The sequence below is a fragment of the Papio anubis genome, chromosome 11, assembly GCF_008728515.1.
Source record: "Papio anubis isolate 15944 chromosome 11, Panubis1.0, whole genome shotgun sequence".
NCBI lineage: Eukaryota > Metazoa > Chordata > Mammalia > Primates > Cercopithecidae > Papio > Papio anubis.
In genome coordinates, this window is record NC_044986.1 from 118,460,405 (window position 1) to 118,532,493 (window position 72,089).

General features: G+C 43.4%; 2 protein-coding genes across 3 annotated transcripts in view; one reads left to right on the plus strand and one right to left on the minus strand.

Annotated features, from left to right (window-relative positions):
- Positions 1-3,109, plus strand: part of KIN (Kin17 DNA and RNA binding protein) — a 35,349-nt gene extending 32,240 nt beyond the window's left edge. The window contains exon 12 of one of the 2 annotated variants that reach the window (XM_021943034.2): positions 1-212. This exon is cut by the window's left edge and continues 1,474 nt beyond it. Coding sequence is in view for 1 of the 2 variants with exons in the window: in XM_003903371.5 (XP_003903420.2) it covers positions 2,641-2,703 (63 nt within the window). In the remaining variant the exon portion in view is untranslated. Of the gene's footprint in view, positions 213-2,640 lie in introns of those variants that run through there. The other variant, XM_003903371.5, reaches the window with a different exon arrangement.
- Positions 3,110-10,208: 7,099 nt separating this feature from the next.
- On the minus strand, positions 10,209-56,586 carry ITIH2 (inter-alpha-trypsin inhibitor heavy chain 2). The gene is made up of 22 exons (XM_003903370.5): positions 56,572-56,586; positions 55,941-56,130; positions 54,280-54,354; positions 52,322-52,354; positions 50,372-50,541; positions 45,926-46,030; positions 41,441-41,603; positions 38,661-38,768; positions 37,842-37,970; positions 35,979-36,095; positions 32,207-32,375; positions 31,497-31,622; positions 29,180-29,361; positions 27,351-27,536; positions 26,871-27,010; positions 24,257-24,426; positions 20,301-20,438; positions 16,694-16,807; positions 15,666-15,864; positions 14,980-15,152; positions 13,250-13,361; positions 10,209-10,543 (listed from the first exon to the last, which is right to left on the minus strand). Exons 2-22 carry the CDS (start codon positions 56,022-56,024, stop codon positions 10,396-10,398), a joined length of 2,841 nt encoding a protein of 946 aa, XP_003903419.2. The 5' UTR covers positions 56,025-56,130; positions 56,572-56,586; the 3' UTR covers positions 10,209-10,395.
- Positions 56,587-72,089: the final 15,503 nt, after the last annotated feature.

Genomic DNA, 72,089 nt, shown 5'->3' on the forward strand with positions numbered 1-72,089 from the left:
TCATCAAAAGCTAATTTCTCACCTTCTGCACTGTAGACCCAGTTTCATCTTCTGTACTGAGGTAGAACTTAGGAGCAAATCCACATGAAAAGCCTTTCTGTTTGATTGCAGAGCAACATGTAGTTCTTTTAGAAAAGGGAATCTACCAGCTGGGCATGGTACCTCAACCCTGTAATTCCAGCACTTTGGGAGGCCAAGGGGGATGGATCACCTGAGGTCAGGAGTTCGAGACCAGCCTGGCCAACATGAAGAAATCCCATCTCCACTAAAAATGCAAAAATTAGCTGGGCACGGTGGCAAATGCCTGTAGTCCCAGCTCGGGAGATTGAGGCAGGAGAATCGCTTCAACCTGGGAGGCAGAGATTGCAGTGAGCCGAGATTGTGCCACTTCGGCCTGGGTGACAGAGCGAGACTCCATCTCAAAAAAAAAGGGAATCTATCTCTTAATTTTTTTTCTACTGTTCTTGAGGCTCTCCTCATTAAAAAAAAATATCTCTGTATGTGCATGTGTCGCCACTTGAACTTTGCAAGTGGTTATTTTTATCATTTCTGGCACCTTAAGTTTTCATGTCATTGGTAATGTTTGAAATTTATGCATTTATTAAGCAGATTTTTAACACCTAGTAAATTGTTCCTAAATAGCCTCTGCTTTTTAGCTATTTACTTTATAAACTCAAATGTCTAGCTCCCTTCTTATTCTCCAGATTTGTGGTTCTTATCAGAAAAATGCAATTGACCATAGACCATTAAACACGATAATGAAAAATGCAACCTAGGTTATACTTTATCTGGGAACTTAATTCCTTTAAATATGATAATTATTTGTTGTTAACGGAAGCAGTAAAAAAAAGTTAAAATCTCAGTTCCAGGGTTAGGGTCATCATCATTGTCATCATTATCATCATCATCATCACGTTATATTTTGCAAGGGAAAGGATTAACTGTCAAATTTTATTTTTATTTTATTTTATTTATTTATTTTCAAGACAGAGTCTCACTCTGTCGCCCAGGCTGGAGTGCAATGGCGCGATCTCAGCTCACTGCAACCTCCGCCTCCGGGTTCAAGAAATTCTTCTGCTCCAGCCTCCCGAGTAGCTGGGATTACAGGCGTGTGCCACCACGCCCAGCTAATTTTTATATTTTTAGTAGAGATAGGATTTTACTACGTTGGTCAGGCTGGTCTCAAACTCCTGACCTCAGGTGATCTACCCGCCTCGGCCTCCCAAAGTGCTGGGATTACAGACGTGAGCACCGTGCCTGACCCAACTCTCAAAGTTTAAACAAAAGATTTTTTTTTTTTTTTTTGAGACGGAGTCTCGCTCTATCCCCCTGGCTGGAGTGCAGTGGCACGATCTCAGCTCACTGCAAGCTCCGCCCCCCAGGTTCACGCCATTCTCCTGCCTCAGCCTCCTGTGTAGCTGGGACCACAGGCTCCCACCACCGTGCCCGGCTAATTTTTTGTATTTTTAGTAGAGACGGGGTTTCACCATGTTAGCCAGGATGGTCTCGATCTCCTGACCTTGTGATCCGCCCGCCTCGGCCTCCCAAAGTGCTGGGATTACAGGCGTGAGCCACCGCGCCCGGCTAAACCAAAGATTAAATAATATTTAGAGTTGAAAATTATTGAGCTCTCACTCATATTAAATTCCAGGTCTAGTCATTTTATATGAAATGACTCATTTATGTTTCCCAGCAACCCAATCATAGAGACATTACTATTATTCCCACTGGGAGATAATGGGGCACAGAGAGGAAACTGAAGGACAGAGAGCTTAAATCAATTGTTGAAAGTGAGATTTGAACTTGGGGAGTGTGGGTCCACAGCCCATATTCTCTGTGTTCCCAGGTTATATCCGCTTTAGTGATAGAAGATATCTTTCATTAATTAAGTTTTCCTCTTTCTCTTTTTGTTCGATATGAAAGAAGAAAATAAATTTAAAGTTGGACTCTTTTTATAATATAGACTAGTGTAACTATGACAGCCAACCTCGACAAACCTGTTTGAGTATCTGTAATGCTTACAAAATGATATTTCCTATAAAAAAAAGAAAACCCCAAATGGACAATGGCACAAACATGGTAGAAGTTAACGTTTCACTCTAAAAACCCCAAATGGGTTTTTTTGATCAGGGAACTCTTTTCTAAGAGGTGATTTGTGACCCCGGGTCCTTCCAGCTAATGGCTCTACTGCCCTCAAGTGGCATCTCCAGTTGCCGTGTCTGTGTGCATGGGGCAGGCAAAAGGAGCTTGGCAGATAGTGTTTCGGGGATAGCACGTTTGGACCATCACTTCTGTTTGCTTCCCTGGGCTTCGAGCTCCATGCATGGCCATAGCTAACCACAAGGGAGCTGGGAAATTAGCTATTTATCCAGGAAGCAGAGGATACTGAACAGCTAGCGGGTCTCTGCCACAATATCTATTGATAACGTATGTCAGATGTCACAGAAGAAAATACAGATTTTCTTAATGAGGATGCCATAGATTATTCTTAAAATTCATAGATATATACAAATGTTAACTACCTTAATGATATTTTAGGGATACAGAAAAGGCAAATTTGTATCCATAAGCATGGTGTCATTTTTTTGTCTTTTAGGAATGTGTGTTTCTAACCTTCTTTTAAATTATTTTAATTTGTAGGGCCCTTTAAAAGGACGCAGAGTGGAAGGAATTCAATATGAAGACTTTTCTAAACTCGCCTGAGTTTGAAAATGTGTTAACAATACATTAAAATCTTAAAGCATCAAATTGGTGTTCGCCAGGGCATTATGAGACTCTACTGTGTTAGGGTATTCTTTTGTATTTAAAAAACAGGTTTTTGAAAATATTACTGTATAGTTGTTCAGCTAAACTTTGAGAACAATTTAATTATGTCTCATGAAGTATCAAAACTATGTAATTTTGTCCTTGTTATTTTTGTTTCCTTTGTAATTTACTTGATGAATTTATATCTTCATTAAAGAATGTTATTGTAAAGTGTTTTATATATGACAATTTAGAATCATGTAATTGGAGGAAATCCTTCATACACTCTAAATTTATATTTTCAGTAGTAGAGTAGTAAAGTTGAACTACAAGTGTAATTAAATTTTAAACGTAAAACTATAAATACAGAAGCAGCTTTATTGTGGTAATAATTCGTATACCTTACAGACCACTCATTTAAAATATACATACAATTCAGTGGTTTTCAGTATTTTTGCAGAGTTGTGCAACCATCACCACTGTCTGATTTTAAAACACTTTCATGCCCTAAAATGAAGCCCTGTAATAGTCAGTTGCTATTTTTCCCCTCTGCCCTAGCCCTAGGCAGCCACTCGTGTACTTTCCGTCTCTATGGATTTCCCTTTCTGGACATTTCTTATAAATGGAATCATATAATACATGATCTTTTATGACTGGCTTCTTACACTTAGCGTCATGTTTTCAAGGTTTATCCATGTGGTAGCATGTAGGCCTGCTTCATTTGTTTTTGTGGCTGCGTAATATTCCACTGTATGTATGTACCATATTTTGTTTATCCATTCATCAGTTGATAAACATTTGGATTGTTTCTACTTTTTGGCTATTGTGAATAATGCTGCCATGATCATCCATTTACAGGATTTTATGTGAACAGAAGCTTTTGATTCTGCCAAACTCTTCCAGAGCAGCTATACCATTTTACAGTCCCACCAGCAATGTTGAACTCTACAGTTTTATTTGTTTTTAGTTTTTTTACTTTTAGAGACAGGGTCTCACTACGTTACCTAGGCTGCTCTCAAACTCCTGGGCTCAAGTGATCCTCCTGCCTCAGCCTCCCAAAGTGCTAGGATTGCAAGCGTGAGCCACGGCACCCTGCCTAACTATACAGTTTGAAATAAGTAGGGCAGTATATTATTAGGGAATGCAAAAGACAGGAAACCCACACTTGCCTGTGCCAAAGGAAAAGAAGAGAAGGGATATTTATGGTGCACATGACTGAAAGGAGCAGACGCTAGCTTCCAGAGCAGTGGGACCAGGTGTCAACAGCCTTCCCAGGCTTGCACTCTGTCTCTGGCTTCCTGTGCTGGCTCTCTACGTTTACATTCTTGGGCACTCGAGGTTTACATCTTACCCTTCAGCAGCACCAGGAAGAGAGAGATGATCTATCTTTTCTTTTTCTTTTTTTTCTTTTTTTGAGACGCAGTCTCACTCTGTTGCCCAGGCTGGAGTGCAGTGGTACAATCTCGGCTCACTGCAACCCCCATCTCCCAGGTTCAAGCCATTCTCCTGCCTCAGCCTCCTGAGTAGCTGGGACTACAGGCATGTGCCACCACGCCCAGCTAATTTTTGTAATTTTAGTAGAGACAAGGTTTCACCATGTTGGCCAGGATGGTCTCAATCTCCTGACCTTGTGATCTGCCCGCCTCAGCCTCCCAAAGTGCTGGGATTACAGGCATGAGCCACCGCGCCCGACCTCTTTTTTTTTTTTTTTTTTCTTTTTTGAGATAGGGTCTTGCTCTGTCACCCAGGCTGGAGTGCAGTGGCACAATCATGGCTGACTGCAGCCTCGTCCTCCTGGGCTTAGGTCATTGACTCTCCCACCTCAGCCTCCCGAGTAGCTGGGACTACAGGCATGCACTAACAACCTGGCTAATTTGTTTGATTTTTAGTAGAGACAAGGTCTTGCAATGTTGCCCAGGCTGGTCTCAAACTCTTGAGCTCAAGCAGTCTTCCTGCCTCGGCCTCCTAAAGTGTTGTAATTACAGGTGTGAGTTACCACGCCTTGCGTGAGTTGATCTTCTATAAGAGTTCAAACAAAAAACAGACTACACCAGGATGATCACTTCAAACAGGAGGATGGGATATGCTGACATTAGACACAGGTACGGCGCCAACCCCTGGGATATCTCTCTTTAATTGAGAGTCAGGGAGGGCTGACGGCTTCTATTCTCAGAAGGTGGGAGAACATATGCTGTCAGCAGAAAGGTAAGAGGCAGTAAAGAAATACTAGCAGGATGATGTCAGTAGCTTTACAGAAAATGTTCTTCAGGGATGAATTAAGGTTTTTTCAAAGTAACCTGACAGCATAGTATGGAAAGCAACTGGGTTTTGGGTGTGGGCAGTCTTTAGATCAAATTCCGGCAGTTCTGTTCATTAGCTTTGTAATATTAGAATGTTAACGTTCTTGAATTGCGATGTTTTTAATGTATAAATGGTCAAAATGTTTTTCTGCCGGGTTGGTGTGAGACCTGCAGAAAATACATATAAAGCATCAGACATGAAGTCCAGCACATAGTAGGTGTTGAATAAATGGCAGTGAGTGGTCATGTCTGGAAATGGAGCCAAGAAGTTCAGCCTGGACTACTAAGAATCTGGCCTGAAGAATTTCAAAAAGGAGAATGGTTCTCCCTGATAACAAATAGTGATGAGTAAAACCTGACAAATTACATATGCCTCCCCCAAATATGTAAGTTTGGAATCAACTCGGTGGTTTTCTTCAGAGAAAAACTGTTTCATGTCTGCCTCCCACATTTAATTCTCCAACATCTTTCTGAAATTATTTCAGAATGAAATGAGGTAGCATACTTGAGGTTAAATTCAATAAAAAATATCTGAAGCATAAAAATACGATTCTAGATGTAACAGTAGTTTTTTCCCTCGAGTTCGTAGAGCCTGATAGTGTTTATGCTAAGCAGAATGACTACAGATAACTACCGACAGGTCTTATGATTAGACTTTTATTTTTGAAGCATCATAAGCTATTTTTCTTTTTTTCGAACATAGACTTTGCTTATTAGAGCAGTTTCTGTGGGTTTTGACAAATGTATAATGACATGTATCTGCCACTGTAGCATCACACAGAACCGCTTCACTGCCCTAGAAGTTTCCTGTGTTCTGCCTGTTCCCTGTCTCCCCCCAAATCTCTGCTGGCCACTGATCTTTTTACTGTCTCCCTAGTTTTGTCTCCGTCGAAGGTCATATAGTTGGAGTCGTACAGTGTGTAGCTTTTTCAGATTGGCTTCTTTCACCTAGTAGAACATACACATGTAAGGTTCCTCCGTGTTGTTTTGGGTAGGATTTTGTGGCTCGATAGCACACTTCATTTTGGCACTGAGTAATATTCTATTGTCTGAATGCACCACAGTTTATGCACTCACCTACTGAAGGATATCCTGGTTGCTTCCAGGGTTTGGAAATTATGAATAAAGCTGCTACAAACATCTGTGTGCAGGTATTTTGTGGATAGACGTTTTCAACTTATCTATGTAAAGACCACGGAGCACAATGGCTGGATCGTATGCCAAGAGTCTTCTGAGAAACTACCCAACTGTCTTCCAGGGTGACTGTACCATTTTGTATTCAAACAAGCAATGAGTGAGAGTTCCTGTTGCTCCCCATCTCCACCAGCATTTGATGCTGTCAGTGTTCTGGATTTTGGCCCATCCTAAGAGGTGTACAATGGGATCTTATCGTTGCTTTAATTTGCATTTCTTTGATGAAGTATGATGTGGGGCATCTTTTCATATGCTTATTTGCTGCCTGTATATCTTCTTTGGTGAGATGTCTTTCAGGATTTTTGCCCACTATTTAATTGGGTGACTCATTTTCTTATTGTTGAATTTTAAGAGTTCTTTGTATATTTCAGTTAAGTGTTCTTTATCAACTGTGTCTTTTGCAAATATTTTCTCTCAGTCAGTGGCTTGTCTTCTTATTTTGTTTTAAGCTATTCTTCTTTTAACAACTGACTTGAGGTCATATCAAATTGTTGGTTTTGTTGTCCTGAGAGACCAAAATCTGTTTTCTTCATTAGAATCTCATTAAATCTCATTTGCTGATTTTTCCTTTGTCTTCCGGCATCTACTTCTAACTGCCTCTCAGTTTCAGTTTTTCTGATATGATTGCATCAAATTCATTCAGCCAGCATTTATGGAGTGCCTTCAGTAGGTAAGCCATTGTACTGGAGATACGAGTGAGAAGCAGATAGAGACCCAAGGTGTGTGTTATAGGAATTGACAATGTTCAATGATAATCAAATGAAATGATAGGCCAGTAAGAGAAACTTGATCATGTATAGCAGCTACTTGAAAATCTGCCCTGACTGCTGGGCCTGAGAAACTGTTCACTGATACCAGTATACACCTCAGTTCCTACTTGGGTAAGATGGAATCACAGGATTAGAATATGATCAGCCTTTTTTTTTTTTTTTTTTTTTTTTTTGAGACAGACTCTGTCACCCAGGCTGGAGTGCAGTGTTGCGATCTTGGCTCACTGCAACTTCCGCCTCCTGGGTTTAAGCGGTTCTCCTGCCTTAGCCTCCCGAGTAGCTGGGATTACAGGTCCATGCCACGGCACCTGCCTAAGTTTTGTATTTTTAGGAAAGACATGATTTCGCCATGTTGGTCAGGCTGGTGTCGAACTCCTGACCTCAGGTGATCTGCCTGCCTTGGCCTCCCAAAGTGCTGGGATTACAGGCATGAGCCACCGCGCCCAGCCAGAATATGATCAGCCTTGATTATAAGTTAGTCATTAGGTTGACTGCAGTGACCCTAGAAACGTTAATTAGATAACTGAATAATTATGCCACTTAAGGAAGCCATCCTGGAGGGTTTTTTTTTTCTCTTCTGTAGTTATTTTAGGAATAGTTACCAAGAAGTAGACTCAGCCATTGTGAAAAAGTTAAGAAAAATAACACTAAGTTCTTATAGCATACAAGCATCTCTAGTACCTAGATAGCCAGGTAATTTTTACTTTGATTTTACTGGGCCTTTGGAGTCACTTATATCTCCTTCAGTTGGGATAAGACTAAAGAGAAGATGCCACTGGATGGTAGTAAGTGATCCTTTAAAGCTGCAGTTTCTTTTGATAGAACTCTATTACCATATATAAGTATACACCCCAAGGTTTTCATTCTTTCTTTTAAGACCACTGTGCACACATAAAATACTAAGAAGCTAAACTTAGTATCTGCAGGTAGAAGTTTTAAATTCAAGATTTTAACCGAGTAACAGAATTAGTGTTAAAATCTCACTTTTGAAGTTTATGTTGAATATTAGCATTCTAATATTTAATATGTTTCTATTTTTGAAATAGGAAATGGAAAAGATGCAGTAGATTTTTCAAAAGTGTATCATAGGTGACCACTTCTTATAGAGGAAGAAGACTAAGAGGTAGTGCTATTTACCTCTTCAGCACTAAGGCTATCTTTACTTTTACTTATTTTTATGAAGAGATGGGAGTCTCACTATGTTGCCTAGGCTGGTCTTGAACTCCTGGCCTCCAATGATGCTCCTGCCTTGGCCTCTGAAAGTGCTGGGATTATAGGCATCAGGCACCACGCCCAGGCAGTAATCTTTAGCTTCTAGAAACAATCACATTTCCTTAAGATTTTGCAATTAGGTTTGGAGATGCCCACTTGCTTTTTCAAGTACGGGTTGGATATGTGCAAAAAAAGAGTTTTGCCTCTAAAATGAAAAATGACTTTTATCAGATTACGGAAAGAAAGATTCATAAAAATGTGCCTTTAAAAAGCTTTTTTAAAGTGCAAATTCACCAATTTGGCTTTTGAGAATATGTTCATTTTAGGAATTGATTTTTTAAGGAAAGTTGTAAACACAGCAAAGCACAGAATTACAGTGGTTCAGACTTGCATCTTAGCACCAAAATCCACTATACAAGAGCAGACAGCATAAAGTAACCCAGTTTCGCTTTAAATTGGTTGCTTATTTTATTCTGCCTTATAACTGTCATTGGCTTTTTGTTAGAACATAATTTACTACTTTATTTTGAAATAAAGTCTAATATAAGATTTAGCATGTAAGTGGTATTCCTCAGAAATGGTTTAAATGCAAATGAAGTAACAGTTCTACCAGGAGTACTAACAAAAATGCCGTGTTCAAGGTATATTAAATGTGTGTGAAACTTGATTCACAGACACACAGGGCTTCCAGAGAATTTGGAACTATGATTCAGAATTCACTTAGCAACATTCACAGTGTGTCTCATTAGCCATCTGAGGTAACATCCTGAGCGATTTTAAACATGTGCAGAATTTGGGAGCAACAAAAACTCCCAAGTGGGGCTGGGCATGGTGGTTCACGCTGGTAATCCCAGCTACTTGGGAGGCTGAGGCAGGAGGATCACTTCAACCCGGGAGGTGGAGGTTGCAGTGAGCTGAGATTGCGCCACTGTGCTCCAGCCTGGGCAATAAAGTGAGATTCCATCTCAAGAAAAAAAAAACCACACACACACAAAGTAAAGAAATCACCTTCCCTTGTGTGGGTGGGCCTCATCTAATCAGTCGAAGGTCTGAATAGAACGAAAATGCTGACCTCCCCAAGTCAGAGGGGATTCTCTAGTGTACGGCCTTCAGACTTCATCTGCAGCATCGGCTCTTCCTGCCTGATGGCTTTTGGACTGGAACACTGGCTCCTCCCTGGGTCTCCTGTACCATCAGCCTACTCTGCAGATTTTGGATTTACAAGCCTCCATAATCACATGAGCCAATCCTTATTGTAAATCTCCTGTGGGTTCTGTTTTTCTGGAGAACCATGGCTAATTCAGACCTCATACACTCACACGGGTCCCAGGGACCAACACTATGAAGAGAATCTTGGACAAAAATACTGGGTTATCACAGGCACCATAGCAAGGCTATCCCTACAGAGGGTAGCAGGGCTTTAGTATAAATCTCTACAAAGTACCTAAGATCAAGTAACCCCCATTCGTATTCTATGCTCACCATCTAACCCTCTCATAATCATACCTCCCATGCAACTAGTAGTGTAAAGATGGATGCAATCTGCAAGGTGGGGGACCTGAGACTCAACAACAATGAAATGATCAGCTGGGTGTGGTGGCTCATACCTGTAATCCCAGCACTTTGGAAGGCTGAGGCAGGAGAATCACTTGAGCCCAGGAGTTTGAGACCAGCCTGGGGACCATAGTGAGACCTCGTCTCTGCAAAAAAATAAAAATGAGGCAGGCATGGTGACATGCACCTGTAGTCCCAGCTACTAGGGAGGTTGAAGTGGGAGGATTGCTTGTGCCCAGGCTGAGGCTGCAGTGAGCTATGATCACGCCACTGCACTCCAACCTGGGAGACCCTGTCTCAAAGGAAAAAGAAAAGATTAATAAATGATCACAGTAAACACCACATTTAAGGCTCTGTCCAGATGCTGGCTTGTCTCAGCACCACCTTGATTCACACACTTTGGCGTCTAAAAATGCAACAAAATCCTAAAAGCTCATTTGTAAGATGTTTATTTTCTTCAGGTATATTTACAGGCTTTATAAAACACCCTGATATCTGGTTCATTTTAATTAACCACCCTGATATCTGGTTCATTTTAATTATTCAAATCAAAGAATATCTGCAAAAGTGACAGGGGAAAGACGTGTATTAATATATATAATTTCCCAAACTATAAACCCTTAAGGCCGTTTGAGAAAGCTGTAGAGCTGAGGCACGAAGTAATCCTTGTAATGCCCGTCAATGAATCCTTTTCCACTGTTGTGCACAAACCAGCAGGTAACATCCGTTCCAAACACTAGATCCGTTCTGTAGTCTTTCTGTAAGCCCCTGCAAGGAAGCAAGGCATGTGGTTAGCGGGAGGCCGAGGGATGGCTGGCCGGGCACCCCTAGACACAAGACCCCGTCTTTTCCTTGCTGTTCGTCGTGTTCCGTCACCACATCTGCCGCCCCCCCACCTATCGCTGCTTCCCAAGTCATGTGAAACACCCAAGTCTGGGGCTTGGTGTTGGAAGGACAGAGAATCAGCGGAGTGTCCTTAGAGAACTCAAAGAACCCTTAGAGTTGACCCATATGGGCTTTTCCAGCAAGGGAAACAGTAGCCAATGGAAAGAAGGCAGGAACAAGACTCCACAGCGTTGAGGCTGACCTCACCGGTCACTTAAAGAATGAGTCGGTGGCCAGGCACGGTGGCTCATGCCTGTCATCGCAGCGCTTTGGGAGGCCAAGGCGGGCGGATCATTTGAGGCCAGGAGTTCCAGACGAGCCTGGCCAACATGGAGAAACCCTGTCTCTACTAAAAATATTTTTTTAAAAAATTAGCTGGGCATATGCCTGTAGTCCCAATTACTTGAGAGACTGAGGCACGAGAATCGCTTGAACCCAGGAGGCAGGGGTTGCAGTGAGCCAAGGTCGCACCACTGCACTCCAGCCTGGGCGACAGAGCAAGACTCTGTCATCAAAAAAAAAAGAATGCATTGGTGGCACCTCTTAACTGCACTTTCTGTGTGTTTAAGGGTGATACCTGCTGTTTCTGAGCAGATTCATGTCCTCCACTTGAAGGGCAAAGTAGCCAACAATTTGTAAAGAATCTGGCACATTGTGTGAATGAGCCTTAAAAGTGTATCACCGCGCCCAGCTCAGTTTCAGTTATGAACCACGAGGTGCTTGCAGTGGATGAAATGGAGGCCCAGCATTTACTCTTTGTCATTATAATAAACGCATGTGTGTGTATATATATTTATTTATTTATATATGTATATATATTTATGTACATATATAAATATATATCTATATCTATATAGATAAATATATATTTATAAATATCTATATATAAATATACATATACATTTATATATGTATATAATATACATATATAAATATAAATATAAAAATATAGAGTGCACCACTGCAGTCTAGCCTGACTCCATCTCTCTCTCTATATATAAAGTAAATGCATATATAGATATATACATATATAAATATCTATCTATATATGTGTGTGTGTGTGTGTGTGTGTGTGTGTGTATATATATATAGAGAGAGAGAGAGAGAGATGGAGCCAGGCTGGAGTACAGTGGTGCTATCTCTGCCCACTGCAACCTCCACCTCCCAGGTTCAAGCGATTCTCCTACCTCAGCCTCCCGAGTAGCTGGGATTACAGGCACCCGCCATCACACCCAGCTAATTTTTGTATTTTTAGTAGAGATGGGGGGGGGGTTTCAACATGTTTGCAAGATGGTCTTGAACTCCTGACCTCAGGTGATCCACCCGCCTCGGCCTCCCAAAGTGCCGGGATGGTGTGAGCCACTGCGCCCAGCCTATTTATATATTATGTTTTTATTTATGAGACAGGTCTCACTCTGTTACCCAGGCTGGAGTGCAGCGGTACAATCATAACTCACTTCAGCTTTGAACTCCTGGGATCAATGGATCCTCCCACCTCAACCTCCTGAGTAGCTGGGGCTATAGGCAGAATCTACTACACCTGGCTAATTATTTTTATTTTTATTTTTATAGAGATGGAGTCTTACTATGTTGCCCAGGCCAGTCTTGAACTGCTAGTCTCAAGTGATCCTCCCACATTGGCTTCTCAAAGCATTGGGGTTACAGGCATGAGCCACCATGCCTGGCAGTAAACACCCTTTTACCAACTTCAGATAGCTTAATATTAGCATTATTAATTTGTGCTCACAATTGCTTCTGTGACACACGCTCACTGATTTCCGTCAGTACCTTGTTCCTCCCATAAACTGATACTAATTGAATGGTGTATTCAGCAAGAATCCATTGTTTCAGTTCACAAATCTACTTTCGTGGCAATACTTCCAAATACAATTTTATGGTTATCATTGTTATGGTTTAATTATGTCAAAGCCAATGACATTTGTTTGCATGAAGAATCCTTTCTAACAAAGCGAAGTTGACTGCTTTGTAAAAACTCTAAAAAGGGGTAAACGGCTTTAAAACGGTACCAAATTTGGCATGGGTGAGACAACTGTAAAGGACTGGGAAAAAATATCAAGATTTGTAAGATTTTTACACTCAGAATGTCTTACGAGCTTCTAAGTTCTCACTTTAGATGAAGCATATGGGGGTGGTTTGTATAAGAAAAGCTACACACAAAAAAAGCAGTCAGAGATCCATGTGTAAAAGGAAAGCTCTAGCCTGATGTAAAAATCTATATTCGTTCTGCAGTACTATGGTAATAGGTGTTTTTATGATTCTCTCCTTTGATCCACGTGTCCAGTTATCCAAGTTGTGAAGCTCTCATGAGGGCTTCTAAAGTATGAAGATGAGAACAACAGGTTAGTTAATCTTGGCATCACATGACCCTAGATACCCCGTCATTATTTGCATTTAAGGTGGGATATCAGAAGTGCCCTTATGCGAATGCTGTGTGTGTCTATTCCTGATGAATTGCTTAGTGTGATGTAGGTAGTGCTTACAACACTTCTTCTTGCTCCTCTATTTTGCTGTGTGGGTCTAATTCTAACACGAGCCCTCTTCGTCACTGACCTTACACCCGAGGCCTACCTGGTGACAATGAGCTTCTGCCCCTTCACTTCCATGCTGGCCTCTGGTTTCTCAGGGTCCTTTCCCGGTCTCTCATTGAAGATGTGTATCTTTGGTTCCTGCATGAACTGGCCTGGCGAAACAGAATCAGACATTGATTTACATGTAATCATAGTCAAATAAAAAGATAGGCTTGTTATTGGCTCCATGCTACATTTTGGTCCTCCCTCTAGGATTTCTAGGGTGGAAAGACAAGCTGAGAGGAAAAAAGAGTGGTGATGGGAGGAGGGTCCTTCCTGGGAGCACATTTGTGCTGCTCACGATCTTTTTTTATTTTTATTTTTTTTCATTTGAGGAAGGATCTCCCTCTGTCACCCAGGCTGGAGTGCAGCGGCACGATCTCAGCTCACTGCAAGCTCCGCCTCCCGGGTTTATGCCATTCTCCTGCCTCAGCCTCCTGAGTAGCTGGGACTACAGGTGCCCGTCACCACACCTGGCTAATTTTTTTTTGTATTTTTAGTAGAGACGGGGTTTCACCGTGTTAGCCAGGATGGTCTCGATCTCCTGACCTCGTGATCTGCCTGCCTCGGCCTCCCAAAGTGCTGGGATTACAGACATAAGCCACCACTCCCAGCCCTTTTTTTTTTTTTTAATTGAAGAGATGGGACCAGGTGCGGTGGCTCACACCTGTAATCCTAGCACTCTGGAGGCCACGCCGAGCAGATCACCTGAGGTTGGGAGTTCCAGACCAGCCTGACCAACATGGAGAAACCCCATCTCTACTAAAAATACAAAATTAGTTGGGCATGGTGGTGCATGCGTGTAATCCCAGCTACTCGGGAGGCTGAGGGAAGAGAATCACGTGAACCGTGGAGGCAGAGGTTGTGATGAGCTGAGATTGTGCCATTGCACTTCAGCCTGGGCAACAAGAGCGAAACTCCATCTCATAAATAAATACATAAATAAATAAATAAATTTAAGAGATGGAGTCTCCCTTTATCACCCAGGCTGGAGCACAGTGGCACAGTCACAGCTCACTGCAGCCTCTAATTCCTGGACTCGGGCAATCCCACCGCAGCTTCCTGAGTAGCTGGGACTCCAGGCAGGATCCACCACATCCTGCTAATTATTTTTATTTCCTACTTTTTTGATAGCAATGGGGTGCCCAGGCCGGTCTTGAACTCCACAAGCAATCCACCTGCCCAGGCCTCCTAAAGTGCTGGGATTACATGAGCCACCATGAGCGGAGCTCATGGTCATTTTATACATGAGGTTGGTCTAGTGGATTGTAAGTAAATGGAGCACCCTGATGGCAGGAAAGTGAGGTGAGCACCTGAGAGCATAGCTCAGATCACAGGCACAAGATTTGTTTGTGATGTCACAGGCTTTACATTTGAGCCCTTCTTAAAATACTAGGGACGGTTGTCCAGGGTGTTCTGCGTGTTATCACAGACCTCCTAAATGGGTTCACCTCGCTTCAGTTAGAAAAAAATCTTGAACAGAAAACTTGAAATGTATCTGTCCCTTCTCTTAACTTGCCCAGTTTGTGATGCTGAAATCCTGGCCCTGGACAGCCTTGTCTGGAATGGCAAAAGGCTGTCACATTCCCGAGTGACCCCACGCTGCTATGTTGGTCCTCTGTGCTCTTGAGTCCACACCTGCCATGTCCTCAGCTTGTAACCACTGTCAGCCAAAGCTGCTAAAGACTTAGAGTGGCCCCGCCCTCGTCAGATGGTCCATAGACACTTTACCTATTAGTCCGTGGGCATTAGGTGAAAACTTGTTTGTAGGGGGGATGTAGATTCCCAGAAAGTCAACATTGATGGGATGCTTCTTCCAAACACGATGAAGTAAAACAGAAAAGGACATCTCTTTGTCCAGGGTGATAGTTACCACTTTTGCTTTCTTCACTGAGATCTGCACCCTGGTGTGAAAGTCCAAGTGGAATTAAACCATTTCAGAACTGACCTTTTTAGAAAGTCATTCTTCTCACCCCTAATAGGAACTCTTCACTCCTCCCAGACAATTCGGCTAGTTATCTAAGCGCTTGCAACAGTTTATAGATAAATGATCGATGAACGGATACTCATTGGGAAGCTTCTATGCAGAGGACACAATCATGGCATTTGGAGCGCACTCTGCGATCGAGTCGGGTATAGATTTCAGCTGGTGGATTCGTTCGCTGACCAGCACATACACAGTGAGTGCTTACTGACGCCAGGCACTAGATTAGGTCCTGGGACCCATGGTGGCCAAAACCACCGTGCCCACTGCCAGGAACAGAGGAGGGAGTGAGAACAATTTTTCTGAACCTCAACTTCCTTATATTTAAAACGATGATTTTTTTTTTTTTTAATGTTGATGTCACTGATGCCTGGATTTAGTTATGCAGTCATGTGTCACGGACAGGCCTGAGTTCAGATGAAATCATACTTGCCTCTGATTCATGACTTGAGCCGTGTCGGACCAGGACAAGGCAAATGTGCTAGAACCACCACTCAGGGTGATGGCCTCAGTGCTGATTTCTATTTTTACGTCTTCACTTTGGAAATAAAATCCCAGTTTTCCAAAATAGGTGCTTAGTTTTCCATTGTTGGGCTTCTTGGCACCAACAAGCTGACCATTGATTACAATTCCTACAGGAAAGAAAAAAATGAGTTTTTCTCTTGTGTGCCCTTTATTTTGCATGTGAACTATAGTTCAAATTTATAAAACTTGGCAATATAGGAAAGTTATAATTTTGCTTCAAGATTTACATAACATTTTCTTCTTTGTGCTTCTCATTGTATAACATATATTTTAAGATAACAGTTATAAAATTTAATAAAATTTAATTCAATAATTTTACATCAGTTATAAAATTTAATTGTCAGTGTATAAAATGTAATTTAAACAATTTACTATCATATAATGTTTAAATGAATTTTTGTGTGTGTGTGACGGAGTCTCGCTCTGTCACTAAGGCTGGCGTGCAGTGGCACGATCTCGGCTCACTGCAACCTCCACCTCCCGGGTTCAAGTGATTCTCCTGCCTCAGCCTCCTGAGTAGCTGGGATTACAGGTGTGTGCCACCATGCCCGGCTAATTTTTTTTCTGTATTTTTAGTAGTCGGGGAGTTTTATCATGTTGGCCAGGCTGATCTGGAACTCCTAATCTCAGGTGAACCGCCCGCCTCAGCCTCCCAAAGTGCTGAGATTGCAGGTGTGAGCCACCACACCTGACTCGTATTTAAATTAATTATATCGCAACAAGATCTGCTAGTTCATACTCAGAGAGAGGGTATATATTTTGAGCTATGATGGTTCGAAATAGTTAAGAATATATTTATAATTTAATTTCTCACTAATATCACTGAAATATATAGCACTTCTATTAAGGCGAGAAAGAAAGAAATCCAAGGCAGTGACAGGAAAGCATGACAGTGACCTAATTGTCTAAAGCAAATATAATTTATTTTTATTTTACCTGATTCTGGGTCAGAAACCAGGTTGAGGATTTTTCCAGGTTCCGAGTCAATATTGAAACAAATGTTCTTCTGGCTTTTTGGTAGATAAATGATGAAATGTGGGTCATTTTCAACTGGAAAATATACAAAGAAAACGTAAACAAAATCATTAAAAGGAAGATGATTTTGAGCACTATATCATTCCTGAACATCTTTAATTTAATCAGAACAAATATTTATTGTGCTTCTCCTTTATGCTCGGTACTCCCCCAGGCCTCGGGGAGCCAGTGGTTCCTACTCCATTGTCCCTCTGTCATGGAGCACTTCCTCATAAACATGAAGTGACTTGACCCTCATTTTAGGAAAGTTGTTGGTGGCAGTATGAATAAAAGCTTGCAGAGGAGTTACGGGAAGCTCGTGCAGTGGCTAAACCTGTCACTCAGGCCAGAAATGTTCAGTTCACACCTCCAGGTTCATGCTCTGCAGTCCACAAATACGTGGTTAGTTGATTTTTATTGGAGCCGGACACTACAGGGCATTGTAAAAACACAGAACAGGCCAGGTGCGGTGGCTCATGCCTGTAATCCCAGCACTTTGGGAGGCCGAGGTGGGTGAATCACGAGGTCAGGCATTCAAGACCAGCCTGGCCAGCATAGTGAAACCCCGTCTCTACTAAAAATACAAAAAATTAGCCGGGCATGGTGGTGCACCTGCAATCCCAGCTACTCGGGAGGCTGAGGCAGGAGAATTGATTGAACCTGGGAGGCGGAGGTTTCAGTGAGCCGAGATGGCGCCACTGCACTCCAAGCCGGGCGACAGTGCAAGACTCCGTCTCAAAAATAAATAAATAATAAAATAAAATTAAAAACACACACAACAAAGGCTCTTTTAAAAATAATCTTGGCCAGGCCTGGTGGCTCACACCTGTAATCCCAGCACTTTGAGATGCCGAGGTGAATGGATCACCTGAGGTCAGGAGTTCGAGACCAACCTGACCAACATGGAGAAACCCCTATCTCTACTAAAAAAAAAAAAAAAAAACACAACACAATTGGCCAGGTGTGGTGGCGGGCACCTGTAATCCCAGCTACTCGGGAGCTGAGGCAGGAGAATTGCTTGAACCCAGGAGGCGGAGGTTGTAGTGAGCCGAGATTGAGTCATTGCACTCTAACCTGGGCAACAAGAGCGAAACTCCGTCTCAAAAATAAAAATTAAAAGAAACCCTTAAACAATCATTATATTATGATATCCTCTTTCTTCCTCTACACAAATATGGTAGTTTGAAATATTCTGTTTGAAGAAAATAGCTTTTATTAAAGACAACGATTGGTTTTGCCATTTAATTAACTCAAATCCCACCAATCAGACCTTCTGATAAGCAATAGTGAATCAGTGCTGCCATACTGAGTTGACAGAATTCAAGACAACAGAAATGAAGCATCATGGTTAAATGGGTCAGTCCAGCCTGAAATTTTGATCAGGCTGAAAGTAGATCGAGGACCTCCATGACTAATGTTATAGATTCCTAGCACCTGAGGTTTATGGGCAGACCACTGGTCAGTGATAACTGAACTTCTACTAGGAAAGAGAAACTTGTATCCACCCTGCAGGGAGGGTATTATCATCCCCGTTTTAGAGGTGGGCTGCTTGAGCCCTAGAGGGGTTTCAGTGTATAACCAAGGTCATGGGGCAGATGTATCTCCAGGACTGTCTGACTTTGAAGTCCTCATCCTTTGTACTGCATCCTACAACAGAGATGAGAAACTTGGAAGAAGCACTACAGTCTTAACTGGGAAGAATATTTAAAGGTAAATGAACTTGGTCTCAACAATTTTCTGCAAAAGCTTTATTTGGCAAAGCCATAGTTTAAGCAGCTCACTCCCTGGGCATCATGGTAGTGTCTGGCTCTCAGAAACCGCTGGTTGGAAAGGTACAGTAAAAGCAACTGCTCCTCCAGCGTGGTCAGCTTCCACACGGATTCCCCACTCGTGCGTGGCAGCGGACATTTGCCACTGTTAACTGAGATTTCTGCATGGTCCCTCCTGGGACTCCCACCCCCACGGAGCTGGGGTAGGAGAGGGGAGTGTTGTACAAAGCACTACCAGCAATGGAGGGTGAAGGAGCAAGCTACTTGTGGCCTAGAAATCATTTTAGAGATAAGCCCTAAGGGTGAGATGAAGTTACTATTTTATCATCCTATTTTATCTTATCGTATTTTATTTTGAGACAGAGTCTTGCTCTGTCGCCCAGGCTGGAGTGCAGTGGCACGATCTCAGCTCACTACAACCTCCGCCTCCCAGGTGCAAGCAATTCTCCTGCCTCAGCCTCCCGAGTAGCTGGAATTACAGGCACCTGCCACCTCGCCCAGCTAATTTTTGTATTTTTAGTACAGATAGGGTTGGCCAGGCTGGATTCAAACTCCTGACCTCAAGTGATCTGCTCTCCTCAGCCTCCCAAAGTGCTGGGATTATAGGCGTGAGCCACCATGCCAGGTCTCTATTTTATTTTTTGAGACAGGGTCTCCCTCCCTCTGTCACCCAGGCTGGAATGTAGTGGTGAAATAATAGCTCACTGCAATGTGTTGAACTTCTGGGCTCAGGCAATCCTCCCACCTCAACCTCTTGAGTAGCTGGGACTACAGGTGCACCGCTATGCCTGGCTAATTTTTTGAAAAGGGTTTTTTTTTTTTTTTGCTGGTCTCAAACTCCTGGCCTCAAGCAATCCTCTCCCACCTGAGCCTCCAAAAGTGCTGGGATTACAGGTGTGAGCCATGTACCTTGCCTGAAATAACATTAAATGTCCATTCAAAGTCCTTGCTAAGCTTTCTCTGCTACAACATGATATTTGGTATGTGCTAGGCATACAACCTTGAGAACCAGCTTTGAGGCTTTCTTGATGGAAAGGTCTATATTCCAGGCAGTCAAGAAAGCTGCACAGTTCTAGGACCAGCAGGAACCACCCTTCTAAATTTCAAACACTCAAGTCAAGCTGGGACTTTGCAGCTTCCGATGTGCTCTGTCTCTGAGTGTTGAAATTTACTTTTTTCCTAATAAAAAGAAAAGTAAGGAAAGAAAAGCTGCACACAGGTTTTCTAGATGAACTAGCTAATTGCCAGCAGCTGTGATCTCTGTGGGTGAAGGCTGCAATGCAAGGAGCTGGAAACAGGAGAGGAGACACTGTCCCTCCCATTTCCCCGGGGCAGCTCCCCTCTCACATGCTATGGGAGAAGAGGCCAGAGAGGTTGTCAATAGAAAGGCAAAGAAATTGACAATGGAAGGCAAAGAAATCTGCGATTACACAAGGAAGCCACAGCCACCAAAACTCTCACAAAGAAATACATTTTCCTGGCTTTTAGATGACCACAGCTACTACCCAAACCTCCCACTGAAACTGTTTGCAGAAAGGTTTCTTTAAAGACTGAACACAACTAGGATTCTGTAAATACATGATATAAAAAAAACAAAATAAGGTGTATTTCCATAGAAAAACACGTGATCTGCCTGCCTTGGCCTCCCAAAGTGCTGGGATTACAGGCATGAGCCACTGCACCCGGCCTCATTCACACAATGCTTCCCAGGATTATGGTCGGCTGAGTTCTGGGACACGCAAGCAGTGTAGAATCTTTACCTCTCATCACATGTGGGGGTGGCGTGGACTCCAGCACCTGAGCTCCTTGTGCCAGCATGGAGATCACGGGCGTTGGTGAAGGATTGGCCCAAGACGGGATGGAATCTGGAGTCACTTTGCTGCCGTAATACAGGGCCCCTGGGTAGAAAAACCTGCATCTGTTAGTTTCTAGGTTTACGTTTCCACAGAAATTGCTCACCATGTCAAGAATCTGTTTTATGCACCCCCAGATGTTGTCAGCTTAGGTTTTTCTCCTCTATTTTTATGCCAGAGTTCTCTCTTGTCGGGCTCCCTCTGGCATGTTGCTGAGGGAGGAGGCCAGTGATACGGTTCTTTCTGGAGTCTGGAACCTGAGCAAGGGTGGCCGTGGGAGGAACCACTTTATAGGGCTGGGGAAGGGCCCGGTGACTCCAGTGCAGGCTGGGGAGCTAAGTCTGGGAGAAGGCCCAGGTTACCGTGGCATCTTCCTGGCTCCATCCCTATTCGCTCACAAACAAGCCGAGCAGGTTAGTTTCCCAGAGAGGTTTCCTTCCTGGTGAGAGAGACTTCGCATGACAACAAAAGGCACTTTTTGCTTTCCGATAGCCAGGCTAGCTCTCTGTGAGAAAGCCATGCCTAGAAACTAATCCAGGGTTCATTTGTCCCTAGACCTATTTAGCTGTGAGTCTACAGGTTGTTGTCATGGGAACATTACAAGTCAGAGTTCCCCGAACCACGGACCAGTGCAGTAAACTTGGTGTCATGCTTGAACGAAATTTAAAATGCACAAAATCCTTCCATTGTGTGCAAAGCATTCTTAAGGATATATTTCACAGAAATCCAAATACCGCATGTTCTCACTTACCTTGGGAACTACATTGAGAAGTCAATACTGGGTACTACACGGACTAAAGATGGAAAGAATAGACACTGGGGACTTCTAGAGGGGAGAGGGAGAGAAAGGGGAGGCCGGAAGATGAAAAAACTACTGAGCACCATCACGCCACTCTGGGTGACATGATCATTTGTACCCCAAGGCTCAGTAACATGCAATATATCCATGTAACTTGCGCATTTAACCCCTGAATCTAATATATATCATATATTATAGGTAGTATATAATTATACATAATATATATATTATATATTACATATATTATATGTATAACTATATAATATATGTAATTATATAATGTATAACTATATAATATGTACTATATAATGTATAACTATATAATATATGTAATTATATAATGTATAACTATATAATATATGTAATTATATAATGTATAACTATATAATATATGTAATTATATAATGTATAACTATATAATATATGTAATTATATAATGTATAACTATATAATATATGTAATTATATAATGTATAACTATATAATATATGTGTAATTATATAATGTATAACTATATAATATATGTAATTATATAATGTATAACTATATAATATATGTAATTTCATTATATAATGTATAACTATATAATATATGTAATTATATAATGTATAACTATATAATATATGTAATTATATAATGTATAATTATATAATTATATTTAATATAATTGCCGTTATATATATTATATATAATTATATATAATTATGTATCTATAGCTATACTATATTATATATAATTATATATATTATATATAGGATACTAATTATATATTATCTATAACGTATAATATATGTGTGTGTATGTATATATAGCATATATGTATATATGTTTCAGTAGGACCAGTCCCCAAGAAAGAGAAGAGAAAGAGATGTATAAACCTGAGGTCTCCTAGCCCTGGGTGCGTGCACCTCGGGGGTGCCTAGAGACTTTCTGCAGGACTCAGAGAGCATAGACTGTTTGAAAGGCAATTTCTAGAGTCTCAGTTTAGACATAGACTCTTTCCTAAAGAAACCCTTTTCTCCCAGTTTACAAGCAGAAGGCCTGCTCTTCTCCACTCCCCTCCCGAAAAAGTCCTCCAGGAACCAAAACATCCATTGGAATATTGAGGTAGGGCGAAAAACCTGATTCCAATGATTGGGAGCGAATGCTTGTACAAGCCACAGGGCTTCCAATTCTTTGCTTTCAGCAAAATTGAGGAAGGGCTCACGTTGTCAGCTGATAAATTATACAAGATTTTTTGGACACTAGGTCCATATGCATGTTTTGGCATATAAATTTCAAAGAGTTCAGATAAGCGAGTAACTGTCTGTACCAACCAATATTTATCGGGACTTCTGCCCATACAAGTTCTCTTAGAAGTAGAACTGATGCTGAATCCTGTCTCTTTCAATCCATTCATAAATACCACTTATCCATGAATACATGGAAAACACCCAGTCACATTTTTCCCAGTAAGAGATTATAGATTATTTCCACTCCAATTTTACTTCTTATGTGTAATCAAATTTATAATTTATTTATATTATTTTGCTCACTTGGCTACTAGTAGTAATATTAATCAGACCCAGTTCAGAAGAGAATTTTGAATACTCAGAATCTTATGGTTATGACTTTTAAATTAAATTTTTAATTAAAATTAAAATTTATAAACTTTTTTTCTTATAGATAAGTGAGGTGATTACTAAAAGAAGCATAAAAATATATTACAATAGGATATAGTTCTGCTGGGCAAGTGGAGTGAAAATACAAGTTCAACTAGAAAAAAGAATAATGTAAAACTTCCAATAATTTTTTTTTTTTCGAGACAAGGTCTTATTCTGTCACTCAGGCTAGAGTGCAGTGGCATAATTGGCTCACTGCAACGGTCACCTCCCAGGCTCAAGCAATCCTCCCACCTCAGCCTCCTGAGTACTTGGGACTATGGACACGTGCCACCATGCCTGGCTAATTTTAGTATTTTTTTCTAAAGATGGGGTTTTGCCATGTTGACCAGGCTGGTCTCATATTCATAGGCTCAAGTGATTAACCCACTCCAGCCTCCCAAAGTGCTGGGATTATAGGCATGAGCCACCATGTCTGGCCAGCTTCTAATAATTGTAATATAGGAGTTGCTTATGTATTTTTTAAAAATGAATGATAGTAACCAATTAGGTATTCTGTTTCATTACATGTATTGAAAACAGTGATGTGGTCGGGCACGGTGGTTCACGCCTGTAACCCCAGCACTTTGGGAGGCCAAAGCAGGTGGATCGCCTGAGGTCAGGAGTTCGAGACCAGCCTGGCCAACATGGTGAAAACCCGTCTCTACTAAAAATACAAAAAATTAGCCGGGCATAGTGGCACATGCCTGTAATCCCAGCTACTTGGGAGGCTGAAGTCAGAGAATCGCTTGAACCTGGGAGGCTGAGGTTGCAGTGAGCCAAGATTATGCCATTGTGCTCCAGCCTGGGCAACAGAGCAAGACTCTGTTTCAAAAAAAGAAAAAAGAAAAAAAGAAAAAAAAGAAAAAAACAGAAAAGAAAACAGTGATGTAACAGTTTTATTTTAAAAGGTCAATATTTATAAAATACTGTAATTATGTTAGTTGCATATAGAAATTATATTTGTTGCCCAGGAGTTGGAGGCTGCAGTGAGATGTGATGGTACCCAGGCTGGAGTGCAGTGGTCCTCCTGGGCTCGAGAGATCCTCCTGCCTCAGCTTCCCAAATAGGTGATATTACAGGTGCCCACCATCACACCCAGCTAGTTAAAATTTTTTTTTCTTTAGAGATGGGGTCTCGCTACGTTGCCCAAGCTAAGATAAAAAATTTCAAATATTGATGTCAAAAATGTTGGAAGGGTATGCGGGTTTTCAAAAGTTCCTTTGGGAAACGTGGGAGCAAAAGGGTCAATGACCACAGCAATAATCCATCCTCCTCCCAGCTGGCAGGAAGAGCTTGGGCACAGGAGGGCCCAGGGCTGGGTGCAAGAGGTGGGCTGGAGTGGGAGAGAGCGGAGGCGCTAGGACTTCCCCGCCGGGGCAAGAAAGCTGCCTGACCACTTGTCCCCACAGGTGCAGCCCTGACCTGAGCAGCAGGAGGGATCCTGGGGCGGGGCATCCGCCAGCATGCGCTCGTCCCCAGCCTCGTTCTCGATCACCAGCGAGGTCAGCGGGGTCACAATGTGGTGGTCTAGAGACATCTGCAGGATCGATCTTGTAATTCTTCTCTTGGCGGCAGCTGTAGGAGCCAGGCTTCTGCATTCAAGAAGTAGAGGTGTTATGGAGCATGGCTGCATTGGAGTGGGAGCCTAAGTCAGCTCCCCGCCCCTGCACCCCACCGCTGCTGGGGTCCAACCTGGGGGTGGGGCAGGACCGCAAAGTAACTGGGAAACAGAACTAACTCACTGGCTTCAAGAAGCTGAGTATTTTATCTAGCTAAGTCTCAAGGCATTATTTATTTACTTATTTATTATTATTATTATTTTCGAGACAAGGTCTCGCCCTGTTGCCCAGGCTGGAGTGCAGTGGCACAATCACGGTTCCCTGCAGCCTCAGCTTCCCTGGCTCAAGCGATCCTCCTCCCTCAGCCTCCTGAGTAGCTGGGACTACAGGTGCATGCCACCACACCCAGCTAATTTTTGTATTTTTTGTAAAGATGAGCTTTTGCCATGTTGCCCAGGCTGGTCTCAAACTCCTGGACTCAAGCAATCCACCCTCCTTGGGAGCCACATGTCTGGCTCCCAAAGCTTTTTTTTTTTTCTTTAACTTTATATTTTAGAGCAGTTTTAGGTTCGCAGTAAAATTATGCAGAAGGTATCAAGATTTTCTATGTGCCCACTGCATACACACGGTCCCCCATGTACACGGCCTTCCCCACTGTCAGCATCCATCCCACATCAGAGTGGTGCATTTGTTACAATGGAAGAAGCTGACATATCATTATCACGCAGAGTCCACAGTTAACGTGGCTGACCCTTGGTGTTGTACATTCTATGGGTTTGGTTAAATGCATAATGACAGGTGTCCACCTTTGGAGTATCATATAGGGTATTTTCACCGCCCTAAAAATGCTCTGTGCTCCACCTACTCCCCTCTCTCCCACACCCCAACCTTTAGCAACTGCTGATCTTTTTATAGGAATTGTTTTAAAATCAATATTTAACGTCTACCACAATTTGCTATATGCCTGTAAATACACCCAGTGTGCTTCTGTCAGACAGGGAATTATTTCTCTTTTACTTCACAGTCATAGTTTACAGCCTTACGTATTTCTTCTAATCTTATCAACATCAGGGATTTTCTCTATGAGTTCAGTCATACAACAGCATTTCGTTTTCCCAGCCTCATTTAGACCCTGTTCCATCTTCCTGCAACTCCTATCTAATAGATGGAATGAGGCTTGGGAATGGGAACTTTCATCAAACACCTCTGTGTAATTTTGATGCAGGTAGTCAAAGAACCATCCATCGCTCTAGGGACATAGTTTTCAGGTTGGAGAGTTGAGCTGCAGCTCGGCTGAGAAGCCAGAGGGGACACGGATGAGCATGGGGGAGCCTTTCCTTAGGGAACATCATAATCACATAATCATTAAATTCTCTTTGGACAAGAATCCATTTTCAAGAGTAAATGCAAATACATGACTGACACATGAAGCAACCAGAGGGGACACAGATGAGCGTGGGGGAGCCCTTCCTTAGGGAACATCATAATCCTTAGTAATCATCAATTTCTTTTTGGACAAGAAGCCATTTTCAAGAATGCAGGGCTGGGCACGGTGGTTCACGCCTGTAATCCCAGCACACTGGGAGGCTGAAGCGGGCGGATCATGAGGTCAGGATCTCTTGGCGGCAGCTGTAGGAGCCAGTAAATGCAAATACACGCCTGATACATGAAGCAACATGGGTGAATCTCACCAACATATTGAGTGAAAGAAGCCAGGAGCAGAGGAATACAGATTGCTTGATTATGTGAAATTTAGGATCAGGCAAAACTGATGATCACAGACATTGAAAGAGTGGATTCCACTGGAGGAGGGGGGTGGGTGTTGAGGGAGGGGAACAAGGGAACCTACCTCTGGATCTGGGTGGTGATTACATGGATGATAGATATAAAAATCCATTGAATGGTGCACTTAAAATTAATGCATTTTGGCTGGGCACAGTGGCTCATGCCTGTAATCCCAGCACTTTGGGAGGCTGAGGTGGGCAGATTACGAGGTCAGAAGATCGAGACCATCCTAGCTAATATGGTGAAACCCCGTCTCTACTGAAAATACAAAAAAATTAGCTGGGTGTGGTGACACACGCCTGTAATCCCAGCTACTTGGGAGGCTGAGGCAGGAGAATGGCGTGAACTCGGGAGGCGGGAGCTTGCAGTGAGCCGAGATCGCACCACTGCACTCCAGCCTGAGTGATAGAGCAAGACTCTCTCTCAAAAACATAAATACAAATAAATAAATAAATAAAATAAAAATTAATGCCTTTTGCACACGTTACTGTATGTTATACCTCAATAAAGAAGAAAAAGAGTGAACCCAGCTTTCTCTAAAGTGTTCAGAACTAGTGGAGGGTAATAATTCAAGCCTGTGCTAATTTGCTATCTTTCTTGCTTCCAAACTCTTTTTGTGTATGAATGCATATATTCATGGTGGACATTTCAGTTCTGCAGATCCTGTGGTGTGGGTACTCTTCTCTTCTTACCGTTCAGCTAGCAATTGGTTGATGGTTAGATAGGCCCACAGTTTCCTGGTGAAATCGGGATCTGCATGCTTGTCTTTCGATAGAAAATCCTGCAAGTCATCCATCTGGGCCAGGGTCTCCAGGACTAACTGCGTGTTAGCCTAGATGATGGAAAGTTCAGTTGAGAGACACCAGGTAACAGAATTATAGTTAATCAATTCACATGTTTAGTACCTGCTGCGAATGAAGGGGAATAAAAAAGAAATGGAAGACAAAGCCTACTGAGGAAGGAAATGCATTTCTGTGCTTGGGATTGGGCTTGGGTGAAAGGGTCGGGATTTGTGGAATAGCTGGGAAGATGGCAGAGATATTCTCCTGTCTTCTCCATCACTGATTGCTTCTGTTCTACACCCACGATTCCCGGCAGGCAGAGCTGACGTTCAAGAGGGACTGTGTCTAGGGGCCAATTAGTAGATAGAATAGGCAGATAAGTGGAAGTACCGAAGTCGCCGTGATAATGCTCTCTAGTTGATCCAATTTAGCAGGGTCAAATTTTCCTGCCACCACAATCTCTGAACCTCCAAAGTAGTTATGGAAATTGTTTTGAGTGACATCCGTGACTGATGTATGGGGATAGTTGAACTGAACATTCCGGAGCAATGGAGTGGAGACCTGGTTGTAGAATTTCTACAATTCACAAAGACAGAGAGGGAGAAATTATGTTCATACTGCTTTGGAGATCTAAAGCATCTTATTTTATTTTATATTTTATTTTATTTATTTTGAGATGATGTCTCACTCTGTTGCCCAGGCTGGAGTGCAGTGGTGTGATCTCGTCTCACTGCAACCTCCACCTCCCAGGTTCAAGCAATTCTCCCACCTCAGCCTACCAAGTAGCTGGGATTACAGGCACTTGCCACCAAGCCTGGCTAATTTTTGTATTTTTAGTAGAGATGGGTTTTCACCATCTTGGCCAAGCTGGTCTTGAACTTCTGGTCTTGTGATCTGCCTGCCTCGGCCTCCCAAAGTGCTGGGATTACAGGGATTACGTGCCCAGCTGATCTAAAACATTTTACTCTGAGATTCTTCAAAGGATCAGCAGATACCTCTTAATTCATTCACATGGGATGTCTGGGACAAAGGGAAATGCTCATAATTATGAGACTAAAAACAGAGAGAAGACAAAGACTTGTTGAGAACATTACCTTTGATTTAAGAGCCTGGCATTTTTTCCCCTTTCTGTTATGGTCAGCGTGAAAAACTCTTGGACAAATTTATGATAAAAGTCAGCAAGAGGTCGGGCATGGTGGCTCGACCTGTAATCCCAGCACTTTGGGAGGCCAAGGTGGGGGGATCACCTGAGGTCAGCAGTTCGAGATCAGCCTGGCCAACATGGTAAACCCCATCTCTTCTAAAAATACAAAAATTAGCCGGGCGTGGTGGAGCATGCCTGCAATCTTGACTACTCAGGAGACTGAGGTGCGAGAATCGCCTGAACCCAGGAGGCGGAGGTTGCAGTGAGCCGAGATCACACCACTGCTCTCCAGACTGGGTGACAAAGCAAGACTCTGTCTCAGAAAATAATAATAATAATTAAATTTTTTAAAAAGTCAGCTGGATTAATATTCCCCAAATCAGAATCTTATCTCTTACTTGTTCCCAAATTTAAATACGATGCCTGGTACTGACACAGGGCGGGGAAAGACATGTTCCTTCCTTACATCATTTTCTCATCTATTTAGTCAAAACAAACCAATAGTTTGTTTTTTTCAATATATGTATTTTAATTTTAAAAAATTTATTTTTTGAACAGATGGATCTCACTATGTTCCCCAGGCTGGTCTTAAACCTCTGGGCTCAAGTGATCCTCCCACCTTGGCCTCCAAAGTGCTGGGATTACAGGCATGAGCCACTGCACTCAGCCTCTATCTTAATACTTAAGAAAATTTACATTGTGAAAAATTGATACCAAGATGCTAATGCATGTTAAAGAGAAAACGGTTGACCATGATGATAAGAAGACCAATTGCTAGCGGGGCGGGAGAGCTACAAGGAGCTTTGGTGATGCTCAGAAGACCTTTTTGTTCAGGGGGTAGGAAAGCCGTTCCCATCATCCACCTGCCTCATACCTCACTGTTACTGCAGAAATATGAGGGTGAGGGGAAACGTGTGAGAAAGGAACTGAGCACTTTTCTGATCCTTCCAACCAAATATGGCTGAGATCCTGACCATTTTGAGTTAAGTTCAGTGATGCATCATACATGCATCAGATATGGGTAGTTAAATGATTTCCAGTGAATAATAAAAAAAGAACAGAAGAAAAACGTTACCTTAAGCTGGGAAGACGTGTCCTGGTTTCCATAAATCCTTTGTGCAATTCCATGGTTTTCATTGGAGAGTCTCTTCAAAAAATCGTAGTCCACATCAAATCCCATGCCCAAACTGAACAAGGAGATGTTGTCTTGGATGTTCTCCTTCACATTTTTCTGAATTTTTGACAGTTTTAGTTCCCCTAAAGTGGGCGATGACAGAAAGGAAAGGAATAAACAAGTAATGTCATAAAGTTTCTGGAAAATCCAGGGAGGGCAGTTTAGTAAAATTTGTCCAGATTAAAATTGCATTTATCCTTTGACCTAGTAACTCAATTTCTAGGAGTTTTTCTTAGAGATGCACTCATACATGTTGAAATGAAGTGTGGCTTGCGTTGCATAGCAACATTATTGGGGAATTAGCAACATATTGGAAACAACATAAATATACACCAGTGAGGAGGCACTTGGTTAGATGATGGTATGTTCAAACCGTGAGATACTATGCAGTTACTAAAAAGGACACAGCAACTCTTTATACCAGACAATCTCAAGGACATGTTTAGAGTAGGAAAAAAAAAAACTAGGTCAATATCAGGGTACATAGGATGCATTTGCAGGCAAGCTTGTATAAATGTACGCATGTGTATGTATGCACATACACATGCCTGTGTGCAAACATGTATATATAGTATACAGGCATGCATAAACTATCTGCGGAAAGATACATAAGAAACTGGCAGCCAGTGACTGATTCCAGGGACAGGAACTGAATGGTTGAGAAACAGGAGTGAGAAACCATGATTAAACCAAATTATGGTTTAACTTTTTTGTTTTTGTTTTTGTTTTTGAGACGGAGTCTCACGCTGTTGCCCAGGCTGGAGTGCAGTGGCGAGATCTTGGCTCACTGCAAGCTCCACCTCCCGAGTTCAAGCGGTTCTCCTATCTCAGCCTCACGAGTAGCTGGGATTACAGGCACACACCACCATGTCCGGCTAATTTTGTATTTTTAGTAGAGATGGGGTTTCACCATGTTGGCCAGGCTGGTCTGGAACTACTGACCTTAGGTGCTCCACCCACCTCAGCCTCCCAAAGTGCTGGGATTACAGGTGTGAGCCACTGTGTTTAAAATATTTTAAACTATATTTCCTTTTCTACCTTATGATTTTATTCAAAACTTGAATTTTAAAAGTAATCTGATGAGAGAGAGAAAACCTCGGCTCTACAACAAATACGTCACAATGGCTCTTTCTAGTCTCATTATTAATAAGATGGTTGCTCTCTGGCTTTCTAAAGCTCTGGCTGTCACTGTATTGCCTCGTGCATTTTCATTCCATTTGGCTGTGTCAGGATGTATCAGACCCAGTCCTAGTCTGTATGATAGCACACTCAGACAACACGATCTGCCATTCACTATTACTGACAGTGGCCAGAATAAAGACACAAGTAAAACAAAGATAGCTGGGTGCAGTGGCTCACACCTGTAATCTCAACACTTTGGGAGACCAAGGTGGGAGGACTGCTTGAGCCCAGGAATTTGAGATCAGCCTGAGCAACACAGTGAGACTTCGTCTCTCCAAAAAAAAAAAAAAAAAAGAGAGAAAAAGAAAAAAAAGAAATTAGCTGAGTGTGGTGGTGCACATATGTAGTCCCAGCCACTCAGGAGGCTGAGGTGGGAGGATCACTTGAGCACGGGAGGTTGAGGCTGCAGTGAGCTGTGTGCGCTCCACTGTACTCCCTCCTGGGTGACAGAACAAGACCCTGTCTCAAAAAATAAATAAAATCAAACAATGTAACAAAGATAAAAGTAAATAATAGAAGAAGGGAGGTGTTGCTGCCATTTTGTAGAAAGAAAAATGTTTAACTTCAAGGTTGTGTCAGAGAGCAGTCATTTCTCCAGCTGCAACTGGGAGAAGTGTGGAGAATAATAGGGAATGTGCTACTGTGGCCTCCAAATGTACTGCTGGGAGCTCTGGGATCAATATTCATCATCCACCACCCCCATACACCATCTTCACATACCTCAAGTTGAGGAAATAAATGTATTTCCCTAGAATGCATCAGCAATCCTCACAACCTACTGTTAAAATTCAGACTCAGATTTCCGCATATTGTGGAGGTGGCACTGAGGCACTCGAGAGCGCCCTTGCTGAAAGTGTCTGAGCAGTAGCTTAGGGGGTGAGGGCTGCAGGATCAGAAGACCTCCTTTAGGAAGCATGGGTTTAACATGTTCTAGAAACTCAGGCAAATGCCATGAGAGTTCCCCTTTTAGGCAAACCACCATTCCAAGAAACAATAGTGAAAGTGTTTGTCGTGACAAAGTTGAAGTGACACTTGCCCACTGTTGGATCTCCATCAGAAACCAAAATGATCAGCGAGACGGAGTTGGGGTCCAACAGTCCCAAGTTATTGGCTTCATTCAAAATGAAGATTGCCCGCAGGAGTGCTTCGTTGATGTTTGTGCCTGTTGAAGTAGCATAATGAAACGTTGGGTATGTGTTCTCGCCACACACAGAAAACCCCATCCTGGATTCAGACTCGTATGTTGGTGGATCACTTATCCATCAGTTATTCCATGCCAAAATCATTTCCTTGCTTTCTGAGTGACACAAACTGTGCTCAAGCTGGTGGTCCCCCAGTGCAGTGAAAGATTCACTTGGAAGTAAACTATCCCCTTAGAGATGAATTAGCCCTTTCAAAGCACAGACTGTTAGTTTGTTAAACACCAGGTTAAAGTATCCAAATCAGCCTTGCCAAGACACTCCGAAGACAGTAACATTTTACGCTTTATGCAGGCAATAAAGAAGGCCAGTGTCACTGAACCTTTTTCTGAGAGAGATTAAAATGGTTCAAAGCTTGTGTGGGCTGGATTACAAATTCTACTTTCACTACAAACTTAGCATTCATCCATTACCAATAAATGTATTATTTGAGGCAGGCTCTTGAAGGCTGGGGAAGGACTACTGTGATGGGAATAATGCTTCTTAAGTGAACCATGATTTGAACCCAAAAGAAGTGTCTCCTTGGGCTTTAGCCCAACACACTCACCTCCACTGGGCTGGATTTTCTCAATATACCTCTTGGCATCTGCAACCTGTGTTTTGGTAGCTGAAATTAAATCATTTCTCCAAGTTCGAACGTTCTGGTTGAAGTCAATCACAGAGAAATGGTCTTCCGCTCTGAGGTCATCCAATATGGTCTTCATTGCCTCCACAGTCTATTTCAATAGAGAATAAAGACGGGTCCCATTACAGAAAATCTGCGCCTCAGAGGAACTAGGAAGACCGGTCGTTGGTCCTGGTCATCTTTCAAGTTATTCTCAAGCTAAACTTCTTCCAGAAAACCTCTTGAGCCTGTTTCGGTCAATGCAGACCTACCCCTTATTTATTCTGAGCATGTATCGTTGGCTTTTTGATACTCTTACTATCTTATTTTGCTAGGCACAACCAGTTTGACTAGACTTTATGTTAAGGATCACAAACTTCGAGTGCCACCTTTATGATGCCTGAAAATAAAATATATTTCTCAAGTCCATCTACTCACCCAGTCTCTTAAACTATTTCCTCATCGTTCTCTTTAAACCACCGCCATCACCCTCTTTCTCTAGCTTACGTGTGATTACTTTGATTCCATCTCCACTGAGAAACTGAAGGAGACAGAAGAACATTCCCACAGACTCCCACTACCATAAAATCCCAACTAGCGATATTTGTACCCACACATTTTTCTTTCATACCTGACAACTAGCAGTATTTCTACCTAATGCAAACCCACCTACTCATGAACTAGATTTCATTCCCTCTCTTTGACTAAAGAACATGGTTCCGGCAATTGTCCTTTGCCTTTTCAATTTCCCTATTCTACTGGTACATTTCCATCAACATAAAAACATGTTATTTCTCATCCTTCTACAAACCTCATGTGGATCCACTTTCTTCATTTCTTAGCTTTCTTCTGCAATAAAATTCCCAGAGAGAATTGTCTAAACACACTGTCTCCAAATCTTCTCTTCCTATTCTCTCAGAAGCCCACTCCTTTTGGTTTTCCTCCCTGTCACTCTACTGAAACTGCCCATGTCAAGGTCACCAATGATGCTAATGTCGCTAAATCCAAAGGTCCATCTTCATTTCTCATGCAACTCAACCTGTCACCAGCAGGTGCTCTCATCTCCCTCCTGAACACAAATTCCTCAATTGTCTTCTAGGGCCTCATTCTCTCTTGATTTGTCTCCCCCACTTACTAATTGTTTTTATTAGTCTCTATCACCAATTATCCTCTTCTTCCCAAATTCCCAATATTAGAATGCTCTGTTGTCTGTTCTTGGCTCCCTTGTCCATCTACTCCTTGGCATTCTCATCTAGTCCCAATGCTGCCAGTACCTTCTATATGCTGGTGAGTCCTAACCGTGTGTCTCCACATCTCACTGTTGAACACCAGGCTTGCGTGGCCAATGTGGGTATTTAATGAACATTTCAGACTTTGGATCCGAAAACAAACTGGGACATTCCCTGCAATGTCTGATTCCATCTCTGTCTTTGCCAACTCATGGATGGCCACTCCATCCTTCTAGTTGCTCAGGCTAAGTCCTGGGGCATCTTTCAGTTTTCTTTTCTTCCCTTGTCTCACAGCTAACCCTTCAGGATATACTGTTTACTCGACCTTCAAAACAGATTCCAGAATCCAGCTCTGATCATGACTGCACAGGCGTTCCATGAGCCACCTTGCTTCTTACTTCTCAGATCTCATCTCCCACTGCCCCTCTCTACTGGCGTCTCTCTCTGTACTTTGCACACTTTCGACTTAGAACGGTTGCATGGGCTGGTCATTGCATTTAATCCCCTTAGGTATCTGCATAACTCTCCCTTCACCTTCTCGGGGTCTCCTCAGTGGTCTTCTCCAGGAAACAAGCCTATTTAAAATTGCATCCCCCTGCAATTGCCACTCTTGATTTCTAACATACGCTTCTTTTTTTTTTTTTAACTTTTATCATAATGCTGCCATTGAACATACTTGTACATTTGTACTTGTATGTGTATTGTTTATTCTCTGTCCCCTCTCCCCCAGATGTAAGTTTTATAAGCACCCAGAGAGTAGGCATGCGTTTTTTTGCTTGGTTTCTGTTTTTATGTTTTGGGTCTGTTTTGCTCATGGATGAACTAAGTGCATGAATAGTAGGTGCTTTGTAAATATTTGTTGAATGAATGAATGATGGAAGGAAGCAGTGAATAAACTGTTGTATTAAAGCAGTTGTTCTCAACCAGAGGCAATTATTCCCCCCAGCGGACATTTGGCAATATCTGAAGTCATATTTGATTGTTATGATGCAGGGGATGTTGTGCTACTGAAATTTAGCAAATAGACCATAGACCATGCTGCTAAGTATCCTGCAATGCACCAGACAGCCCTCCCACAGCAAAGAATGACCCCATCCAAAATATTAATAGTCCCACTGCTGAGAAACCCTGCCTGGGAGTACAGACCCAGGCAGGCATGGTCTGTAGAAAACAGGGACTTCTTCTTCTCCTCCTCCTCCTCCTCCTTCTTCTTCCTCCTCCTCTTTCTCCTCTTCTTCTTCTTCTTCTTCTTCTTCTTCTTCTTCTTCTTCTTCTTCTTCTTCTTCTTCTTCTTCTTCTTCTTCTTCTTCTTCTTCTTCTTCCTCTTCTTCCTCTTCTTTTTCCTCCTCCTCTTCTTCCTCTTCCTCCTCTTCTTCCTCTTCCTCCTCTTCTTCCTCTTCCTCCTCTTCCTCCTCCTCCTCCTCCTCCTTCTTCTTCTTCTTCTTCTTTTTTTGAGATGGAGTTTCACTCTTATTGCCCAGGCTGGAGTGCAGTGGCACAATCTCTGCTCGCCACAACCTCCGCCTCCTGGGTTCAAGCAATTCTGGCTCAGCCTCCCGAGTAGCTGGGATTACAGGCATGCGCCACCACATCCAGCTAATTTTTTTTTTTTTTTTTTTTTAGTAGAGACAGGGTTTCTCCATGTTGGTCAAGCTGGTCTCAAACTCCCACCCTCAGGTGATCCAACTCCCTTGGCCTCCCAAAGTGCTGGGATTATAGGCGTGAGCCACTGTGCCCGGCTGGGTTTATAGGTGTGAGCCACTGTGCCCAGCCAACAGGGACTTCTTTTAGGTTCCTTACAGATCTTAGGGTAGTAGTGAACTCTTGGGTGGTCAAAAATAGTTGCTGAATGAATGGTTAGTTGGTTGTTCAACTTGGTTGAATGGATGGATGGATTGATGGGTAAGTCAAACATTTCCTTGTTTGGTCTTTAGAATTGCATCCGTACATCTCACTTATCACTGAGTAAGCCTATATTGAGCTCTGAGCTGGAAAACATAGATGGGATAGCTTCCCTCAAGAAATTACAATATAATTAGAAATAATATGCTTATATTTATTCAGTAGTTATATGTGGATAATGACAAGATATAATAAAACAGGTAGAAGAGCAAAAAGAATGTGACTGATCATTGAAAGAAGAGGTTATATAGAGATTACATTTTTCAAAGAGGTGAGTTTTGAGATAGTTTTTCAAGGAAATATTGGATACAGAGTGGAAAAGAGGAAGAGAAGGAAGAGGAAACAGGAAAGAGGAAGAAGAGAAGGAAGGGAATTTTACACTGGAGGAATGATTAGAAGATGGAGGTGTATGTGCTGTGAAATGCAATAATCGCAAAATTTTAGAGTTTACACTGGCAGTCAGTAAGCACAGTCCCTGAGCTTCAGCCATAAGTAGGGAGGAGGGATAGAATGATTGCATTTTTAGGAGGGGATCAAAGAAGATAGTGAGTCCCCCCCACCACTGCAAACAAGGGGGTACTTACTTGTTTCATTTTAACTCCCCACATGGAGCCACTCACATCAATGACAAAGAGGATGTTTTTGGGAATTGGGTCCAGGTTGTCAGGAGCAAAGAAGTGGACAAAATATCCATTAAACACCTGAAAAATAGAACGTCTTTGTGAGTCAAATCATGATTCCTGTTTAGAAGGTAGGGAGATGGGGACCTGGGGACTCATCTACGGGGAGGAGGAGGTGGAGCTTGATGTGTATTTGCCTCCATATTTTCCTGCCTGCTCCCCCACCTCCTCTCCTGTGAGGGTCAAGACCTTCCAGCAAAGCATTCCACTGCACTCCCTGCCGCTCCACTCCACACGGCTCCACTCCATGCCGCTCCACTCCACACCACTCCACGCTGCTCCACTCACTCCACTCCACACCACTCCATTCCACTCGACTCCTCTCCACTCCACTCCACACCGCTCCACTCCGTTCTACTCCTCTCCACTCCATGCGATACCACTCTACGCCACTTCACTCCACTTCACGCCATGCCACTCCACGCGACGCCAGGCCACTCCACTCTACTCCACTCCACTCCATGCCACTCCACTCCATGCTGCTCCACTCCACTCCATGCCGCTTCACTCCACGCCACGCCACTCCACTCCACTTCACTCCACTCCACGCCACTCCATGCCACTCCACTCCACGCCACTCCACTCCTCTCCACTCCATGTCACTCAGTTTTTACAGAGAGCCCCTGTTCCAGACGCCCTGTTAACCAGCGGTGAATCAGGCAGAGCCCCCACCCTCAGGAGGCTCCCGTCCAGCAGAGGATAAGGATAAGTGAAGGCGATGTGCAGTGCAGCGTGTTAAACACCATGATCAGAAAGTAAAGGGCTCATCAAGAGCCCGGTGTGCATCTAACGCATGCAGGGGACGATTCTCTGGGAAGCTGCATCTCCACTGGGACCTGAGGATGAACTCAGACTTAGCTGCCCTCTTGAGAGCTGGGTCAGGTTGAGATAGTTGGGAGTGGTGAAGAGAGTTCCAGACAGCGCAGCCCCAGAGATGAGAGAGCATGGCATACTTGGAGCTCCACATGTGGTTCAGCAAGATGGGGCCATAGAATCCAAGAATTCAGGGAAGTAGGTGAAGAATCAGCAGGACAGATCATGAAGGACGTGTCTAGGCCACTTCAGAAAATTTGGATTTTTCTGGAAGTTAATGAGAGTCTGCCCCAGCTGGACTCCTGACCATTCTCTTTGTCTTCTGCTGCAGGCTTGATGACTGACTCACCTAATTCTCTTTCCACTGCCCTTTGGCTGCCTCTTTCCAGGACACTACAGTATCCAGGTACAGGGTGTGTGCTCCACTCGCTGTCCCTAGAGAGACTCTTGGAGTTTTGGGTACGTTCTAAGAGTCCTCACCTTAGTACAAGGAAAGGAAGACACACATCTAAGACATGGCCAAAGGGGAAAGGCAACTTTTCAAGAAACTTCATGGTAAACCTTGGCCCTGAAATTCACCGTTGGCTCTTGATCTTTCTAGGCTGTGGATGTGCCTTCCTCCTCCCCGCTAATCTCTGTGCTTTCTTTGACTGTCTAATTGCAAAGGGCCATGGGAGCCTATCTAAAATTCCTGTTCTGTAATTATTCCATTGTTCTTCATATGAGGCCCAGGAATGCCCTCCTGGGACAAGAGCATGAGATCCGATGACCTTTCATTTAGTTTTTAAGACACAAAAGATAATGCTTAGCGGTATAATCGAATAATATGATTCTCTGCAGCTAGAAACACTTGCCCTGGCAGCTGGAAACCACCCACAGGCCTGGGAGTTTGTTCAAAAAGGAGAGCTCTTTGCCATGAGCTTGGCAGTAGAACCAGAGCCATTGTGCACGCACCTCCAGTTCACCAGCCTTCTCTTCTCTTTTCACATCATACAGCACCACCAGTTCCCCTTCTACTGCAGTCTCCCGGCAGTTAGGGCATATTCTCTGCTGTGCTACTGTGGGCTTGAAGGAGACGTGCGCCTAGAAAGAACAGTGACGTCAGAGCCTCTGCCTCTAGCCCCTTCCCAGTGAGGGCTTGGCGCTGCCCCTTCTCCAGCACACAGGGAAGAGGAGCTGCCCAGTGGAAGTTCTGCATCCCGGCAACATCAGTGGACTCATTACTGATGGGAAGGACAAGCCAGGGCTTTCGCAGGGAGCATCTCCAGCCTGCCATGCTGTTTGCAAGGTTTCAGGCCTTTTTAGAAGACAGCCAATGAATTTTCTTCATCCCCTATGGAAGGGCTGACCACCTGCTTTGGAAAGAGTTTGTGAAATGTTTTAATGTTCTTAGAGGAGTTTCTCCTTACAGGAGTCATAGTTGGTTATCATTGGCCATTGAGGCAGAGAGTTGAACATTTCTAGCTATGGTTAATGAATGAAAATCCACCACATAGGATGTGAAAGCTGTCCTTTAGCTACTGCTTAAGTAGGTGACTTAGGGGAAATGAGACTCAAAAGGGACAATCTCTGGTCAAAATGGAAAGAAACCACTGGGAGTGTTGTTCTGTGTGTCCTGGGGAGACCCTAGACTCTTCTTGGGGATCCCCATTTCTTCAGTGTCCTCAACTCAACACCAGCCTGACTTTCTATTCTCCAGAGCACAGGAGGAGAACAGAACCCACGAGCCAGAGGCCCCCGTGGATGCCTGGCAACACGCAGGGCTCAGGGTACCTTCTGTTGTCCTTTAGAAATGACTGGAACACCATCGAAATGGCCTTCAAATGTGTCGGGAACATGAAGAAATCTGATTCCCTGGGGTTCGATAACCCACACATCTACCTAGAAATGCAAGAGAAAATTACCCAAAGCATTAAAAGTCTTTAAAGTCTTTTTAAGCAAGAAGTAAAATTACAAGTAAGTCCTCAGATGCTTTTCTCCTCCACAGGTTTCCCCAGTGTGGCTTCATGATCTCTTCTGCAGGACCGCAAGTTCCTGCAATGGGATTCATCTCACTGCAGAGGCTTAAGCCCCGTCTGTCAACTCAGAACTCTCCTTCTGCTGCCTCACTCCCCCAGGAGTCAATTCTCTTCTTCATTCTATTGGAGTCTTTTTATTTATAAGAGCATTTGCATTGTTAGGGAAAAAAGAATTCCTTCTTTTTTTTCTGTCTCATTGTTGAATAGCACTGCATTTACTCTGTAGACCTGCCATTGTTAAATAGTACTGCATTTACTTTGTAGACCTGTCAAAAGTAGACCATTTTCCCCAAATATTGGGTCCTTTTATTTCTTCTCTGTCTTGCTTTGAACAGAGCTTGTCTAGGGAAATCCCCTTTGGTGATTCTTGACCAAACCACAGTCATGGCTGCCATTTGTTTCTTTTTTCATTTAACTCTATGATTTGTTTATTTATATTTTTGTGTCTTTATTTTGAAAAATTTGTATAAACTGAAGGAGTACAAATGCAGTTTGGTTACATGAATATATTGCACAGGAGTGAAGTCTAGGCTTTTAGTGAAACTACCACCCAAGTAATGTACCTTGTATCCATTAAGTAATTTCTCATCCCTCACTCCATTCCCACCCTCCCACACTTCTCCCAAGTCTCCCCACTCCCACTCTCCCACACTTCCGAGGCTCCAACATCTATCATTCCACACCCTATGTCCCTGTGTACATATTATTCAACTCTCTCTTATAAGTGAGAACATGTGGTCTCACTTTGACTGCTCTAGGTTATCACTGAGTTTTACTTAATGCTGCCTTACCTTCAACAATTTCAATGATTCTCTCTTTCTATTCTTAGATGCTATTCATTTCTTTCTTTCGTTTCAAATTATTTATCGTGGGATTCATGGCATTGAGCAAGAGAATGTGCGTGACTGACACCTATCCATCATCAGTACTGGAAAAACATCCAACACCACACTCTTAGTTGTACGGAGCATCTTGGCCAAGTCACGTGTCCTGGTAAGGGGCTGCATTTACCCGAAGGAAGCGCGTCTTTTTTTCAATTCACGCAAAAGCATGGTATATGCTAGGAGTGGCCCAGAAAAGAATCAACAGCATAGACTCTGATAGTGAACTGATGCCAAATAGTGGGCATTATTGATAAGACGAGCAGCTTTTCAAATGGGAATTAAAGTTTCATCATGATTAATTCATTCCCTTTCATCTCCTATGTCTCCGGGCAATTCACAACGTGTCTGCTTCACTCTTCCATCTGCCAGGGGGAGGGGCACGCTGGCCTCTGTACTCTCTTAGGTTTCCTCTTGTCTAGCTCTGCCTCCTACACTAAACAGTCATAGGATGTCGCATAGATTTGAGCAAAGAAAAGAGCAGTTTAGTCTTTATAGCAAGAGATGAAGATGACAGCAGAGGTGAGTTCAGATGGATAGTAGCACAGTGGATGTCCGAGGCACTGCTCCCCTGCTGTGATGATGGCTGGGGTGGCAGGGAAGACAACTCACTTAACCTTCATCAAGCTCCTGTCATTGGCCACATATTACAAGAACAGGTAACCAAGTATAGGACGTTCTCACTTCTAAGTGGGAGCTAAACATTGAGTACACATGGACACAAAGAGGGGAACAATTGACATCAGGGCCTACTCGATGGTGAGGGAGGGAGGAGAGAAAGGATCAGAAAACTACCTATCAGGTACTATGCTCATTACCTGGGTGGTGAAATCATCTGTACGCACCACCCCTGTGACATGGAATTTACCTATATAACAAACCTGCACACATGCCCCTGAACTTAAAATAAAAGTTTAAAAAAAGAACTGAGAAACAAAAATCTGTTACAGTACTCTTTTCAGAGATGAGACAGCGGAGACTCAGGATAACTGGTCCCTGAAGATCAGTGTCTTGGGGTGAATGGTGGCCTCCCCACTAAAGATATGCCCAACCCCTGGAACCTGTGAACATGGATTTATCTGGAAAAAGAGTCCTTGCAGATGCAGTTAAGGATCTTGAGTTGAGATCATCCTGTACCACCTGGTGGACCCCAAACCTAATAGGTGTTCTTGTGAGAGAAAGGCAGAGGGGCATTTGAGATGCTCGGAGGGGGAGAGGCTGCGATCGCAGAAGAAGAGATTGGAGTGATCTGACTAGAAGGCCACAAGTCAAGGACGGCTGGCAGCTGAAAGACAGCAGGAGAAGCAAGGAATGGGCTCTCCCCTGGAGCCTCCAGAGAGACAGTGCAGCTCTGCAGACACCTTGACTTCAGGCTTCAATTCAGAATCAATTTCTGTTCTGTTAAGCTGTGGTGTTTGCTGTAACTTGTTATAGCAGAGCTTGGAAACCATAATACGGCTGTTAAGGAGACTGACCGCTGTAAGGAAGTGGTGTGGCTGACTCCAAACCCACCATCTTCCCGATACATCCCACTGTCTTGCAGAGTTGAGTGGCATCCAACACCACAAGTGGTGGTGACGAGCAGAAAGTAGAAATCAGGGTCAGGGACCATCAAAGGACAGTGTCACTGTCCACCCTACAGATCCAGGCTTACCTCCAAGTGTTTGGCCAGCCGTCCAGGCTGCAGATAGATCCTGTGTTCATAGGAGCCCAGCTTCCTCCACTTCACCTCCTGGTAGTGAAGTTCGAACTGCACCTTTGCTCCTGGGAGGACATTTACTTCTGTTCTGAAGTTTTCCATGTCAAGAGCCCTGCTCCTAAAGGTGACAGCCCCCAACAAAAGTCAACAGATACATGATTGAGCAGCAAGACTCACAACCTAGGCAGAGGGCGTGTGGACTTTCCTTGAACGGTCCGACCTGCTCAGTAGTTCATGAAAGTCAACAGTAGGTACCCCAGAGGTAAGTGCAGCTTCTAGATCAATTGAATTCCAACAAGAGCTTCCGTCTCCTCTCCTACCCGATCTCCAGCTCCCAGAGCTTCTTACTGACTTGAGTGTTGTCTGCAAAAAGCTACCAGGGATTGGCCCCTATCCTGGGCCAGAAACCTGACATCTATCATTGTTGATATAGCAGCTCTGCAATATGGAAATCAATACCCTGACTTTTCAGATGATAAAAAAAATTAGGCTTGGGCCGGATGCGGTGGCTCACACCTGTAATCCCAGCACTTTGGGAGGCCGAGGCGGGCAGATCACAAGGTCAGGAGTTTGATACCAGCCTGGCCAACATGGTGAAACCCCGTCTCTACTAAAAATGCAAAAATTAGCTGGGCATGGTGGCGCGTGACTGTAATCCCAGCTACTCAGGAGGCTGGGGCAGGAGAACTGCTTGAACCAGGACCCAGGAGGCGGGGGTTGCGTTGAGCCGAGATCACGCCATTGCACTCCAGCCTGGGCAACAAGAGTGAAACTCTGTCTCAAAAAAAAAAAAAAAAAAAGGCTTATAGAGGACCTGCTCAAGACCCCATAGCCAGTCCACTGTGGGACCAGGACTCACACCCAAGGTTGGATGGTTCAAAGATGGCACACTCTTCCTATACTGCATTTGAGGCTCACTGTAGGAGTTCTTGATATTTTTGAAGGTCTTCAGAAAGAAAAACTTTATTATTGCAACAAATTGAGTATGTTTCTCTCTCTTTTTTTTTTTGAGCTGGAGTCTCGCTCTGCTGCCCAGGCTGTAGTACAGTGGTATGATCTCGGCTGACTGCAACCTCCGCCTCCAGGGTTCAAGCTGTTCTCCCACCTTAGCATCCCGAGTAGCTGGGATTACAGGTGTGCACCACCACACCTAGCTAATTTTCATATTTTTAGTAGAGTTGGGGTTTCGCCATGTTGGCCAGGCTGGTCTCGAACTCTTGACCTCAGATGATCCACCCACCTCCACCTCCGAAAGTGCTGGGATTACAGGCTGAGCCACTGCACCTGGCCTGAGTATGTTTTTCTATCAGAAGGACTTATTTTAGTCACATACATATTGAGTTCAATGTGATCATTGATCTTGAGGTATTTATGGTTTAAAGAGAAAGCAGCAGAATTATCAACACTGGTGATTCCAGCATTAGGATAAACAAGGAATGATTTTTTTTAAACGAAATAAGTAATCACTGGGCACGGAGGCTGACGCCTGTAATCCTAGCACTTTGGGAGGCCGAGGTGGGTGGGTCACTTGAGGTCAAGAGTTACCAGCCTGGCCAACATGGTGAAATCCCATCTCTACTAAAAACACAAAAATTAGCCAGGTGTGGTGGTGGGTGCCTGTAATCCTAGCCACTCAGGAGACTGAGGCAGGAGAATTGCTTAGACTGGGGAGGTGGAGGTTGCAGTGAGCCCTGTCTCTACTAAAAATACAAAAATTAGCCAGACGTGGTGATGGGTGCCTGTAATCCTAGCTCTTGGGAGGCTGAGGCAGGAAAATTGCTTAGATCTGGGAGGTGGAGGTTGCAGTGAGCAGAGATCATGCCACAGCACTTCACTCTATCCAGGGTGATAGAGTGAAACTTCATCTCAAAAATAATAAAATAAAATAAAGACAAAAAAAGAAAAGAAATAAGTGAGTAAGCAAGGTAAGATGTTGCATAATCAGCCTATGGGATTGGGGAGTTGTTGTGGACAGTCAGCGTGAGATAATTGAAGAAAAAGATGAGCATGACCTTGTGCAAAGCTTTGAGACAGAGCCTGTCGTGAGCGACCATGTTTACCCGAGGGGTGCACTAGGATGGAGCTCTGCGTTCCCTGCAGTATCTCCAGTGCCTAGAAGAGTTTCTGGTAGAAATAAGTATTTGTGGGATGGATAAACAAATAAATAAGTATTTGTGGGATGAATAAACAAATGAATGGGTGATGTGGTCAAAATGAGGATAAAGATGGCAAAATATTCCTTCCTTCCTTCCTTCCTTCCTTCCTTCCTTCCTTCCTTCCTTCCTTCCTTCCTTTTCTCTCTCTCTCTCTCTCTCTCTCTTGACAGAGTTGCTCTGTCTCCAGGCTGGAATGCAGTGGTGCGATCTCGACTCACTGCAACCTCTGACTCCCTGGTTCAAGTAATTATCCTGCCTCAGCCTCCCGTGTAGCTGGGATTATAGGCACACGCCACCACACCCAGCTAATTTATGTATTTTTAGTAGAGACGGGGTTTCACCATGTTGGCCAGGATGGTCTCGATCTCATGACCTCATGATCTGCCTGCCTCAACCTGCCAAAGTGCTGGGATTACAGGTGTGAGCCGCTGTGCCCGGCCAGCAAAATGATTCTTAACGGTAAAAGAACTGATTTACTGGCCAGGCGCGGTGGCTCACGCCTGTAATCCCAGCACTTTGGGGGGCCGAGGTGGGTGGATCACGAGGTCAGTAGATCAAAACCATCCTGGCTAACACGGTGAAACCCCGTCTCTACTAAAAATACAAAAAAATTAGCCGGGCGTGGTGGCTGGTGCCTGTAGTCACAGCTACTTGGGAGACTGAGGCAGGAGACTGGCATGAACCCGGGAGGCAGAGCTTGCAGTGAGCCGAGATCAAGCCACTGCACTCCAGCCTGGGCTACAGAGTGAGACTCTGTCTCAAAACAACAACAACAACAACAACAACAACAACAACTGATTTACCTGCAGGAAGGCTAGAGGCATTTCCTCTGCTTGGAGCTTCTTCTCTCCTTTCTCTACCTGGCTGAAGTTTACTACAGTTGGTGCTCTGTATCCTCTGGAGTTTGGTTCCAGGATTCCCCAAGGATACCAAAATCCAGCGATGCCCAAGCCACTGTTATAAAATAGTGTGGTGCGGTCAACCGTCTGTATCCACAAGTCTCCATCCACAGTTGGTTGAATCTGAGAATGTGAAACCCATGGATATGAAGGCCAGCTGTAATCTTCCTGGGCTCCGCTTACACACAGTCCTCTGGGGGGATTTCCTGGACCCTCAGACGGGATTACACGCTCGGCACTCGGAACTCCCACAGTGTTTTTTGTGTGCCCTCTCTGTATTTCTGTATTAGCACTTGCCCACTACAGATATTGTTGTCACAGGTTCCTTGTCTGTCTCCTGTACGGGACTGATGGTGTCTGCTTTTGTGGTACTGCTGCCTCTGACAGAACCGGGTACAGAGCTTGCGTTTGATGCATTTCTGTTGGATGAATAAATGCATGAATGAAAGGAAAAGAAGTTCAACTACAGGTGAGTTTGGGGATGTAGGAGAGGAGGAGATGAGGAAAGAAACGTGGCAGGATTTGGCCTGATAGTGAGTGTGCACTGCAAGCAGTGAGAAGGTGAAAATTCCTTTGAAGATTTTTTTCCCTTTGAAGAGAAGCTGCTTTTTGAGGGTGAGTTGGCATTCCTAGGTCTTACTTAGATTATAAGGGGAAAAAATAAACAAAACCTAAGTATCGCAGCCCAGCATGGTGGCTCAAGCCTGTAATCCTAGCACTTCGGGAGGCCGATGAGGGAGCAGTGCTTGAGGCCAGCCTAGAGAACAAAGCAAGGCCTTATCTCTACAAAAACTAAAAAAATTAGTTAGGCATGGTGGTGCACCCCAAGTCCCAGCTACTTGGAAGGATGAGGCATTCCCGCTTGGGGCCAGGAGTTTGAGGTTGTAGTGAGCCGTGATCACACCACTGCATTCCAGCCTGGGCAAAAAAGTAAGACCTCATCTCAATAAGTAAGTAAGTAAATAAATAAATAAATAAATAAATAATTGCCTTATCCCTACAAATAGGCAAAATAAATCATTAAGGCAAATTTCAAACTTTCCCTTCTGCATATATGTTAAGTTTTGTAACAAGATCACCAACATTTCTGTAGTTTCTCTCTTCGCTCTTTAGAAAAATCACTGTTTATTTACAGAACATCCATCTACTTGCTAGACAAGTGATGTAAGCACAACCAGCATGCGATCACCCAGAACCCATTGGTTGAAGAAGGACCTTTAGGCAAATAGAAGCTGCAGTGCCTAATTCTCCCATCTGGCTCCGAGAGTTTGCCATTGGCTCAGGTGCTGTGCCTTTCCGGAGGCTGGTTTGCTGCTGTGGGAAGGAGACAGGAGAGGAAACCACCATCGAGAGGCAAGGGCAAGCCTTGCTCACTCATGCCTTACCTCACTAAGCCAGCCGTCTTGCCTTTTGCTCTGGCCTGTGCGTAGAGAGCTCGGCCCACAGTTTTCTCCTTAATAGAACTCCTAAATGTCGTGCCATCCACAGTCCTAGAAAACAACAGAAGGCAACCAGTTGGTCAGAAAAATAATCTTTTTTTTTTTTTCTTGAGATGGAGTCTTGCTCTGTCACCCAGGCTGGAGTGCAATGGTGCAATCTCGGCTCACTGCAACCTCTGCCTCCCGGGTTCAAGCGATTCTCCTGCTTCAGCCTCCTGAGGAGCTGGGATTACAGGCTCCTGCCACCATGCCAGGCTAATTTTTTGTATTTTTAATAGAGGCGGGGTTTCACCATGTTGGCAAGGCTGGTCTCGAACTTCTGACCTCGTGATCCTTCTGCCTTGGCCTCCCAAAGTTCTTGGATTACAGGTGTGAGCCACCGCGCCCAGCCCAGAATAGTAATCTTAGCAAAACAAACAAGAGCAAGCAAAGAACCCAACAAGGTTGATTTAATGAATGAGGACAATGATCATTTTGTGTCTATAAGAAATAAGAAGGGAGGCATTTGAATCGTTTATAGACAGGACTTCCTTTATTGATTGGATAGTGTGGCTTGAGGGGGGTTTGGTAGGCTCCCACCCTAAAACCTTTCCCTCATGTACTGTTGTTTGTTTTTAGATTTTTCCTCATTTTTGAATTTCATCCTTTAGATGAAGAATGGTTCTCTTTGGGTATCCCCTTCGAATGACAAATGTGACTAGGAGAGGTGACTGATAAATTCCGAATTATCTCGTTACCTTTGGTTCAGCAGGTCATTCTGCGAGTTAAGAATTTGGCATAGCTGTGGGGTATGCAATGGACCAAATGTTTATGTTCCCCACAAATGTGTATGTTGAACCTTACTTCTTAGGACGATGACATTAGGAGGTGGGGCCTTGGAGAGGTAATTAGGTCTCTCCTCATGAATAGCCTTTAGTGCTCTCACAAAAGAGACTTCAAGGAATTCTCTCATCTCTTTCCATCCTGACTGAACCAGGAAATGGGCCCTCATGAGACATGAAATCTTTGGGCACCTTGATCTCAGACTTCCCAGCCTTCAGAACTATGAGAAATACATTTCTGTTGTTTATAAGCTACCCATTTTATGGTACGTAGTCATAGCAGCCTGAGCTGATGAAGACGGACTATTATGCTCCTCTGCAAGGGTGGAAAAGAATAGAGAAAAATGGGGGAAGGTGCTGGTGAGTCCACTGCCAAAGTGGTGCTTCTCTGGAAACCATCTCCCTTGGGGACCTCTGTCTTCTATTTGCACCTCGTCTCTTTCCACCATACTTTTAGCTGGCTAGCAACTAATCCTTACCAAGTAATGGTTGGTCAGAGAGGTAGAATCCAGAATTTTGGAAGTAAATGGAAACTTCCAGTACTCAAATGGGCAGTGTCTTTTCCAAAGGAGCAATTTAGAAATGTGTGAAGTTTGGGTTGTTGAGATGACTCGGAAGTGCTGCTGGCATTTGCGGGAGGACACCGAGAATGTTAGTCATCCTGCACTGTGAAGGACAGCTCCACTGAAGAATTTTCCTGCCCCAAATGCCAACAGCACGTGTGTGGAAGCACACTTCTGGGTTTGCCCCTTTAGATGAGAGATATCAGACCCCAGGAGACAGGTGACTCTTGCTCAAGGTCACGCTGCTGGTCAAGGCCATCATGCTTCTATCAAATCATAACTAAGTCCCAAAGGCCAAGGAGTCTTTAGGACAAAGGAAATCATCTCCCATAGAATATTCAGGATCTTGACAAAAAAGTAGAAGGGATATTTTGGCTAGTACATAGGTCTACACAGCTCATTTTAAGTTGTGATAATTAAGCAGGTATCTTCTCTGGTCTTATAAATTCAGCCTAGAGCAGAGGGAGATAAAAGGAAATGCATGTTTCACAATTCTGTCCTTTGTACTTCAAATCTTCTATGTAATGAAATGGTAAAGAAAGAACAGAATGAAAGATGGAATAGTATGCAGGCATAAAAAAAGGAATGAGGTCATGTCCTTTGCAGGGACATGGATCAAGCTGGAAGCTATCGTCCTCAGCAAACTAACACAGGAACAGAAATTCAAACACTGTATGTTCTCACTCATAAGTGGGAGTTGAACAATGAGAACACATGGACACAGGGAGGGGAACATCACACACCGGGGCCTGTCGGGAGGTAGAGGGCAAGGGGAGGGAGAGCATTAGGACAAATAGCTAACACATGCGGGGCTTAAAACCTAGATAACAGGATGATAGGTGCAGCAAACCACCATAGCACATGTATACCTATGTAACAAACCTACACATTCTGCACTTGTATCCCGGAACTTAAAGTAAAAACAAAACAAAACAAACAAACAAAAAACAGAAATAACAGATCTTTAGAGTAAGTTCTGATTATGTGGTTTAAAAATAGGAATTTACTAAAATAGTTTTCAATGTCATTTCTAGACATGGGTTCATATAATACCACTACAGAAAAGCTTTCCCTTCTCCCTTTGCTTTTTAGAAAAGGCAGACAAAAAAAGCGATACATTTTAAAGCCAATTCAAAGGATACCAATCAAAGTGACACAATGCCTTTTTCTGCCTGCTTGGTTCTGTTCGGAAAATAGAGTTCACATGACTGCCAAAGTGCATGGTAGTTGAACCCTTTACTGTTTATCCACAGTGATCACTGATTACCCTGGTGTATGAAAGACAAAAGTGGATGAGAAGTAACTCAGCCTAATGTCTTCATAAAAAAAATAGCCAGACTTTATGCATGGTACTTTGCTGTGTTCTTGGCAACTTAAGAGGGACATTGACCACTTGGAAAATACTCTGGGGTGGCCACCTTGATATTTGGACATAGAAATCATTCCACTTAGAGGAACAGAGAATATTTAACTTTGATACACGAAGGCTCCAAGTGGATAAGATAACTGGCATTAACTGTTTGGAAAGTATTGGAGTAGTTTAACATTTTTTCATTATGAAAAATTTCAAACACACGGAAAATAGAGGGAATAATATGAGATGTCCATGAAACCATCACTGAGCTACACCATTATGAATACTCAGCCAGTCTTAATTTGTCTAAACTCTCATGCTTTCCACCTCAATTGTTAAGAAGCCAAGCTCAAGGCCGGGCGCAGTGGCTCACGCCTGTAATCCCAGCACTTTGGGAGGCTGAGGTGGGTGGATCACGAGGTCAAGAGATGGAGACCATCCTGGCTAACACGGTGAAACCCCGTCTCTACTAAAAATACAAAAAACTAGCTGGGCATGGTGGTGGGCGCCTGTAGTCCCAGCTACTTGGGAGGCTGAGGCAGGAGAATGGTGTGAACCCGGGAGGCAGAACTTGCAGTGAGCCGAGATGGTGCCACCTCACTCCAGCCTGGGCCACAGAGTGAGACTCCATCTCAAAAAAAAAAAGCCAAGCTCAGATGGCACATCATTTCATCTATGAACACTTCAATATGTATTTTGTAGAGAGCTTTTTAAAAATTCATGTGATTATCACTAGAGACATTGGGTAGAAAGTGGAAAATATGGCCGGGCGCGGTGGCTCAAGCCTGTAATCCCAGCACTTTGGGAGGCCGAGACGGGCGGATCACAAGGTCAGGAGATCGAGACCATCCTGGCTAACACGGTGAAACTCTGTCTCTACTAAAAATACAAAAAACTAGCCGGGCGAGGTGGCGGGCGCCTGTAGTCCCAGCTACTCGGGAGGCTGAGGCAGGAGAATGGCGTAAACCCGGGAGGCGGAGCTTGCAGTGAGCTGAGATTGTGCCACTGCACTCCAGCCTGGGCGACAGAGCGAGACTCCGTCTCAAAAAAAAAAAAAAAAAGAAAGTGGAAAATATTTAAATGAAGTATAAGAAAGGACTCTTAACAGAGCTGTCAACCACTGAGTTGATTGCCTTGGGAAAAGTGAGTTTATCATTAAGGAAATCATCACACGCTTGTAAGTGGTGTTACAGAGGAGGTCAAGCACTGGATAAGTAATTGGATTTAATCTGTGGTTCTCAACTTTTTTTTTGTTTTTTTTCCTACAGAGAAACATACGGCAGATGGCATTGGCCTGCTGTGCACATGCTCTTACGTGGTTTGCTATAAGCCAGAGCAACCCAGTATATTCTTCTCCTCCCAAGAAAGTATATTAAAATGCAAGTAAGTATGAGGTTGTTACCATAGAGATAGACTTAAGTTTGCTTTAGCTTATTAGAAATAAAAAGCAAATAATTCACAAATTCTAATGCTTTGAACAGGAGCAAATTATTGGGACCAACCTCACAATGACCCTTGCCATCCAGCCGGTCCACAGTTCTGGAGGTAAGTGCCACTGGGAGAGTTGGCCATGAAGGTCCACTCTAACTATGAGTGGTTTTGATTCTGTGAATAGAGCATCTACAATTTCTGGCTCTACACAGAAGTTACTCACATGGAGAAGTTGGAAATGAAGGCTCCTTTGGGGATCTGAACATCAAACACGACATTCTGAGGCTGTGGGGAATTGTTCACCACCTTGCTCTGGATCATGGTAGTAGCCATCCGAGAAGTAATAGTAGACTGGACTTTATAGCTATAAAGAGTTACTTGATCAGCCTCTTCCTGAAATTGGCAAGAAAGCATAATGGTACTAATTGAAAAATCACACAGAACTTCATCAAATGTAGAGCATTTGATGTTAACAGCACTATATTTTCCTTGTGTTACTAGCAGAACAATTCCGAGGCCTTGATAAGGGCAGAACTCGGGTGTTGTTAAGCATTCTCCTAACTTCTTGGAACACCCAACGAGCAGAAGTCTGCCTTCGTTTCCAGATACTTTGAGCTAAAAGGCATTTTCAGCCCTGTGAGTCTATAAATAATGATTTTTCAAAAATTAGAATACACGTAGAAAATGGTTGTGGGAAGCCAGATTGGATTGAGGAAGTCCAGGAAATAACTCCAAATGCAGGACCATCAGCTGGGGAAAGGATACTGGATTGCGAGGTTGAATCTTCCTCAACAATACCCTGGTTGTATCTTCTGTTAGGGTCAGACAGGAGTGCTGTGGGGTGGATACACACATGTGGCCTCTACCAACCCCTCTTACTGCTCTCTACCTTCTTTAGTCTCCTCTATTACAATTTCATCTGCAGACCTTTTCTCCTCCCTCAAGTCAAAACAAGTTAGGAGAACAGTGGTGGGTGTAAGCAAGGGGCATTGATCTTGGACCAGGCATTCTGATATAAGTATTGGTCCAACACTCTGGACCTCCTTACCCAATCGCTACTGATTTAAAGCAGCTCCAGTATAAAGGATCTCATATGTAAGTGTTCTCAAAGGCAAGGTCCTAGAAACCCATGTCTTTCAGGAGGTGACTGAGAGCTGCAAGCTCCTTCAGGTCTATGACAACTATGGGACCCATTAGATTTCGCCTTTTTCTCCAAAAGAATTGACTTGTCTCAATACCAGGTCTCATTCCCCAAACTTTGTAGTCCAACATTAAACCTTTTGACTAACCATGCAGCTCACCTCAAGCTAAAATAAAATCCAGGCGAATCTACGTGTCCTTCCTCCCTCTGAAGTGTGCACCTCTGGCTGTTTCTGCCAATTCAGGGCAGGAAGCACAACATAAACCACTTCCTCAGGTTGTTTTCTTGCCACAGGATGGTCTACTCTGAACATCTCAGGGACCTGGGCCATTTTGTATTTAAGAGTTCCTTCCCACGGGCACTCTTTTATTATCCAAAGCTGTCAGGTGTCATACTTTAAATCAAAATGGTGTCGGGAGTGATGGCTCACACCTGTAATCCCAGCATTTTGGGAGGCTGAGGCAGGCAGATCACCCGAGGTCAGGAGTTCAAGACCAGCCTGGCCAACATGGTGAAACCCCATCTCTACTAAAAACACAAAAATTAGCTGGGCATGGTGGTGCGTGCCTGTAATCCCAGCTACTCAGGAGGCTGAGGCAGGAGAATCTCTTGAACCTAGTGGGCAGAGGTTGCAGTGAGCTGAGATCATGCCATTGCACTCCAGCCTGGGCAAGAAGAGTAAAACTCTGTCTCAAAAAAATAAAAATAAAAACGTGGAAATAAATACTTAAAACGGTTAAGTTGGAATAAATCCATAAATTTATACAGTGGGATGGAACCTATGTTATATGGCAAAACTCAAGAAAATCAAAAGAAGGGCCCCTTCAGCCCTTGGTGACTTCTCTCCTGTCTGAAAAGACTGTACTCTTTAATGCTGAATTTTAGAAACACTTCCAAACAGTTGAGCAAGGCAGTATTTCGAAAGTCAGGTAAATACTCGGTGACGAAGACCAAAGAGACACCCAGATTGATTTCCTGGGAATTATTAGCAGGAAAATCATTCAATCTGTAACAGCATCAAAGTCAACTTACCGTTATTTCTCCCGATTCTCCTGGAAGGCTTCTCTGTGAAAGGAAGTTAGACAATCATTCTTCAGCTGTATGTCACGTATTACCTTGAGGGCCAAAACTGTTTTCTCAGTCAAAAAAGAAATTTTAGTTTTCTTCACTACTGAGCTGTTATTCATTCACTGAAGTTGAGACATACATATTGAACATTCTTGGAAACTATTTTCCCATTGGTGAGTTTCTCAACACCTTTCTTTACCAATTTTGGTGGCGTGCATGTCATTCTTGGATATAATGCTAGAACAAGTAATTTTTAAATAAAAATATACAACCAAATGCATCCTGGGTGGTGTATATCCCCTTGATGCTATTTACTGTTTTTTACTCTGTCAAATGGAGACTTTGAGTCTCCCCTTCAGATCTCAGCTCCAGCAGAATTCCTCCAGTGAACATCTCTAATGCCCCAAGACTAGGCCGGTTTCCTTTACTAAGTGTTTTCGCAGCAGCATATCCCTTCCTGTAGCGCACTCACCTTGTTTCATAATGATTCATTCTATTTGAGGGATTATTTAACTCAAGTCTGTCTCTTCCTTTAAACTAAGCTACATAAAAGCAGGGATTTTCATGTATTTCCTCCGCGGTGTAACCCCAGAGCCAAACACAGTGACTGGCACCTAGAAGATTCTATGCTTTTAACCACCATGCTAGGAGATTATCCATACACTTGACTGTCCTGCGGAAAGGAACAAAGGCGATTCCCTTGACTTTGAAAGTGAATGGCTTAAGGGTGGTGGGTGAACATGTAATGTTTGGTGAGCTGTTAATAATAGATCCAAGAAGTCAGGTGTTGGATAGAAGCTCAGCTCGCCTGATTCAGGGTGAACTGAGGTTCTGTGCTATGTGACATGGTAAAGTCAATGGTTGACTTCTTCTTGTAGACTTCTTGAATGCAATGCTCAATGACAAATTTTTCCCTCTTGTGGCTAAATAAATCGTGACATGAAGTCTTGCTTATTGGATTTTAATATTATTGGTCTACAAAAAAACCCTGGATTTTCAGAAAGTAGAAAATTCATACCCATACAAAATAAGACATTGATTAGCTTAGAGTTTGCTGCTTCCGTAAATACCTCCTTTCTCAGCATGTGGGCTCCATGGGGAAGGAGCCAAGCCCTTCCTGGTGTTCCAGACTACTCATCTCCTTAATTAGAGGGTTTTGTCTATACTGCCGCTGGTGGCCTCCAGGACTGCAACTCCCAGTGTGGCCAGTTCTCCTTTTTAGGTGCTCTCAGAGTGACCAGAGGAAGGAGATTGTAAGGCTGCAAGGGGAAGTGTCTGTCATCGCTAAAAGAAGAAAAGTCTTCCTAACAGGAAATCCTTCCCCATAAGGCAGGAAATAATTTCAGAATCTTAAGTGTTGAAGAAAACACATAGCCATGTGATTTTTTTTTTTTTAAATGGAGTGGGGACAGGGTCTCCTTCTGTTGCCCAGGCTGCTGCAATCATAGCTCACTGCAGCCTTGAACTCCTGGGCTCAAGCGATCCTCCATCTCAGCTTCTCAAATAGCTGGGACTACAGGTGCATTCCAGCTGATGAATGTATATCAGCTGGGTGGCGGAGATAGGGTCTCACTGTGTTAACCGGGCTGGTCTGGAACTCCGAGCCTCAAGTGATCCTCCCTCCTTGGCCTCCGAAAGTGCTGTGATTATAAGCGGGAGCCACTGTGCCGAGTTACGTATTCTTTAAAGGGCTAACTTGAGCATTATGGCGTGAAGGCTGCTAAGCAGCTGTGTGAATTTCCCTTTTGATTTCACCTGGGTGATCTCTTCCACCAAGGTGTAAGAGCACTGGACCCTTCTGTGCTAAAAAAAACACTCTTAAGAAAATCTAGCAGAAGGCATCTTAACACTTACCTTACTTCTTCTGCCATAATCTCTTTCATTCCCCCCCCCCCCGCTTTTGGAAGTAAAGCTTACTATACCTGATATCTCTGGTTCTCTGCCACCAATTGAAATTTGCCTGGGGCCAGTTCCACAAGATCTTCATAGTCTACAAACTTAAAAAAAATTAGGATTTTAACTTTTTTTTTTTTAATTATACTTTAAGCTCTGAGGTACATGTGTACAACGTGCAGGTTTGATACATAGGTATACATGTGTCATGTTGGTTTGCTGCACCCATCAACTCATCATTTAGCTTAGGTATTTCTCCTAATGCTCTCCCTCCCCCAACCCCCAGCCCCCCGACAGGCCCCGGTGTGTGATGTTCCTCTCCCTGTGTCCATGTGTTCTCATTGTTCAGCTCCCACTTATAAGTGAGAACATGTGGTGTTTGGTTTTCTCTTCTTGTGTTACTTTGCTGAGAATGATGGTTTCCAAAAGATCTAGAGCCAAAGAGATAGCTGTTGGTATTCATTATTTTATATTCTTTCCTCTACCTCTGGGCAATCACAATTTTGTATCAAATGATTTCTTTAGTATATTTCTATTTGCTGGTTACGTCTCAGAGGTGTACAAATGGAAGGTAACAACACCTTCGCATTTGTTGGACACGGGAATTCATTTCTGAGTTTCCCCGCGGGTAGTAAGACAGGGATCAAAACAACCCAGTGATTAGGTGGGTGTCTGGGGAAGTAACTGGGTAGACCCTGGAGGCATTTGCAGTGTCTGACTGGACAGACATGAACCATACATCTCCCCCAAGTTAAAAATGGAGGTATTTTCTAAAAGGAATGCCAGTTAGAAATGACTGAAAAAGCACAAACGCATTTGGATGTCTTGGCTTCCATTTGAGATTTCCAACACACTCTGGTGACTTTTAAGTGTTGGAAAATATGATAGTTTCAAAGCAGACAGAGTGATATTTTCCCTCTGTAAATATGCCGTCATATTCTCTGGCATTTTTGTAGGTAATCCACTCTGCAAGTATCATAAGCCTTCGCGTTTGCTGGGATGTTCCCATAACACACTTTGCTTTTCTGGCATAAAAATAGCTCTTGTATGACTTTCAGAAACAGACTTTCAGTCCAAGACTTTCCTTACATTGGAGATGGCTAAGGGACAAAAGTGGAGACCTACACTCCGTGGGAGTTATTCTTGTACTTTTCCACCCTTCTTGCTGTCTTCCCCTTTAATAGGAATACTGAAAGTGTCCTTATTACAAGTATCACTGTTCACTTAGGTATGGAAAACAGTGTGCTTTGATAATGACTTTTCTTACACTCTTAGTAAAAGAGTGATAATATTTCTTCGTCATCATAACAGCTAATAATGATGAAGCACTTACTAGTCCAGGCACTCTGCTAGAGTTTACACTGTGCCATTTAATTCTCAAAGCAAACCTTTGGGTTAGGTCTATTCTTACCCCCATTTTTTTAGATGAGGAGTGAGCAGCTGTGCTCCATAAATGCTACACTCTGATGCCTGCCCACTGAGCTTGACTTAATTCTCATGCAAAAGCTGTGAATGCTGTAAAAGGTAAATACACATTCCAGTAATTATAACAGTAAACACTTGCACTCAGATGAATTTTATCTTAAGTTTCCATTACACACAGAATAAGGCCATTGAATAGCAATTGCAATAGGCTATTTACTGAGCTGATGAGCAGGCCAACAGCAAGGAGTGATCTGGAAGTACTTACTTCAGAAAGTCCATTGATGGGGATTTCGAAGCCTGATACTTCAGAAAGAAAGAAGCAGATGAACAAGCACGTGAGTCGTTTCATTTTGCTGGACAGTTTTGCCAAAGCTCCCCAGAGCAGATGGCCTGGGAAGGATATCACTTCTTCCTACTGAACCAAGTTCAAAGGAACAGCAGAGGAGTCCCGTTCGCTTTAAGAAAGAAGAAAAAAGAAGAAAAAAAACTCTCTAACTTTGCTCAAAATTGGGACAAATATTTGTTCTGGAGCTCAAACTTGAGCTGTGTGGGTGGATCGAACACCCAGAGGTTACTCAAACAGCAAAGTCAGAAGCAGTCGCTCACTGCGAGGACAAGTCAGGGGCAGATGGATGTGCTTGAATGTTCTTATGTGCTTTTTTTTTTCTTCTCTTTTTGGATTTTGCTGATTTCTATTGATCTTAAAATCAGAGAGACCTAAAGATAATTGTCATCCTTTCTAAAGGACCAAGTGCAGAACTATTCCCAGAAACAAAATCCTTTGATCTAAATGAAAGCAGAAAAAATGTAGAAAAAGTGGGAGAAGACGCAGAGTGGTTGTTCTGAGCAAAGAATTCATTGTGCGTGTTTTCCCCACCTCTCTGATGACTGATTACCTGTTACCTATAAAGAGCCAGGCAAGTGGCTGTGCAGGATACTAGGGCAGATCTTCAGTGAGGATGCTTCGTGAATGCCTTTGGTTAAGGTAACAGTGTCTGTCCTGCTGCCCCCATCAGCCGGGCTCAAGTCAGTGGCAAATCAATACTCCCCGGTTTCGGAATTGGAGTGCACTGGTGAGATCAAAGCTCATTGCAGCCTTAACTTCCCCCGGCTCAAGCAATCTTCCCACCTCAGCCTCCAGAGTACCTGGACTACAGGTGTGCACTACTGTGCCCGGCTGTTCTTTGTAGAGATGGGATTTCATCATGTTGCTCACCCTGGTCTTGAACATCTGGGATCAAGCTATCTGCTCGCCTTGGCCTTCCAAAGTGCTGGGATTCCAGATATGAGCCACCATGCCTGGCCTCCATCCTGGTCAGATTCTATTTTTCTTGCAACGAACAGGAAATGTAACTTCTTGGATGCAGCAGTGAAATAGGAAGCTCCAGCTGTGGGCAGAATTACAATACAAGGGAGGTTGTCTCATCCTCAGGACCAAGCACCCCAGGCCAACTTCTGGGATCCTGGAGTTCCTTGCAACATTTAAAGCCCAATTTACAAGGCATGCAACAGAGAGTTATCTGCACTTTCCTTCCTAGTTTCCCCTCAGTCTTTGAAACTGCACAGCCGTGTATCTGCTGGGGAAACATAACTTCTGAAATAACGGCAGGGAGAAAACAGATTCTCCCTTCCCTTGCCTAGGTTGCACTAGGTGAGCACCCACCTTGGCCAGTGGGTGCCTCAGTGGACCCCTCATGGAAAAATCCTGCCACAGCTTTGCATTCTCAGCTGAGATACTGTTTCTGGGCAGTTAAGACCTAATGGCATGTTTTCCCAAAAACAATAGTGACTTTCAGCATCATGCCTCCTTCCATTGATCATTTCCTTTCTGATTATTTTAAGCTGATATGCAGAATTATCTCAGAAGAAACCAAACCAAAAGCAGGCTGGGCCTTTTTTCCATGCTGATAGCCTGTCTTCAGATCCCAAAGTCCTTTTATTTTGAGAGGGAGCCTCACTCTGTGGCTCAGGCTGGAGTGCAATGGCACGATCTTGGCTTACTGCAACCTCCACCTCCCAGGTTCAAGCGATTCCCCTGCCTGAGCTCCCAGGTAGCTGGAATTATAGGCATGCACCACCACACCTGGCTAATTTTGTGTGTGTGTGTTTTTTTTTTCCAGTAAAGATGGGGTTTCACCATATTGGTCAGGCTGGTCTCAAACTCCTGACCTCAAGTAATCCACTTGCCTCAGCCTCCCAAAGTGTTGGAATTACAGGCATGAGCCACTGTGCTCGGCCTGATCCCAAAGTCTTGAAACAAACAAACAAACAAACAAACAAACAAACAAACAAAAACAGCGTTTGCTCTCTCTCTCGATGTTCAGAAGCACAACAGCGTAGGCCATGTATTCAGGCTACTGGGTTTTTTTATTTTCTGAGACGGAGTCTCACTCTGTCACCCAGGCTGGAGTGCAGTGGCGCGATCTCGGCTCACTGCAAGCTCCGCCGCCCAGGTTCACTCCATTCCCCTGCCTCACCCTCCCAAGTAGCTGGGACTACAGGTGCCCGACACCACACCTGGCTAATTTTTTGGTTTTTTTTTTTTTTTTTAGTAGACATGGGGTTTCACTGTGTTAGCCAGGATGGTCTCAATCTCCTGACATCATGATCCACCCTCCTCGGCCTCCCAAAGTGCTGGGATTACAGGCATGAGCCACCACGCCCGGCCTGGGCTACTGAGTCTTGAACCTGAGACCCTTTCCCCTTGCACTCCCCACCCCACTGCCAACCCCTCCCATCATGCCTGGGCAGCTGTCACGTGGTGAATTGAACATATCCACTGTTACTTAGATGCCTCTGATTTCTAGGATGGAAATCACTACCATAAATGCCACAAGAATATTCACTTTTGTGTATGTGAAAATCGGTAGGAAATCTACAAGAAAAAAATCACAATATTTCATAATGTTTGAACAAAGAGATAACATTTAGTACTCATTGGGAATTCTGGGAAATATCAATAAAGTTGAGATTCATCACTGAGTGTAAGTCATTGTGGCTTAGCTGACAGTATGATAATAGCCACCTCACATGTATAGCATTCAGCTCCAGCCCTATCATTGTGAAAGAGCATGTTTGTAAAAGTCCAAAGTCAAAGCTGGATGAATTCACTGGAAAAAAAGCTATATTTGACCCTGACCTGCTTGTTCGGTGGGTCAGGTTGCACATAACATGGAACAGGTCTGTTTTCTACACGTGTTTGAGCTGTGATGCCTTCCTTCTGATTGTAAAGACATTTTCTTACAGCTTCCTCAAGGACTGTCTGTTTGAATTTCCAAAGATGACATTTGATTACTCTGCTACGTCTTTTGCCCTCTCTAATGCAGAGGTGTGGTTTTTTTGTTTCTGTCTTTTTTTTTTTTTTTTTTTTTTTTTTTTTGAGACAGAGTCTTGCTCTGTCGCCCAGGCTGGAGTGCAGTGGTGTAATCTTGGCTCACTGCAAGCTCCGCCTCCCGGGTTCATGCCATTCTCCTGCCTCAGCTTCCCAAGCAGCTGGGACTACAGGCGCCTGCCACCATGCCTGGCTAATTTTTTGTATTTTTAGTAGAGGTGGGGTTTCACCGTGTTATCCAGGATGGTCTCGATCTCCTGACTTTGTGATCTGCCCGCCTCAGCCTCCCAAAGTGCTGGGATTACAGACGTGAAACACTGCGCCTGGCCTGTTTTGGTTTTTAAATGGAGACAGGGTCTCACTCTGTCACCCAGGCTGGAGTGCACGGATGCAATCATGACTCACTGCAGCCTCAACCTCCTGGGCTCAAGCAATCCTCCCATCTCAGCCTCCTGAGTAGCTGAAACTACAGGTGCACAGTACCACACCCAGCTAATTTTTGTGTGAGTGTATATTTTGTAGAGGTGTGGTTTCACCATGTTGCCCAGGCTGGTCTTGAACTCCCGGACTCAAGCGATCTGCCCATGTTGGCCTCCCAAAGTGTTGGGATTACATGTGAGCCACTGTGCCTGGCCAGGTGTGGGTTTATATCATTAGAGGCCAGAACATAAAGATGTTTCAGAATAAAAATATTTGAAACTGAATAGCAGTACCACAAGCCAAAAATGGGAAGTTAGAGAGCATGGAGTGGATTCTCTCATTTGTTCTTAAGCCATGGAAACTTGGCTTTGCTGTTGAGCCTTTTCAGTTCTTTCCTCTTCTCTGTTCCTTACCTCTGAAGTTCCAATTCAAATCCATTGCCAGAGTAGAGAAATCGACTGTAGAGTGGACATGTGACCAGCCATGACAGGGCAATTCCAGCGTAGCAGCTTTTGCTGTTCTTCCCAGGGTGTCTGCGTGTTTTTGGCAAGGAAGGGGTCTCATCTGGAAGCGGTCGCACCGTCACACTAAGATCTGGTGCTGGTATTTCAGGTACAGGCTGGGAAGCACCTTCATGTGAGTAATTGTGGCTCCCTCCAAGGTGTAAACGGGACGAGAGTGTGTTTGGATATCTGAGCCACCAGGGATGTTAGAGGTTATCCAGCTGGATCCTCTAATCTAAAAGATGATGAAAGTGAGGCTCAGAGTGGTTAAGTCATGTGGCCAAGAGAGGGGGAAAGATATAGCAGAGAAATCAAACACCATCTTTGGAAATTCTAACAGACAATCCTTGAAGAAGCTATAAGAAAATGTCTTTACAATCAGAAGGAAGGCATCACAGCTCAAATAGGTGTAGAAAACAGACTTTCTCCATGTTATGTATCCTGCCAGGCCATGGCTAGAGAAGTAGGGTAGGGTCAAGATACAGGGTCCAGGTTGGTGGTGACGATGGGAAATGGACTGAACAGTATGAGTCGGCAGCCTCACCATCAAACCCTTCCCTGGCCTGCCTCTCTGACTAACGAGCTGGCTTCATGACTTTGGGCAAATCTCTGTGTGCCTCAACGTCCTCATCTGTAAGATGGGAATAACAGTAGTGCTCACCTGTGAGCATGTATGAAGGACTTAGAGCAGTTCCTGGAACACATTAGGTGCTAATGAAGTGCCAGTTACTAGTAGTGTTAAAACAGGTCAGTACAGTGGCTCACACCTGTAATCTCAACACTTTGGGAGGTCAAAGTCAGGAGGATCACTTGAGGCCAGGAATTTGAGACCAGCCTGGGCACCATAGCAAGACCTTGTCTCTACATAATAATTATATTTACAATAATTAATTAAATATTATTTATAAATATTATTTAATAATTTATTAAATATTAAATATTATTTATAATTATTATTATTTCAGACGGAGTCTCACTCTGTTGCCCAGGCTAGAGTGCAGTGGCACCATGGCAGCTCACTGCAGCCTCTGCCTCCTGGGTTCAAGCAATTTCCTGCCTCAGCCTCCCGAGTAGCTGGGATTACAGGTGCATGCCGCTCTGCCTGGCTAATTTTTGTATTTTGAGTAGAGATGGGGGTTTCACCATGTTGGTCAGGTCAGGTCAGGTCAGGTCAGGTGATTCCCCTACCTCGGCCTCCCAAAGTGCTGGGATTACAGGTGTGAGCCACTGTGCCCAGCCTGAAGTTGTTTAAATGAATTGTTTCCCAGACTAATTACACTGCAGGGCACAGAAGGAAGTTCTGAATTGAAAGTGCTTATAAATGATGACTATTAGGTTACTTCAATTTTCAAAAAGGAAAAAATTCAGATTTCTGTAAATATAGATTGGTGAGCTTGTAGTAGACTTGATTTAAAAAATGACATGCATGATTAAAAAGATGGTTTGAGAAAACTTTTGAAAAGGAAGCAGTTTGACACGTATGTGGGAGGGGTTTGACGACTGAGGCTCACTAGCTATGGGATGGGGACAAATTGGAAAGCTCACTGGGCACCGAGAATAGGTGTGCAGTGGGAGGGTCCGCAGACCAACGAGGGCAGAGGAAGACAGGCTGGGCCCCGAAGTCCAGCAGGTGGGAGCAAAGGGGGCAGAGAGTCTGGAAATGAAGCTAGGCAGAGAAGATGCTGTCAAGACCCTCTTATTTTTTTGCAGAGACAGGGTCTTACTATGTTGCCCAGGCTTGTTTCAAACTTCTGGACTTAACAGATCCTCTGCTCGGGCTTCCCAAAGTGCTGGGATTATAGGCATGAGTCACTGCACCCCGCCAAGACCTTCATAAGGGTCTCAGGAGGCAGCAGAAGTCACATCTTCAGGCATAGCAGATGTCGGGCTTGAGTCCAAGCCAGAGACGTGGGCCCAGTCCTCCTCAGATATTGAAAGGCAGACTAATTTGTCAGCAGACCCAGGAGCTGGTAACACACACATAACCCACAAACACTTCCCATATGTCGTAGCCAGATTCTTCCCTTGGATTTTAGAGCTTGCAAATGGCAAGGGGCCATTTACTGCCTAAAGAATTGGTGATGATAGAGTGCTTGGTTGAACATTAAGTTGAGCTAATTTTACTTCTCTTTGCTGTGCTGTTTCTAAACGGGCAGATCCAGATTCGATAAGCACAGATTGACTGTAATGTGTTTATCATGGATGAGGTGGGAAATGAAAATGGAATGAAGTTTTATCTGGTTAATTATAGAACCAGTTGTTTGAACAAATCCAACCGGAAAAGCATTGATGACTACAATGATGTTAACTTGAAGAAATTAATTTAGTGGTAAGAAACAAGGCCCTAGAATTCACTAAAGTGGTTCAAATGAAATACGCTTGAAATAAACATGAATGATGAAAAAGAAGGTATGCTGAATATAAATTCTAGAAGCACTACAGTAAAGTCTCAGTGCATTCTCCAGTGTAGACCATACCTAAAACATTGCATTCAATTCTGAGTGAAATATTATATAAAAGACTTTATTAAATTAAACCATTGAAGGTGGGTCAGGATAGAGATTCAAAACTGTTGTACAAGAATATGCTTATTAATACACAGTTCAAGAAAAAAGAGAAGGTGAGGTAAGTATGACAATGATCCATGTGCGAGGCCAGAGGAGGTTCATTACGGGGTTATTTTTCTATTTAGACTTCGTGCTGGAATTAAGGAATAAAGTCAGAAGCTGGGAAAAGAAATCAGAAGTTTGGAGAACATGCCAGTCTATGTGGCAGAAGAATGAGTGAGGTCCACACTGTGCAAACAAGGCTGGGGCAGAGGGCATTCAAGTGAGTGAAACCAAGCCATTCTGGCTGTTCTGGAACTCACCCGATGAGTGCTGGGCACCTGCCAGCACATTCCTTTGAGGTGCAGTGAGGCAGGATTCACTGGGCCAGGACAAGCTTCTCCTGGCAGTCAGTTGGGCCAAACTGCCCTGTGAAGCTGGGCTTAATCACTCTATTTCTAGAGGGTTATTACCTCTAGGATGCTTCAGTTATTGACTGCTGCACAACTTAGTGTTTCAAAACAACAGTTTAATCTCCCTCCTGAGTCTATGGGTTGACTAGGTTCAGATGGGTGGTTCTTCTGCTGCATGGCCTGTTGGCCAGGCCCATGGTCGGCAGAGGTTCGGCTAGGAAATAACATCCAACTCAATTCATCCATGGCTGGCCATTGGTGCTGTTGACAGGGAGCACAGCTGGGACTGCTGACCAAAGCACCTCGGTTCTCCTCTGCGTGGCCTCCCCACATGACCTAGCCTTCTCCCCACATGGCCGAGGTTCAAGAAGGGGCATTGTCAGTGTGCAGAAATGGAAGTTGTCTATCTTGCAAGGCCCATCATTGGAGGTTACACTGTTGCACTTCTGCTGGGCAAATCAAGTCTCAAGGACAGCCATGGTTCAAGGGGAAGGGCAGACAATAAGCCCTATTTCTGATTAGAAGAGTCTCAAGGAATTTGGGACCATCTTTAATCCACTACAAGGAAAATGGGGCATGGAAATGGCATACAGAAATGGGGTTTTAGAGATTCTGAGTCAAAGATGAAAATGATGGCCTAACAAATATTGTTATTAAAGATGATTAGAAATGACACATGTAAAGACCTTTATAATAACTGGAACAGAGAAAATTCCCATTCAATCGCTGCTATTAATATTATTATTATTATTACTGTTTCTGCTATTGAAGTGTCTAAACAGAGGCTGTTAGACCAGATTTTAGGAAGGGAGTGAAGGGATTCTTGCACTGGAGATGTAGACTATTGAAACACAAACTCTAGGGACTATGAAGTTTCCATAATTCAACAGAAAGCTGGAAAAAGCCTTCCTCCTATTACCCTCTTGACTCAGAGCACCTCTCTCCTCTTGTTCAGCTTTCTTCTTGCTTTATTTGGAGAGTCCTTTTGAGATAAACTTTGAAAAGAAGGCAGCATACAAATGCAGACCAACAAGAGAAAATGCCATTAAAAGCATTAAGTTTTATAAGGGAAGTAGAGCATAAAAGTCTGGAAAATTTGCAGTCCGACAATGCAATAGAAAAGGAAATTCCACCTTCTGGGGAAAAATTCAAGAGTGCTGCAGAAATTTGCATAAGTAACAAGAAGCCAAATGTTAATCCCCAAGACAATGGGGAAAATGTCTCCAGGGCAGGTCAGAGGTCTTCACAGTAGCCCCTTCCATCACAGGCCTAGAGGCCTAGGAGAAAAAAATGGTTTTGTGGGCCAGGCTCAGGGTCCCCATGCTGTGTGCAGCCTAGGGACTTGGTGCTCTGTGTCCCAGCCACTCCAGCTGTGGCTGAAAGGGGCTAATCTAGAGCTTAGGCCATGGCTTCAGAGGGTGCAAGCCCCAAACCTTGGCAGCTTCCACATGATGTTGAACCTGCAAGTGCACAGAAGTCAAGAATCAAGGTTTGGGAACCTCCATCTAGATTTCAGAAGATGTATGGAAATGCCTCCTTTATATTACAATTAAAAATTTATATTCAATTTTAAAATCATGTGTCTAGATAAGGTATATTACCGATTAATTTGATTTTGGGGGTGGCAGAAGGAGTGTCAAATATTTATTGTAAAAAAACAAGACATTAGATCTGACACAGTTGAGAACAGTTGATTCAAGAGGAGACAAAAAGACAAAGGAATTGCTAAAATGCTTTGTGTGTTGCAGGAGTTGAGGGGAGAAGAGACAAAAGGAGTGTGGAAAGGTTGTTCTGGCAATGGGAACGGTGGGCAAAAAAATCTTTAAAAACAAGAATGAATAATGCCTAATTTAAAAATGCTTCCTATATTCCAAGTAGTATTTTGGAGAATTACAAAACAAGGAGCCATATTCCATGGCTCTATCTCTGCAGGCAAGACACAGAAAGAGAGAATTACTTTGGGAAGTGTATTAGTCAGTATAGGCTAGGCTATGTTCTGGTAACAAACAATCCCCAAATCTCAGGGGCTTAAATAACAAAAGCTTGCGGTTTCTTGGACATACTCCTTATCCATTTCTGGTGGGCCAAGGGCTCTGCTCTGTGTGGCCCTCACTGCAGGCCCAGGCTGAGAGAGGCATGGCATGTGGCAGGGAGCAGGGAAACATGGAGGAGCACACGGGTTAAATGTTTCTACCTGGAAGTGTTGCATGGCATTTTCATTTGTAGTTCATTGGCCACCACAAGGCACATGGCCGTGTTTAATTTCAAGAGGGTGAGGGATTGCAATCTTCCCTGTCCCTGGAAGTAGAAGGAAACTGGATCTTGGTATAGAATAACATAAGCCACCGAAGGAAAGTGCTGAGGTTGGGAGTTGAACATGAAAGAAAGTCAATGTGACTGTTAGAATAAATCCCAGAAATTTCAAGAATCTTGGGGAGGCCTTTGAGCTTGCTGCCAAGTTCAGAATAGCACATTCAAATAGCATTTGCATAGATAGCAAAGGTGAGTGGCTTTAGCTGAGGAAGGGTCACTGTGCATCACATATTTGTACTTTCTTTTTTTTTTTTTTCAATTTTTATTTTAAGTTCAGGGGTACATGTGCAGGATGTGCAGGTTCGTTACATAAGTAAACATGTGCCATCGTGGTTTGCTATATACAGATCATCCCATCATCTAGGTATTAAGCCCAGCATCCATTAGCTATTCTTCCTGATGTGCTCCCTCCTCCCACCCCCCACCCTCCAACAGACACCAGTATATGTTGTTCTCCCCACCATGTGTCCATGTGTTCTCATCATTCAGCTCCCACTGATGAGTGAGAACATGCAGCATTTGGCTTTCTGTTCCTGCGTTAGTTTGCTGGGGACAATGGCCTCCAGTTCCATCTATGTCCTTGCAAAGGACAGGATTTTTTTCCTTTTATGGCTGCATAGTATTCCATGGTATATATGTACCACATTTTCTTTATCCAGTCTATCATCGATGGGTATTTAGGTTGATTCCATGTCTTTGCTATTGTGAATAGTGCTGCAGAGAACATACACGTGCATGTTTCTTTATAATAGAATTATTTATATTCCTTTGGGTATATACCAAGAAATGGGACTGCTGGGTCAAATGGTGTTTCTGCCTCCAGGTCTTTGAGGAATGGTCACAGTCTTCTACAGTGGTTGAACTAATTTACACTCCCACCAGCATTGTAAAAGTGTTCCTTTTTCTCCACAACCTCAACAGCATCTGTTTTTTTTTTTTTTTTTTACAGAGTCTAGCTCTGTCACCTAGGTGGGAGTGCCTCAACCTCAGCCTCCCAAGTAGCTGGGATTACAGGCATGCACCACCAGGCCTGGCTAATTTTTGTATTTTTAGTAGAGACCGGGTTTCACTATGTTGGTCAGGCTGGTCTTGAACTCCTGACCTCAAATGATCCTCCTACCTCGGCTTCCCAAAGTGCTAGGATTACAGGCATGAGTCACTGCGCCCAGCCATTATTTCGGCTTTTTAATAATTGCCATTCTGACTGGTGTGAGATCATATCTTATTGTGGTTTTGATTTGCATTTATCTAATGATCAGTGATGTTGAACTTTTTTCATATGTTTTTTGGCCGAATGTATGTCTTCTTTTGAGAAGTGTCTGTTCATGTCCTTTGCCCACTTTTAAATGGAATTTTTTTTTTCTTGTAAATTTGTTTAAATGCCTTGTAGTTGCTGGATGTTAGATGTTTGTCAGATGGATAGATTGCAAAATTTTTCTCCCATTCTGCAGGCTGTCTGTTCACTCTGATGATAGTTTCTTTTGCTGTGCAGAAGCTCTTCAGTTGTGTTAGATCCCACACACATTTGTGCTTTCCATTACAACTTGCAGCCTCTCCGGAGGCACCAGGCAGTGACCCTGACTCTGCCAGGAGCCCCTTCCTTATATCGTGTAGAAAGTAAGTCTTTGTGGTCAACGGATCAGGACAGTGCTCTCTTCTAGAATTACAGAGGGTGTTTTCTGTAGGACTCAGGAACAAGGGGCAGCGACCTGGGAGAGCTTGGGAAAATAATTTGAGAGCAGCCACTTACTGGGGGAAAGAATCCAATTTTAAAATTCAGAGTGTCTGTTGTTACTTTCATGTGGCTGTTGCATGGTATCCCTATGAGACTCCCATAGTTAAGCAATTCCTTTGAAGCGGTCTTCAAAGTGCGTCTCCGCTAGATGGCGTGAGGTGCTCGCCTGTTTCCAGCTGACGGAACGGACTTGAGCTAAGCAAGGGACCAGGAACTTGAAGGTAAAACAGCGCCTCACGCTGGGGGCTGATGAAATATGCAGTCGGCGGATGTAAAGAACTATGTCGTGCTAGAATAACAATACAATAAGGGGCTTTATTGCACTGGTATTAAATAAATACACACCCAATATCACTAGAGCCAATGAAGTAGTTTTTCCTCTCCAAAATCACAGTCATATATTAAAACTTATTATAGATTGATACAAATACGGAATGAATATATAAGAGTAATTCATTTATAAAATATTCTTCAGAAGTTGCACTTACAAAACAGAAGATATAGATCCTTATTGCAGGAAACTAAGCAGCCAATCAACCATTCGATATTTACCGAATATATCTGAACGCAGCGCACGTTGTTAGACTGTACAGCACGTGAGACAGTGTACCTTATGGTTAGGAGTACAGTATTTGAGACCAGACAGCCTGAGTTTGTATTATTTATTAGCTATGACCTTGGGCACGTTGCTGCACCTCTCTGGGCATCAGTTTCGTTGTCTGTAAAACAGAAACAGTCATACCTATCTCATAGGGTTATTTTAAACAGTCTTTGTGAAGCATTTCAAATATAGCCTTGAACACGGTAAGTGCTACACAAGTGTCAGTCATCATTATAATTGTTTGTTATGACATGGCTCTTCACTTTACAAAGGAACTCATTCATTGTAGGGTTCAATAAAACAAAAATGTGTCAAGTACCTATTATGTGCAAGACAGGGCATTGTGGACAGATCAAAGGACTGTGAGAATGGCTAAGGCGTGGCTCCTGCCTTACAGGATCTAGGACTCTCACAGGGGAGAGGGATCACACAGTTAACTAACCATGAGGAAATGCAAAGGGTGATGGTACTGATACAAATGACTGTGACAATCTGGAAAGGAGGAAATAGCGTTTGAGTAGAGCTTGCAAAAATGGGCAGGGTTCAGTGAGCGGAGGTGCCAGGAAGCATTTTCAGTGGGAGCAGCATGAGCAAAGGCTCCCAGGCCGGGCCATGTGGACACTTTTGTAAGGTCTGCAGAAGGCCGGAATGACTAAAGTGTGGAGACGTGTGGGAAGATAGGACTGAACGCATGTCTCCGTAATGACCACTTCCATCATCTTCAACATTTTGAAATCTTTTTTTTATTTTGTTTATTCCTCCTACATTTTACTTCCTGGATTATTTTTAATTTTTTAAATTTTTAATCATTAATTGTTTTAGAGATGGGATCTTGCTGTGTCACCTAGGCTGGAGTACAGTGGCATGATCATAGCTCACTGCAGCCTCAAATTCCTGGGCTCCAGTGATCCTCCTGCCTCAACCTCCTGAGTATCTGGGACTACAGGTGCATATCACCACACCTGGCTAAATTTTTGTTGCTGTTGAGACAGGGTCTTGCTATGTTGTCCAGGCTGGTATCCAACTCCTGGCCTCAAGCAGTCCTGACTCCACCTCCCTTGGACCTGGGTCTGTATGTGTGAGCCTCTGTGCCCAGCTTTTCCTGAAGTCTGTTAAAGCAAATTCCAGATATTGAGTCATTGCACTTATAAACACTCAAGATGCACCCTCAACCGAGAATATCTTTTTATGTAACCACGAGGTCATTATTATGGCTTACATAATGAATCATATTTCCTTAATATTACCTATTTCAAGTGGTTTTTGATTTGCTTTTAAGAGCAAGAAGACAATCCTAGTGACATTGTGAAAAGATTAGAGAGGAGAAAAATTGGAAGAGAAACTAGGTAGGAGGTTATTGTGATAGTTGTTAAAAGTTTTAGTTTTAGACTTTGGCAGTGCACGAAGCAAAAGAGATGGTGGAAAAGCAGCAAGAAGTCAAGATTGTGTAGGAGGGAGTTGTTGTTTTTTTTTTTTAGATGGAGTCTCACTCTGTCACCTAGGCTGGAGTACAGTGGCGGGATCTCGGCTCACTGCAACCTCCGCCTGAGCCCCCTGAGTAGCTGGGATTATAGATGTGCACCACCATGCCCAGCTAATTTTTGTATTTTTAGTAGAGATGGAGTTTCGCCATGTTGGCCAGGGTGGTCTCGAACTCCTAACCTCAGGTAATCCACCCGCCTCGGCCTCCCAAAGTGCTGGGATTACAAGTGTGAGCCTCCACGCCCAGCCAGGAGGGAGTTTTAAGAGCGAGGGAGCATAAACTGAGGAACAGAGGCGGGCAAGAGGTGGGCAGGGAGATTTAATGGACTTTATTGGGAATTTAAATTGTATGGCTCCATTTAGACAGAATTGTCATATGCATTATTAGGGACATAGATGCATTGTTTAATTTCAACTTTTATCTTAGCTTCAGTGGGTACAGGTGCAGGTTGGTTACCTCGATATATTGTGTGATGCTGAGGTTTGGTGTATGAATGATCTCATCACCAAGGTACTGACCATAGATAGTTTTTGGGTCCTAGTTCCCCTCCTTCTCTCCTGCCTCTAGTAGTCCCCCGTGTCTATTGTGTCCACAATGTTTAGCTCCCACTTATAAGTGAGAACATGTGATATTTGGTTTTCTGTTCCTATGTTAGTTTGCTTGGGATAATGGCCTCCAGCTCCATCCACGTTGCTGCAAAGAACATGATTTATTTCTTTTTTTATGGCTGTGTAGTATTCCATGGGGTGTAGGTACCACATTTTCTTTATCCAATCCACTACTGATGGGTACATAAGTTGATTCTGTCTTTGCATCACTGAATAACACTTTGATAAGCATAAAAGTGCATATGTGTTTTTGGTAGAATGATTTATTTTCCTTTGGATATATACCTGTTAATGGGATTGCTGGGCTGCATGGAGGTTCTGTTTTAAGCTCTTTGAGAAATCTCCAAAATGCTTTCCACAGTGGCTGAACTAATTTACATTTCTGCTGATAGTGTATCCCTTTTCTCCACAGCCTCACCAACATCTGTAATTTTTGAACTTGTTATCAAAAGTCATTCTGACTGGTGTGAGACGGTATCTCATTGTGGTTTCAATTTGCGTCTCTCTAAAGATCAGTGATGTCGAGCCTTTTCTTCATGTTTCTTGGCTGCTTGTATATCTTCTTCTGAGAAGTGTTTGTTCATGTCCTTTTCCCGCTTTTAAATGAGGTTATTTGGGTTTTGCTTGTTATATTGTTTAAGTTCCTTATAGATTTGAGATATTAGACCGTTGTCAGATGCACAGTTTGTGAATATTCCCTCTCGTTCTGTAGATTGTCCATTTCCTCTGTTGATAGTTTCTTTTGCTGTGTGGAAGCTCTTCAGTTTAACCAGGTCCCAATGTCAATTTTTATTTTCACTGAATTGCTTCTGAGGACTTCGTCATAAATTCTTTGACAACGCTGATGTCCAGAATAATATTCCCTAGGTTTTCTTCTAGGATTTTAATAGTTTTTGGTTTTACATTTAAGTCTTTAATCCATCTAGAGTTAATTTTTGTATATGGTGAAAGGTAAGGGGCCAGTTTCAATCTTCTGCATGTGACTAGAAAGTTATCCCAACACCATTTGTTAAATAGGGAGTTTTTTTTCTCATTGCTTGTTTTTGTCAACTCTGTCGAAGATCAGGCAGTTTTAGGTGCATGGCTTTATCGCTGTGGGGGGGTGTAGTTCTATGCAATCCTATCACATGTGTAGTTTTGTGTATCTAACGCCACAGTCAAGCAACATTTCATCATCTCAGAGATCTCCTTCATGCAAATAACCCTTGATAGCTCCACCAATCCTCCCTCCCTTCCCCCTCCCTGACAAACACTACTCTTATTTCTATAATTTTGTCATTTCGAGGGTGGTGTACAAATGGAATCCCACAGTAGATAACCTTCTGGGACTGGCTTTTTCTTTTCTTTTCTCTTTTTTTTTTATTTTTATTTTTTTTGTTGGAGTCTGGCTCTGTTACCCAGGCTGGAGTGCAGTGGTTCAATCTTTGGCTCACTGCAACATCCACCTACCGGGTTCAAGCAATTCTCCTGCCTCAGCCTCCTGAGTAGCTTGGATTACAGGCGCCTGCCACCACGCCCAGCTAATTTTTGTATTTTTAGTAGAGATGGGGTTTCACCATATTGGCCAGGCTGGTCTCTTGGCCAGGCTGGTCTCGAACTCCTGACCTCGGGATCCACCCACCTTGGCCTCCCAAAGTGCTAGGATTACAGCATGAGCCACCACGCCCAGCGGATTGGCTTTTTCACTCAGCATAATGCTCTTGAGATGCATTCAAGTTGCCACACACATCGATGGTTTGTTCTTTTTTAATGCTGTGTAGTAGTCCACGGGCTCAATGTACCCAGTTTGTTTAACCATTTACCTACTGAAGAACATTTCAGTTCTTTCAAATTTGGGACTATTACAAATAAAGCTCCTATAAATATTTATGAACAGGAGAGGTGCGTTGTCTCACACCTGTAATCCAGTACTTTGGGAGGCCAAGGAGGGAAGACTCCTTGAGTCCAGGAGTTGGAGACCAGCCTGGGCAACAGAGGGAGACCTCATCTCTACAAATAACAAAAAGTTATCTGGGCATGGTGACATGTGCCTGTGGTCCCAGCTACTTGGGAGGCTAAGGCAGGAGGATTACTTGAACCTTGGAGGTCAAGGCTGCAGTGAACTGTGATTGCACCACTGCACTCCAGCCTGGCAACAGAGCAAGACCTTGTTTCAGATTAAAAAAATATATATATATGTACAAGTTTTTATGTAGACATGTTTTTATTTCTCTGGGATAAATGCCTAGGATTGGGATACCTGGGTCATATAGTATGCATATGTTGAATTTTTAGGATTTTTTTTCCTTACAGAACTGCCCAACTATTTTCCAAAATGGCTGTGCCATTTTACATCTCTACCCTCAATTCTGAGAGATCTAACTTTTGGTACCCTTGCCGGCTTTTGCTATTGTCACTGCTTTTTGTTTTAGTGATTCTAACAGGTGTGTACTGATATTTTTACTGCTGTTTGAATTTGCAT

Coding starts and splice junctions, on each gene's coding strand:
- ITIH2 (XM_003903370.5), bottom strand. CDS start 56,024: ATGAAACGACTCACGTGCTTGTTCATCTGCTTCTTTCTTTCTGAAGTA. Junction 41,604..45,925: donor AAGACGGCTGGCTTAGTGAG/GTAAGGCATGAG, acceptor TGTCACCTTTAG/GAGCAGGGCTCTTGACATGG. Junction 10,544..13,249: donor CAGAAGCTCATTGTCACCAG/GTAGGCCTCGGG, acceptor GCTTCCTTGCAG/GGGCTTACAGAAAGACTACA.